The sequence below is a fragment of the Euphorbia lathyris genome, chromosome 4, assembly GCF_963576675.1.
Source record: "Euphorbia lathyris chromosome 4, ddEupLath1.1, whole genome shotgun sequence".
NCBI classification, from domain to species: Eukaryota; Viridiplantae; Streptophyta; class Magnoliopsida; order Malpighiales; family Euphorbiaceae; genus Euphorbia; species Euphorbia lathyris.
The window spans coordinates 1529320-1601408 of record NC_088913.1 but is presented as its reverse complement, the minus strand read 5'-3'; the positions used below and the strand labels follow the sequence as shown (position 1 = coordinate 1601408).

The window sequence follows — 72089 nt, the reverse complement described above, 5'->3', positions numbered from 1 at the left end:
CAGACCTCCAATTTACAGTCTGTTTCAGCCTGCGTTTCTGCCAGACGGTGACCAATACCACAAGCATATGACTCCGGATGACAGCCAAAATTTTATAGAACAGTGGCACCAGTCAAAATATAGGCAACAGTCAGTAGAAAAATGATTTTTAGTCAAAAGCATTCCAGACGAAAGGATAAGCGCATCCCTATCAATAACTCAAATACCCGAGATGATAGGTCTAGTAAAAATACAGACGACAGTGTTTTAAAATTCAGAACTGCTAGAGAGAGCCATTTTACCCGCGGTCGTGGACCATAGTTGCTTTTGAGCCATTTTGCCTGCGGTCGATTTAGAGACCAGAGTTGCTTTTGAGCCATTTTTCCTGCGGTCAATTTAGAGACCAGGGTTGCTTTTGAGCCATTTTACCCGCGGTCGTGGACCAGGGTTACTTTTGAGCCATTTTGCCTGCGGTCGATTTAGAGACCAGTGTTGCTTTTGAGCCATTTTACCCACGGTCGTGGACCAGGGTTGCTTTTGAGCCATTTTGCATGCGGTCGATTTAGAGACCAGGGTTGATTTTGAGCCATTTTACCCACGGCCGTGGACCAGGGTTGCTTTTGAGCCATTTTTACCCGCGGTCATGGACCAGGGTCGCTTTTGAGCCATTTTGCTCGCAGTCGTTGACCAGGGTTGCTTTTGAGCCATTTTACCAGCAGTCGATTTAGAGACTAGGTTCCCCAGAAAGAGCGTCCGTCCGCGGCCGATCTAAAGGCAAGGACGGGACAGACAAGGCGAAGATCGAAGACAAGGCCGGAGCATGCGGCATGGAGATCAGGTATTCTTCCTCCTACTCTATACGTGTCTTTTACTTTAATATATTTACATTGCATGTGTTGCGTTAGCAAAAAACATTTTCAAAACACACACATCACTGTCAAAATAGGAAAGTAGGGGCAACTGTAGACACCGAGTCGGAGGACCTGTGACGAAAACCCATAACAAGACGGTTGAAGCGGTTGGTTCCGATAATTTAAAGCAAAAATAATAATAAAAATCACGAGATGATCTGTAGCGGTCGCGATCGTCAAGTGGACGGCTCGCGGGTGCTCAACGGCGTTGGGCAAGCGCCTAGCGGCAGCCGGCGCGCGTCCGACGGCAGTTGGACGTGCGCCCTGCAGCGCGGGGCGCACGCCCAACCTACGTTGGGCGGACGCCCAACCTACGTTGGGCGGACGCCCAAACCAAATGTTTTTGGGATCCGTGCCTATAAAAGGCACGGATCCCCATGCATTTTGGAGGGGGGAATTTTTGGGGACTCTCTCACTTTAAAACGTTTTTTAGAGAGAGAAAGTAATTTTTTTGAGAAAAATATTTTTTTTCTTAAAAAATCCGAATTTCCTAAAAGTTAAAATTTTTACTAAAAAAACCCGAAAAACACAAAAAACGTAACTCGTGGAATCAACCGACTTCAGCTGTCAATACCGATCTTGAGGTATTATTTGAGGACTAGACTCGCTTTATTTATTTATTTTATTTATTTATTATCATTTTAGTTATTTATTTTAAGGTTTTATTTATTTACTTAACTATTTATTTATCACGTTTTATTTATTATTCCGTATTTACTTAATTTTCATCTCGTGTTAAACAAACGTTTGGTTTTGTTTTTGAAATAAAAAACCTCGTTTTAATATCTGAATACGAACCGTGATCCGACTCAAAGGTAGTTCGGGATTAAAAACGTTGTAATTATAAGTTTTGAAAATATTTCTAAATAACGTTTAAAAATAAAACGTCGTTTTAGGAGTCTCTGTTATAGACTATGATCCTATTTTGGTAGTTCGGATGCCCAAAATGATAGAATAGATCTAATCTAAAGCATTTGAATAAATCTGGAAAGTATAGGGACTGTTTCTGATATTCTGTCATTTCTGTCACTAACAGCAGATTAGCGACGGAGTTTCCGTCGGTAATCTTCTGAAATCCGAAAATCACCCTTTGAAGTAAAAGTTTTAACCCTCTTTTCTCAACTTTTTGATATTTATACTTGTGTACACATATATTTAATTATGTAATATGTTTATAAAAATTATTTTTAAGTCCTATAACTATTAATTATGTATTATATAGCTATTTACTTCATGTTGAAATTTAATTTGTTTGGATTTAATGTTATAAAGTAATATATGGTATATATATATATAGTTTTTGGATTGTTTGGGTTATATTAGCTATTATTAGGTGAAACCATTTTGGGATAAATGATATTATTTTGGGACTTTTGCCCATTATTTTTACATAACCTTAACTAGAATAAAAAATGTATTATATTTAGTATTCTTTTTCATTTTCTTTATTATATTATATAGTATTTCTTACTCATTTTCATCTATAGATATATCCTTATTTTTAGATAAAACTATGTATATATATGTATTTCTATTTTATTTTTGTATATATGTATATATTTTAAATATATTCGATTGGGTAAATTCAGCCTTGATTTGTTAAATATTGTAATGATGTTCAAGTAAGGGCTAATTGAGTGAAAAGGAGAAAATAAAAGACAAAAAGAGATTTCAAGTGGTTGGTTTAAATTAAAAGCTTTTCTAGATATTCTTAAAGTGTAAGTAACGTTTTTTTGTTGTTTTTAAACCGTTTCCAAAATATCACATGTTGAAACCTTAATCCGTTCCAACGGCGGATTAAGCGAACCTTGTAATTAAAACCGTTTCTTCAATTGTAAATAATAGAGTTTTGAATCGTTTTCCTATTCAAATGGTTTTGTACAAAAATAAATGGACTTGTATGCTTAACCACGTTTTCTTGTTAAAGCTTTTTATCTCACACTTTCAAACACTCGAATCGTTCCAACGGTGATTCGAGTCGATATCATGTAAATTAACGGGGTTTTGAAACGTACCTAAATCGTTCCAACGGCGATTAAGGTACGAACCACGTAAATAAACTCGTTTTGGGGAATGAGATTAACATAGAAATAACATGTAAATCGAAGCATAAATTACACTGTAAATAAATCAATTCTTTCTTCTATCCCCCTCTCTCTCCTATATATTTTAAATTATGCAAAATGGGTGATTCTTTACTAAAATGGCTTTCACTGACATGCTCAAAATGGTTTTCAAAGCGAGAAAGAAAATGTTTCAAATGAATTTTAAACTTAAAGAAATATGTGATTAGTCTGTTATCGCCTAACACGCTGAGTAGGAGGCCGGTGGTTCATAACCGGGCGATGTCGGGGTGCCTAGTAGCCTTTCTCCGGAAAGGAGCTAGCCTTTTCGGCTCGTACCTAAGTTTCCCGAACCCTCACCGGTCTCCCGCAAGGGATCGGTGTTCATTTTTCCATTCGTGGGTGGCGACTCTTCCATACTCCAGGCTTCGGTCCTGCCGAGCAGCTTGATTCCGTGATTGGTTGCTTTCGGCGCCAATCACAGCATCTGTCGTCAACGGTGTCCACCCCCCGGTCCGCCCGGGCGATGCTGCGGCACCTACAGCTGCTTAATATACTACTATCCTTGTATCTTCTATTGTTTAATATTTGACGCATACACTTATTAATATCGATTAAATGTGCATAATAATGAATTATTAATAGAAAAAAAAGAAATGTGCATAATAATGAATTGTTAATAGAAAAATAAATCCAAGAACATGCTCTAGTTTCTTATTTATTTAATTCCTCTATATTTTTCTGGAACACTTGCTTTAATTTGTTCATTATACAATTCTTTTATTTATATATTATTAAGTGCCTCTGATGCTAAAAAAAATCCAATACTATATTTTTTAAATAAAAAATATACTTGCTTTAATTTGCTTATTATATAATTCTTTTATTTATATATTATTAAGTGCATCTTATGCTAAAAAAAATCCAATACTATATTTTTTAAATAAAAATATATTATATATTTTAATAAAATCATATAAATATTTTTAGAACATACGATATATTTAGAACTTATGACATGAAATTTAGAACATATGTTTTAATTTTTAGAACACAAACTATAAAGTTTAGAACATACGATATATTTTTTAAAACATACGTTATAACATATATTTAAACTTTTAGAACACGAACTATGAAGTTTAGAACGTACGACATATTTTTTAGAACATACGTTAGATTATATATTTTAATTTTTGGAACACAAACTAAAAAGTTTAGAACATAAGTTATGTTTTTTAGAACATGCGTTACGTATTTTCGAACATGAGTTATAAATTATATTATAGAACAAATGCAAAAATGATCAAGATATTTACTGATTTTTTTAAACATTATACCTAATTTTTAAAACACAAATTATAAAGTTTAGAACATATGTAACATTATTTAGAACACCTTCCTTAACATTTTAAAACATAAATTATAAAAAATATAGAGAAATTAAATAAATAAGAAATTAGAGCATATTTTTGAATTTTTTTTCTATTAATAATTCATTATTATGCACATTTCTTTGTTTTTTTATTAATAATTTATTATTATGCACATTTAATCGATATTAATAAGTGCATGTGTCAAATATTAAACAATAGAAGCTACAAGGACATTGGTATATTAAGTAGCGCACGACATAATGCACAAGAAAAGCATAACGTATGTTCTAAAGTTTATAGTTCGAAAAAACATAACGCATGTTCTAAAAAACATAACGTATGTTCTAAAAAATATGTCGTACGCTCTAAACTTCATAGTTCGTGTTTTAAAAGTAAAAATATATGTTCTAATGTATATTTTAAAAAATATATTTTCTTATATAAATAAAATATTAATATGAAATTTTATTAAAATATATAATATATTTTTATTTAAAAAATATAGTATTGGATTTTTTTAGCATCAGATGCACTTAATAATATATAAATAAAGAATTTTATAATGAACAAACTAAAGCAAGTCTATTTTTATTTAAAAAAATATAGTATTGGATTTTTTTTAGCATCAAAGGCACTTAAAAATATAGTATTTAAAAAATTTCGTTGTCTCAAATCCCGGAGTTAATTTGCACGATAAATTTTTCCTCGCGACAACTATGCTTCAGGAACAACTTGAGATGCTACTTTTTGAATGTCACTCGGATTGTTTATTTGCTAACACGTTCTTCCCTTGGGCTACCGATGCAGCCGCGAAGTTCGGGATTCCGAGGCTTGTGTTTCATGACGTTAGCTTCTTTGCGTTGTGTGCTGAGGAATGTGTACGACTCTATGAGTTGTACAAGAATGTTTCATCAAATGTCGAACCTTTTGTTATTCAGCAACTCCTGGAGTATTCCAGGCAAGATCTGTCTAAACCCGTGCTTACTAAAGTGTTGAAAGCATGGAAAGAATCCGAATTGAAGAGTTTCGGGGTTATAGTGAATAGCTTTTACGAGCTTGAACTAGACTACGCAGACTTTTACACGAACGAATTGGGGAGAAAAGCGTGGCATATAGGCCCTGTTTCGTTCTCCAACAGGGCGGTTGAACATAAAGTAAAGAGAGAAAAAGAATCACACGAATGTTTAAAATGGATTGATTCCATGAAATCTGATTCAGTTATCTACATATGCTTCGGAACCATGACAAATTTCACTACAGCATAGCTGAAGGAAATTGCAGTAGCTCTTGAAGCTTTGGGGCACCCGTTCATTTTGGTGGTAAGGCGAGAAAATGAGATCGAAAGCGACGAAGAATGGTTGCCTCGAGGATTTGAGGAGCGAAATGAAGGGAAAGGACTAATAATAAGAGGATGGATGCCGCAAGTTTTGATACTAGAACACAAGGCGGTTGGGAGATTTGTGACTCATTCCGGATGGAATATTCGATGTTTGAAGGTATATCCGTGGGAAAACGAATGGTGACATGGCCCGTTTCGACTGAACAATGTTATAATGAGAAATTGGTGACTTATGTTTTGAAGATTGGGGTTAGTTTTAGAGTGAAAGAATGGGGTAAGTTTCATGAAGATGAGATTAAAAGTGAAGATATAGAGAAGGGAATTAGAAGAGTTATGGAAATTGAAGGAAGTTAGGGAAGATGGTAAGAGAAGCCATTGAAAATTGTGGATCTTCGTATTCTGATTTCAATGATTTGGTTGACTTAATTAAATGTAGAAAGTGATAGTTTTTAGTTCGATAAAAATTTCTTTTGTAGCGGAACATAATATTTATTTTTTATATAATTTGATCGATATATAATCTATGTCAGTAAGAGAAAATCTTATTTAGGCAAAACCAAGTTTACGGTATGAATTAAGGGTCAATTTAACCTTTAAAATAGACAGACATGTTTAGTTTAGTTCAAATCGAAATTGGATAAATTATATCTATGGCCACTAAACTTTGCTCTTTTTAATATTATGGTCGCTGAACTTTACTTTTTTTTAATACCGGTGACCACTCAACGTCTCAAAACAACTGTTGACGGCCTCAAAATAAAAAATTCGAAGAGTTAATGATATTCTAAGGAACTTTAATTGTTGAAAATTATCGTTTTCAGGTCAATTAAGTGTTGTTTGGTTAGGAGAGATAAAGTGATTTTTAGAGAGAGAAAGCTCCAAAAAAAGTGATTTTTGAAAATAAAAAATTTGATTTCATGGTAAATGTCGTTCTGAACAACTTTAATTCTTGAATATTTTCCTTTTGAGGTCATTAACAGTGATTTTGAGGAGTTAGTTAAAGTTGAATGACCACCGATATTAAAAAGTCTAAAATTCAATTGCCACAATATTAAAATGGATAAAGTTCAGTGACCATGACTGTAATTTACCCAATCGAAATTTAGATATCAATCCAACCATAAAGTTGACAAGATTTGGAAAATTAATTCAAAATTTCACAATTTTTAGGTATTATATTAATTGTATTTGAGCTAATTTATTAGATATTGCCAACTTCAAAAATAAATTAATACCTAAATTTCAATTTCAGTTAAACTGAACTTGTCTGTCAACTTCAGAGCCCAAATTAACCATTAATTCCTTACAATACAATGAAGGTAAGACTTATCAATGTAATCTAGTTCATTTAACATAATAATTATTTTTGTTATATTTATATATACTCAAAGTTGATACAATTTGTGAATAGTATGGGTAAAATTACTCTTCACTGCCAATGATTTGAGCAAAATTGTATTATTTTAGACGTTAAGAATAAAATCGCTCATAACCATAAACTTTAAAAGTATTTAGAGAAATACATTTTATATTTATTATAATCTTTATATTTTATTTTTTATTTTTTTAGTTATTATAATCTTTATTCATATTTCATTTAAACATTTATCATTTATGGTTATATAGCTAAATGGACGGAAACCATTAATATTGTAAACAACTTTTAATGATTTTTATAAAGTTTATTATAGGCAAAGTTTTAAGATATTTGATATAACAATTATATTATATTTTTTTTTCTAAATAGGAGCTTTTCAGAGAAAATGGTAAATGATGCGGTTATATAAACCTAACCAAACGCTATATTTAATGCGGTTTGAAGTGAAACGCTAAACGCTTCTCTCAAAAAACTAAAACGAACACCCCATAAGTATCCTCATTTGCACCCCTAGACCAACCTACATCTACAATTTTGAGACTTTTAAAATTCTAAGTCTGATCTGTTTTTGGAATATACCGGGTGGGTATAACTCTTGTTTTTTTTTTTGAAATAAAACACTTCTTAACTATTAGAATCGGAAGAAAGAACAACATTGATAGGATGGCGAACATGCTCACACACCACGAACAGACTGAGAATTTACCACCTTAGCTAAGAGATGAGCAACCGAATTCGCTGAACGTTTTACATAAGAGACTGAGCAATTGCCTAGCTCTTTTAAGATACTAACACAAGACAAAATTACCTCAAAAAAATATGAATTGTCCGACACAATGTGATTTAATAAGTTAACAACTTGCAAGTAACAAATTGAATCTCCATAGATTCTCGAAAGGAATTCTTCAACCGGGCTTCCCGAATTTCAAGGGTTTTTTTAGATAAAAATAAAAGGTGAATATAATAAAATTAAGATGTTTTTTTATTAATTTAAATCATATAAACAACAAATTTATATATACACTAATAAAAAAACAGAAAACAAAATATTTACTAGTTATCTATATATATATATATATAATTGAAAGATTGGAACAGTATCAATTTCAAATTTATTCCAAAATTTGACAATTTTACCCTTTTGAAGTCTTTCCCATCTCATCCTTAAGGCAGATTACAATTTTGATTACTCTTTTGAAGTCTTTCCCATCTCATCCTTAAGGAAGATTACAATTTTACCCCTCCAAAAAATCACTTGAAAACCTCAGCTGCCTAGAAGTAAAACGGCGTCGTTCTCCACCTTCTACACTTTCCTCCTTTATGCGAATTTCAGACTGCCCCATGCCATTTCTTTCTTCCACATTTCTTTTGGTTTGTTTATTTTGTTTTACTCTTTATTTTCTTTTGGCTATCCCTGCCACAGAATGTTTAATTTTAGAAAACATCTATAAAAATAATAGATTCAAAAGAGATACTGTATTAAAATAGATTTAGAAAAATATCAATTTAGGTTTCACGTATAAAATAATATTAATATAGACATATGGTTTTTGGAAAAATATCAATTTAGGCTCCGTGTACAAAATATTACTAATATATGATTAACGTTTTAAAAAATGGTACCAATTTAAACCTTGCTAATGGAACGAGACACGCCATTGATAATATTCCGTTAAGTTCTGTCAATTATGCGTGGAAGAATAAATCAGAACTTAATGAAGTAATAGGAACGACGTGTCCAATCTGTTATCGAAGCTTAAATTGATACTTTTTTTAACGTTAAGCCTATATTGGTGTTATTTTGTACATGTAGCCTAAATTAATACTTTTCCAAAAACAATAGACCCGTTTTGGTACCTTATCCAAAAAAAAAATCTATTCGAATTAGCGTGTGTTCAGGGACAGGGTCAAGGGAGTTTTGGAGGCTTTGGCACCCACTGATTACCGAAAAACGTTAAAAATTCTATGGAAACTGTAAACAAAGATTTAACTTTTTTTTATGTAAAAACACTAAAAAATATTAATTTAACACTCATACATCACGATAAACAATCCTAGATACGTCACTACATGTGTTAAGCATAAAGGTGAAGTAGATCAAGACGACGAACAAAGAAAATATCCCCTCTCAATCTAGAGAAGAAACCTAAATCAATTTAATAAAAATTATCAACTTATTTTTTCCCGAAGCGAAGTAAGAGTATCTTTCTAGTATTTTGAATAAAACTAGAAAATAGTAGGAAGACAGATTGAAATTTGGTGTTTCCGCTCCGATAATTAAGTCAGTGAGGATACTAAGATATTGAAGTTTTGTAGTAACTTGATAGAAGAATTAGTTATGTGCACCTTATTTTGGATACTCTTTTTGGAGATGCTTGCTCTTTTTGTAAGTCCCGACGTAAAACAGAGGAAAGTAGAATGTGCATTTGAATTTTGTCTTGTGATTGAAACACATGTATTAACAGTTATATCTTTTGAGAGAGTGTCCTTTATCGATCCACATGTAACTTTTTCATCATTTCTTTAATTAATTAATTACTAATTTATTTATTAGCTATTGATTTTAATAATTTAATTAATTAAAAATATAGTCGTAATCACCAAATTTATTTAAGGATAAAAATACCCCTAATGTTTACCGTCAGGAGCGATTTTACCTTTAACGTCTAAAATGGTACAATTTTACCCCTAACATTGGCATTCAAGAGCATTTTTACCCTAGCGTTGGAAATTTGTGTCAATTTCAAATACTATTATAAAACATAAATATTTTGTTTCTTATTCTGCACAAATTGCATACCAGTTTGTTTTAAAAAAAATTCATATTTTATATGATTTAATAATAAAATTGGAGATTAATATTTAAACACTCGACGAAATATTTTGAATTTTTTTTGCCAAACTCATACAAAAGACATTATATTTAAAAAAAATTAATTTTTTTTCACGTCTAATCATATGTTTATGATTTGTTATTAATGAGCGTTAAAGTGATTCACATGTGAATTGTAGATGACAAGATTCATGACCGACAAGATAGTTTGTTAAATTATTTCTCAAATTGATCAAATTTGACAACGTTAGGGATAAAATTGATCTTGATTGCCAATATTAGGGGCAAAATTACACTATTTCAGACGTTAGGGGTAAAATTGCTCCTGGCTATAAACGTTAAAGATATTTTTGTACCTTATCCCTTTATTTAATCAAACTAATTATTAAACTTTGAATCAAATCTATCCGCAACAACGGTCCTATGTTGGACCTCTCCAAGCTAGCACCTCTTGGTCCAAATTTGGACCATCCATAGCGTTGGTCCAAGCTTATACTCAAGAGGCTCAATGAGGTTGGGACATCCATTTATTCCCATTTAGTAGTATAGAAAGTGCAGATTTTCGTTTCAAGTTGTAATTTTAAACAGAAGATAAAAAAAAAATGTTGTTATTTTTAATAGAAAAATTAACTACTATCTAATATTTAGCAACGATAGCTAACAACAAATAGCTAACACTAGACTTGTTCATGGACGGGACCGGACTGGGCTCGGGCCAGGTCCAACCGGGCTTGTCACATCATTACTTTGTCCAAACCCAACTCAGCCCGCACTATATTTACATCGGGCTGGGTTAGGCTAAGAGAACTAATTTCCCAACCCAACCCAACCCAACTTGACCCGACCCGATCCGGTCCAACTAATATCTTTGTATTTTTTAAAAATTAAAACTAAACTAAAAAATTATATTATAAATATAAATAATAAAATACAATAAACTAAATTTTAAAGGATTATTTCAATAAAATTTAATTAACGCAATCCTAAATAAAAATACTACTTTGATAGTAATAAATAAAACAGTAACAAAAAGATATGCATATTCGCCGATTCTATAAAATATATGTGGTTTGGAAATTTTTATCGTGAAGAAATTTAAAATTTATATTTTTGGAATATAAAGTTTATAAAACTATAAAATTTATTAAATTAAAGTTATTATTAAGATTTCGGACCGGGCCTGGGTTTTGAGACAAATGCCAAGCTCAACCTACTATGTATTCGGGCCTAAGCGGGCTTGGACCGGACCGGACCGGGTCTTACGGAATATATACATCTAAGCCCAGTCTTTGAAGAGCGGGCTTGGACGGGCTGGGTGGACCAGTGAGCTTTTTAGCAAGTCTAGCTAACAGTAACAACAACAACAAATAGTAATCTATAAATTAAATGTCTTAGTTTTTATTTGTTTTCTGGTCATTTTAAATTCTTTGTTTAATTTTAATTTTAAAGTTATAAATATCTCAATATATCATTTGCGCCTGAACTTTTTCAAAAAGCTCGATTGGTTTCCTGAATTTTTAAAGTGTCTTTATAACCCCTCAACTTGCATAAAATGTTCAGTTTGCCCCTTGAACTTGCGCAAAATGTAATAAATTGATCTTTTGGTTGCAAAAAAGTAAGTTAAATGCGGAAAATGTATTACACGCATCTTAAAAAAGTAAAACGATCAAAATCGGAGGCATAATTTTTATAGTTGAACAAGTAACAACTTTATTTTTTTTATCTATTTTTGAATTATGTAATAACATTCTAAGATGCGTGGAATACATCTTCCACATTTAATTTACTTTTTCGCAACAGAGTGATCAATTGATTACATTTTACGCAAGTTCAAAGAGCTAACTGAACATTTTATGCAAGTTGAGATAACTATTGGAATATTTTGAAAGTCCAGAGAGCCAATTAACCTTTTTGGACAAGTTCAATGAGCAAATGATGTATTAAGAAATGACTAATTAGTTACCAATAAAATTATATTTTTTTCTTCAAGATACATCGTTTATAGTGTCACAGTAAACCACAAATCTTAATAAGAATTTACCAACTACTCTTAAAATTAGAAGAAATCACAAATATCGATAAAAAGTTTTTATAAATTACACGTCAATTTGACATAAAATTTACGAGACTCTGATTGGACCTAATCAAACTTGATAATAATATTGGGATCATAAAATTTTATCAATTTATAGAGATATTAATTAATCAATAAATTAATAATTATTAATTTATAGAGGTGAAAACAATGAATGCTCACCAATCCAAAGTATAGAAAAAATTGTGGAAAGTATCATGCAAAATTCAATTTAGGATGAAACTGATGATGATTAGGTACCTTTAGAACCGATCATAAAAAAGAAAGCAATAATAGCATCAACCACTCTTTCTAATTTTTTTTTGTTACAATTTGATAATGATACACCAGAACTTTTGAATGCACTGAGGATAGTTAGAGATCAAATTCAACTAGATTCCAATTTTAAGAAAAAAACAAAGTACTATAGATTACTAAATTATCCTATATATATATATACTTGGCATATGTATTTAAGAAATTATTTATTTATAGAGATAATAAAATAATGTATTTATAAAGGGTTGTTTCAAAAAATTATTATCTTATTAATTTATTAAAATGGATTATTTTTTGAACTGGTTCAAATCGGGATCTTTAAAAAAATTATTAATTTATTGAATATTAATTTATGAAGATTTTACATCGAGTTTAGGCCAAGTTGAGAAAACTGATTTCCAATCCAATTAATATATATTTATATTGAAAAATAAATTAAAATTAAAATATAATTATTTTTTTTGATAAAAAAAATATAATTATGAATAATAATGAAAATACCAACAAGTTTTGAATATTTTATAATTATTCCCCACTCTATATATGACGTATGAGATTATGATAATTAGCAATGTCATAAATAATAATGTCCATGCATCCACTTTGTCTCTTTCTATAATGTTTTCAGTTTGCCTATCTTTTCTTTCATCAGCCGTTACGATAAGATTTTTAGAGTAAAATTAAAAGTTTGAGTCGCTTTAAAAGATTTTGACTAGTCAAATCTCTAATAGTAATATTTAATAAATAAAGTTTGAAATAGATTATTGGATAAAAAAAACTAATTTTGAAAAAACTGATTTTAAGAGTATTTTTAAAGGTATTACTATTTACTGTCCCAAATTACTTATCATCGCTTTCATTTGGACAATTTTACCCTTTTTATAAAAAAATTCAAAGTTGAAATTTTGGTTTTTTGAGAGAATTTTTTTTTTTTTTTTTTTGCCTAGGCGGATGCTCCATCCGTCTGGCCAATGGCCAGGTGGGTGGAGCATCCATCTAGCCATTCGACGGGCGGGTGAAGCACCTACCTAGGCAAAAAAAATTAAGTAAAATCGTCAAATTTTTTGTGAGAAAAATGCAAAATCGTTTAATTTTTTATGAAAAAAATGCAAAATCATTCAATTGTCATGCTTAAAAAACGTAAATTTTAATGTTTCCGAGTCGTAATCATCCATTTGCGGGGTTCTTGAGTGGTTACGCATCAATTAATTTCATAATTTCAATTATCGGTGTTCGAATTTGTGATTTTAGTGAGAATTTTCAGTTCTGGATCAAAATTGTGAGAAGGGAAAAAAAGTCTAAATGAGGGCACTAACTAGTTAAAAGGGGTGGTATTTAGCAATTCACTTTTTCAATTGGCTTATTATTTCATCTCTTTTATGGACATTTTTACCCCTAATTACTACCAATTAACTGCAAACAAAGATTTTATCATGTCTTTATTTGTCATTTTGCACAAACAACTATTAGCAATCAACTGAATTTTACCAAACAAGTTTAGACAATCAACTAGTGAAATCAGCTGACCAGAAAAAGGTAATTTGCTAACATCGATTTGCCAAACAGGGCCATGATCTAAAAAAGAAATGAATTAAGGGTAAAATTCAGAAGTTTGCAAATAGTTTCTGTTTGTTCGGTATCAAAATTTAGATATCAGTTCAGTTTTGAAGCTAACAATATTTGATAAGTTAATTTAAATATAATTAATTTCAATACTTAAAATTTGAATTAAGGTCAATTTGATTCTAGAAGTTGACAAACCAGTTTAGTTTAATCAAAATCGAAGTTTAGGTATTAACACAGTTCAAAAGTTGGTAATATTTGACATATTAGCTTAAATTTGAAAATCTTTTAAGTATTGAAGTTGATTGTATTTGGACTAATTCGTCAACTATTACCAACTTCAGAATCGAGTTAATACCTAAACTTTGATTTGGACTAAACTGAATTTGTTTACCAACTTGAGGGCCAAATTAACCCTTAATTCCTTAAAAATTTGTCAAATGTTATCTAAGCATCTGAACTTGTAACTCAATGTCTGAACTTCCTGCCGAACCTTCTAATGATATCCCTATAAGACAAAATAATATGTGAGAGAGAGGCTGAAATCTGACGAATTTGCTCCAATGCTTAAGTCAGTAGGTGTTGGAAGGGTTGAAGAGTATGAACTCTTTGAGAGGTAGAAATGTTAACATAACCTTTAGGGCAATCATACTTATCTATTTATAAGGTTTTAAGTCGAGCTCCTCTTCTTGTAGAAACCCTATTTGTATTAGGAATCTCTCTTCTATTGCAAGTCTTGTTTTAGGAAAATTATTCTATGGGGAGAAATCTTTATTCTAATCGCGTGGGGTTTCCCTCAATGGGGAACGTTCAATGGAAGTTCTTGATAGATCCAAAGACTTATGCTTCTACCCGTGGTATTAGATTTGAGGTCCCTAAACTGCCATATGTTCTGATTCATTTTATACGATATCATGTGTCCTCACTTGTTTTATGAAATCTTGCAGGGTTCGGTAAAAGGAGAATGAAAAATATATTTTCAACTTCGGTCATTTTCCTTCATTCTCTTTTATTGTGTTTTCCTATTTACATATGTCACAAAGGTTTTCTTGGGAATTGTTTGCATCCTTCCGTTAGGCACGCATTGTCCAGGTGGCCTGTTTTTACTGGCCTCTTTTTTTTGCGCTTGTCAAGGGCTCGGGAATGACAGATAACTTAATGGTAATAGACATTTATAGTGTCTATTTCTATCGTTTCTTCTCCTTTCTTATAATGATTTCGGGCCTAATCAAAATCTCCAATTGGCTTTCCCAGCCCAACCAACAAGCTCATTTAAAAAAATCTGGCCTCTGTAATTTTATCCTGCGCTCGCCCTTTGAGAGTAGGGATAGCAACATGTACTCTACATTTACTCGGCACTACCCAATCTTAGTAGGATTACCTGTATCCTATATGAAATGGTATGAGACGAGTATGAGTTCAAAAAATAAAAACTTATGACGGGTATGAAATTGTTTGCATCCTTCCGTTAGGCACGCATTGTCCAGGTGGCCTGTTTTTACTGGCCTCTTTTTTTTGCGCTTGTCAAGGGCTCTGGAATGACAGCTAACTTAATGGTTATAGACATTTATAGTGTCTATTTCTGTCGTTTCTTCTTCGTATTTTACTCTTCTCCTTTCTTATAATGATTTTGGGCCTACTCAAAATCTCCCATTGGCTTTCCCAGCCCAACCAACGACCTCATTTAAAAAAATATGGCCTCTATGACTTTATCCTGCGCTCACCCTTTGAGAATAAGGATGACAACATGTACTCTACCCACGTGTACTCGGCACTACCCAATTTTAATAGGATTACTTGTATCCTATATCAAAGGGTATGAGATGAGTATGAATTCAAAAAAAAAAAAAATGTGACGGGTATGGGTGGGTATAGAAATACCCTTTCGGATACCCATTATCCGATATGCCTATATATTTGACTTTCATTCATGAACTTTAACAACTAATTCAATTTATTTTTATTGATTTAGGATTTATAAATTTGAAATATTTATAAAGTCGTAGATAAATTATAGATGAATAGTTTATCAAATTTATCTTTTTGTTAAATTTGTAATTTTTTTATTTTATATATTGATTCTTAACGAGTAGATATAAGAGATTCATGAAGTATACTCGTTAGGATAGTAAAACACATACGGATAATGAAAAAATAAACAGAAAAAAGTTTTAGATCGGTACTATCCGCGGATAACCTACTCCGTTACTATCCCCATAAACATTAAGGAAGATATTTGATAACTTTGATAAATCTATCAAATTAATCTGAATAAAAAAAACAGAAAGAATGACGATTGCAGAGACGTATAACAAAAATGAAGTATCAAAATTTATTTCCTAGCTACTTAATTAAATACATATCTACACATTTATAATATATATATATATATATATATATATATATATATATATATATATATATATATATCCATGAATTAGCCATTCAATTCCAGGAAAAAAACCCAATTCTCTTTTTCTTTCATCTCCAATTTCTTACACTGATTTTTCATAACAAAAAAAAAATGGGTAGTTTAGATCAACAACTTCATATTTTTTTCTTCCCTTTCATGGCTCACGGCCATATGATACCGACTATAGACATGGCTAAGTTATTCGCTTCTCGGGGCGTAAAGACGACCATCGTCACCACCACTGTGAATGCACATCCCATCTCAAAATCAATCCAAACAACCAAGAATCTCGGTTTTGATATCGATATTCGAGTCCTGAGATTCCCTTCTGTGGAAGCTGGATTGCCTGAAGGATGCGAAAACTTGGATTTCGTTGTCTCGAATCCCGGAAAAAAATTGCATGATAGGTTTTTACTTGCGACAACAATGCTTCAAGAACAACTTGAGATGCTACTCTTTGAATGTCACCCGGATTGTTTAGTTGCCGACATGTTTTTCCCTTGGGCTACCGATGCAGCCGCGAAGTTCGGGATTCCGAGGCTTGTGTTTCATGGCGTTAGCTTCTTTGCGTTGTGTGCTGAGGAATGTGTACGGCTCTATGAGCCATACAAGAGTGTTTCATCAGATGATGAACCTTTTGTTATTCCTAATCTCCCGGGGGAGATTAGGCTTACAAGAAAGCAACTCCCGGAGCATTCGAGGCAAGATCTGCCTGAAACCGCGCTTAGTAAGTTGTTGAAAGCATGGAAAGAATCCGAGTTGAAGAGTTTTGGGGTTATAGTGAACAACTTTTACGAGCTTGAACCGGATTATGCTGATTTTTACAGGAAAGAGTTGGGGAGAAAAGCGTGGCATATAGGCCTCGTTGCCTTGTCCAACAGGGCGGTTGAAGATAAAGCAAAGAGAGAAAAAGAAGCACACGAATGTTTAAAATGGCTTGATTCTATGAAATCTGATTCGGTTATCTACATATGCTTCGGAACCGTAGCAAATTTCACTAAATCGCAACTGAAGGAAATTGCGGTAGCTCTTGAAGCTTCGTGTCACCCGTTCATTTGGGTGGTAAGGCGAGAAAAGGAGATCGAAAGCGACGAAGAATGGTTGCCTCGAGGATTCGAGGAGCGAATGGAAGGCAAAGGACTAATAATAAGAGGATGGGCGCCGCAAGTTTTGATACTAGAACACGAGGCGGTTGGGGGATTTGTGACTCATTGTGGATGGAATTCGACGCTGGAAGGTATATCTGCGGGGAAGCGAATGGTGACATGGCCCGTTTCGGCTGAACAATTTTATAATGAGAAATTGGTGACTGAAGTTTTGAAAATTGGGGTTAGCGTTGGAGTGAAACAGTGGGGTAAATTTCATGGAGACGAGATTAAAAGTGAAGATATAGAGAAGGGAATTAGAAGAATTATGGAAGGTGAAGAAGTTGAGGCGATGAGAAGTAGAGCAAGGAAGTTAGGGAAGATGGCAAGAGAAGCGGTTGAAAATGGTGGATCTTCATACTCTGATTTCAATGCTTTGGTTGACTTAATTAAGCGTAGAAAGTGATTGTTTTTAGTTCGACAAAAAAAATTCTGTAGCAGAATAAAATATTTATTTTTGATATAATATGATTAATATAATCTATGCCAGTAAAAGAAAAATCTTATTCAGGCAAAACCAAGTTTTACTGCATGAATTAAGGGTCAATTTAACCTCTAAAATAGACAGACATGTTTAGTTTAGTCTAAATCGATATTTATGTATAATTCAGTTCTGAAGTGGATAATATTTAAAAATTAGTTTAAAATTTCATGAATTTTTAGGTATTATATTAACTGTATTTGAGCTAATTTGTCAAATATTAACATCTTCAAAGATGAGTTATACCTAAACTTGTCTGTCAACTTCAGATGCTAAATTAATCCTTAAGTCCTTACAATACAATGAATGTAAGACTTATCAATATATTAGTCCATTCAACACGATTATTAATTTTGTAGCATTTATATATCACGTTGAATAAATCACATAATACGACAATCCAAGACATTTCTGTAATGATCAATACAAATTGGTTCGAGCTCGTAAAAACTGTTTACTAGTGCTCCGAAGCTTTTCAGCTCTGAATCTGTGAATGACTCGAATATTTTCCCATATGATATTTTGTACGTTCTTGTATATCAATTTTAATTAGTTTGTTTCTTCACAACTTCATATCTACAGAAAGATTTGGAACGCTATAGAGTTCATAATCTGATGATACTTTTCCACGGGGCTTATATATATATTGGTGAACAAATATAATTATACATTCTTGTTCTTATACTGCAACTGATCCTGAGCTTAGACTTATGACAACTAACCTCTTTAACTTGCTTATTTGAAACAAATAACCCTTCAAATAGATTAATATTTGTGATTTCGGAAGTTTTTCTTTTATCCATTAGTTAATGTATAAGTAGATTAGTTAGAGGTAACAACAAAGAGATCTTTTGAACTTTAAACATGTTACATTATTTCTTTAAATTTCTTTAAAATATTTATTCATTTCTTAAATTTATTTAAAATGATGTATAGATCTCTCGAAAGTAATTTGGTAAATAGTTTTTTCAAGGTAAAATTAGAGGTTTGAGTCACTTTAAAAGTTTTGATTAGTCAAATCTATATTGATGTTTGACGAAGAGAGATTTAAAAAAGATTGGATCTAAAAGCTAATTTTGAAAAAAAAAATTGGTTTTATGAGTTTTTCGATTAACTTATTGCTCCTAAACAAAACTAATATAGAGGGTGTTTGTATCAGCTTCTCGGAGGAGTGTTTAGAGTTTCACTCCAAACAGCAGGAAATATAGTGTTTGGTTAGGTTTATATAACCGCAACGTTTAGCATTTTCTCTGGAAACTGCAGCGTTTTGGAGCGTTTTATGAAAAGCTCCTATTTGGAACTTTTCATAAACAGTTGTTTGCAGTTATTTGTTATTGACAAAATTATCATTCTTATTTCCACAAAATATGTTTATTCTTTAATATTATTTATATTTCTACAACATAATTACCAGAAAACAATGTTTTATTGCGTTCAATAAATTTTTATTTTTTTATATAGATTATTTTTATTAATTTGTGTAATACATTTTTTATTTTATAATAGGATAAGGTGCAAAAATACCCCTAATATTTAGACTAGAAGCAATTTTACCGTTAACGTCTAAAATGGTGCAATTATACCCCTAATTTTGGCAGCCAAAAGCAATTTTACTCATAACATTGACAAGTTGGGTCAATTTGAGAAATAATTTATCAAACTGTTATCTTGATCATGAATATTGTCACCTACATTTCACATGTACACCATTTTATCATGGTTAGTAACAGATCACAAACATATGATTAGAAGTTGACTTTTTTTTAAGAAAATAAAAATATATTATCTTTTGTACGAGATGGATAAAAAAAATTCAAAAATTTCGTTGAATTTATAAATATTAATTTATAATTTTATTATTAAATCACAAAAAAAAAATGAAATCTCTTTGTTAGAACTATTGATATGTGCAATTGGTGTACAATAAGAAATAAAATATCTATGTTTTCTAATAATATGAAATCGATCCAACTTGCCAATGTTAGGGGTAAAATTACTCTTAGCTACCATCATTATGAGTAAAATTGCACTATTTTAGACGTTAAAAGTAAAATTATTCCTAGTTGTAAACGTTATGAGCATTTTTTTCACATTTTCCTTTTTATAATTTCATCGTTTATTAATTTAAAACATGTCCATTTTAGACATTTTAAATCCGAACAACAACAATTCAATATAATTTTACCAAACACTAGTTTTTAAACAGCTAACAGCTTACTGCAACTGCAAACAGCTAACAGCAACCACAATAACTATTAGCTAAGAGCTGAACCAAACAGACCCATAATCAGCTAATAACTATTTACCATTAGCATGTATGCTCAATTTGTTCCAACCAATAAACATAGTATCATTTTTAGTAGAAGTAAAAAACTTACTTTCTAGTGTGAGAAGCTCTCACTTCTCTCCTCCTTTCTTCCATCTTCTTCAAAGTTCATCTCCATTTTCTTTCTTCTTCTCTTTTTTCTTTCATTTTTTTTCCTTACTTTTCTCCTAACTCCTTTCTAACCGGATCTATCCCGAGAAGGAAGAATGAAGCTTGTCTTCCTTCTTCCTCCTCCCATCTATGTTTTAGATTTGCATTTTCTTAGTTTTGTAATTTTAGTTGGTTTGAAATCTTTAACTTTTTTGAAGTTCTTTTCGTCAGATCTACATCTGCTAGCCATACTTCTATCTTTTATCCTTGTTTCGGTTTTAGCACAAGCGGAAAAGATTTATCTTATCCGTAGATCTATAGATCTGCGTGGTTGCACAATAGAAACAGACTCAGATCCGAATATCCGGAGGAGTTTGAAGGATGAAGAACGGATTGCAGTATTTCAACGAGATTCGACTTTCAAGGAGTATATAGTTTCTAGTTTCTTTGTATTGTTTCTACCTTTAATGGTTTTTATTGCTCATTGTAGTCTTTTTTTCTTCCTGTAATGGATCTTGTACTGGCACTAGCCTGTATGGGTATGAGGTTTTATTCCTCTTTTTTCATGTATCTGTATCTCTGACATTCCTTATCTAATGAAATGATACCTACTATTTTATAAAAAAAAAAAACATAGTATCATTTTAAATAAATTCAATGGTTAATTTGTTCTTTTTTATTGTTATCAAGTTACAGGATGTATTCATTTTATATAAATATCCCATAAAATAAAGTTTGCACTTTCTTGAATCTATGTGACATGAGATTATGATATTAATGTCCGATGACATCCACTTTTGTCTCTTTCTATTTATTTTTGTGCCTATCTTTTTCCTTCAACATCCATGCAGTGGAATGATACACAAGTTTCCTTATCTCAAAGGAAATCTCTCAATATGAATTCTAGCTACAATTAAAGATAAATTTTTTTTAATAAAATCAAACTACAAAGCATTAAAAATAATTAGATGGGTCATTCGGACGACTGGAAATTATGATATAGAATAGATTATACCAGTTAATTGGTGAGCAATTTTATTCACAGAACGACTAACATAAGAAATAATATTAAAAGAATTAAAAAGACCTTTATAATTATCCAAAATAACACTATAACGAGAAATGAAAGAAGACTGTTACACATAATCCATAACAGTAAAAGCATTTGTTCCTCCATCTCTAGGAATGAAATTACCTGAGATTATTTTATAAAAGCCTTATAGAAACCATTAAAATCATGAATAGCCCCTCCAAAACCCAACAATCTTGAACTCTGAACAATAGACGCATCGACATTCAGCTTAAAATTGCCCAACCTTATACGGACTGCATCAAGCTTTGCTTCACCAAAAAGAGTTTCAGAAATAAAAATCAAACTTGGTCTATAAACACGGACAAGATCCAATAAAATCTGAACTGCTCGTGGGTTGCCCTAACCATGGTTGTTCTATGCTAAAATACTCATAGTGACACGCAAGCTGCCCTGCAGAACCTGCCATATCCCCGTATAATAACATAAACCGTTTCTAGAATAGTAACTGTTAAATATTATCGGTCCCATTAATAATTTTTATAACTGAATTAAATGTTTGACCAAATTTATTATAATTGGCCCAATTTATAATTTATACAACTGTATTAAACTTTTAACCATAATTATTACTGGCCTATTAATAATTTCTGTAACTGAATTAAACTCTACCTAACTGTTCCAATAGATTGGCAGTTAGGCCATGTTCTTTATCACTTAATTTCAATAACAATCAGTTCAGTTCAGTTCAGTTTAGTTCAGCATTCAGTTTCAGTATTCAGTAATTTATCATTATTTATTATATTATAATTATTTATATATAAGTTATTATAATTATTATTATTATTATTATTTATCTATAATTTATCATTATTTATTATTATTATTATTATTTATAGTTTATCATTATCTATAAATTAGATAAAAGTCAAGAAATGATAGTTTATTAAAGTATATATCGTTTAATAAAAATTAGGAATTGCATCCATATTATGAATTATTTCTCAAATTTACCGAATTTATCAATGTTAGGGATAAATTGCACCATTTAGACGTTAGGGGTAAAATTACTCTTGACCCAAAACGTTAGGGGTATTTTTGCACTTTAACCCTTAATTAAAATAAAAAAATTAAGAATTTGTATTCATATGAAAAATTGTATTTAATTTAATAGGCTTTAAATTATATGTAAATTTGTGTTTGTATGTAATTTGTATTTTTAATTTAAATTAGACTCATTTTTATTTAATTTCATAGGTTTTTATCGAGCCAAGATTTTATCAAGCCGAGCTTTTATTTGATATTCAATTTAGTTTTATCTTTAATAATATATTTATTTATTATTGATATTATTAAATTTATTAGAACCATTATTATTATTATAAATTTATTAATGTCCAATATTATCATTAAAATTATTTTAAAATCTAATATCATCATTATTGTTAAGTTCGGTTAAGTTCGGTAGCATTCAGTTAAATTCAGTTCAGTTCAGTATTCAGTAGCATTCAGTTGAGTTCAGTTCAGTTCAATTCAATTCAGTTCAGTTCAGTAGCATTCAGTTCAGTTCAGTTCAGTTTTTTTTCAGCGATAAAGAACAGAGCCTTACTCTTAACTTTTCGCTACCCTCCATATTTCCATTACTCTGTTCTGGTGGTGATTCAACTGACATTGGACAACTACCATCATCACTACGGATATCTACTTCTATTAGTAACCATCTCGCTCCTCTACTACGAAGCTTCCGACCAGTTTGTGCTAGCATCCTTGGGCCATAAGGCTTTACAATTTCGCCTTCATCAAACTCGTACACCTTCGGACAAGAAAACTTAGAATGATTAACAAGACCACAGATGAAGCAAAGCCTTTCAATTTGTTCATACTTGACCTCAGCCCAGAACCAATCCCTAGAGGGAATTTTCAACTTTATGCTTATCATTAATGATGAAGTGGAGCGGGCCTTGAACTATTTGGAGAAAGCGGATCCAGTGGCAAAATTGAGATTTTGAAGTTAAGACGGGTTTATTGGAATTTAGTGATTTCGGAACTGTTAACTTGAGGAAAAATCCTTGATCGGAGCACTTCCCTGTGAGGTGCCGTTGGGATCGGCCGGGGACACTCCGATGCCAAAGTCAGTAAGATGGATCAAGGAAACCAACGGAATTGACAAGAATTGTGAGAATGTGTGTGTACCTTGATAACCTAGGGGATCAGGCTATATATAGCTGGGAAGTTGTAACCTTCAGGTAACTAGAAAGTCTCCATTAATGCCTCATTAATGGCGGTTACGGGTTATTCTGAACCTGGCGGATTAAATGTTAACTCATTAATGATCTTTTATGGCCGAGTCAGCGGTCAGCCGTTATAGAGGCGAAGAGAGAGATTCGCCTTATAGGTCCGCCAGCGGATCTCTCTGAGCTGATCCGCCAACCAGCTTCCTTTTGGAGACCACTACGCGGCGTACTTCGAGGTGAATATCCCTTTTGGTCCTCAGGATAATATCTCAATGTTATCAGAAGCCCCCCCAAAATATCCTTAAAGTCCTTTAGGGCTTTTGAACTTCCGCGCGCCGTCATAAACACTTGCATTAATGAGCACATTGTTCAATGCCATTGGATGATTGACACGTGTAGTGGACACACTGTCCCAGGAAGAAGAAAACTTCTTTCTTCTTCTTACGCTTTCTCTTTCTTCCTCATTTCCCCATTTTTCTCCTGCGCTCGAAGCTTTTCTGGGATTTCTTCTGGGTTTTGCACCAAGCTTCCGATTTCTCATGTAAGTTTATTTTCTTTTCGCTTTAACTCTGGATGTTTAGAAGTTCGTCTTCATCTTCTAGATCAACTTCAGAACTTTTTAATTCCTCTCCTCCTTCTGAAATTGAAGTAGATTTTAGCTGGACTACCTCGTCGTCGGAGAACTCCCATTCTTCCGAGGATACGGTTAATTCCGATTTAGCTGAGTTTGATAACTCGGCGCGTAATCATTACCAGACTCGTTCCACTAGGAATCTCTCTCTTTTTACTTCTATCTCCGGTGTTGCTCCGGTCGGTGACCCTAGGTGGTTCCGGGGATCAATGGCCTCTCCTTCGATTCCTCCCAAGAAAAAGAATCCCCGAGCGGAGTCCACTCCATCTCGCATGAATGCCGCGGATCTAGCGAATCTGGCGGATCGCTTTCCCTGGATCAAAAATTATGAGACCCAGCTCGCCGCATCTCATCAACGTCCTTCCTGTCCGCCTAGCGGCTTCCTCATAGTGTATAGTAGTCATGTGGAGAGAGGGTTCCGACTTCCTTTTCCAAAGATGATGGCGGACATCCTCTCTTACTTTGACATCACAGTCAGCCAGCTACATCCTAACTGCTGGTTGGACATTGCTTTAGACTGCTACCTTGCCTCGAATTTAGGAGTTGTATACACGGGCCGTATCTTTAGAGCTTTTCATAAACCCTAAAAAAGGAAGTCCGAATCTTATCTCACGTTCGCCAAGTTCGGAGTTTATTCGCCTTTTAGCGAAAAAATGTCTAATGTTCATTGGTGGGATGAGAAATTCTTCTACGTGAAGATAAAGGATGGCGAACCATCGGGCTTTCCTTCAGTCTGGAATCCCAGGCCGCTACATATGGCGGGTGACATGCGAATTTTAACGAACAGTGATGAGGAGGTGGCGGAGCTCATGAAGCAGATTAAGGCGGATGCATGGACTTATGCAGATGCCTTAGCTTTCATGATGAGTGATATCCCATTGATTCGCCGGGAAGAGGATAAATTTATTTACTCAAAGATTGCGCAATTTGACCAATGTACCCTTCATTTCTTCGTGAGCTTTGATTACTTTAATGTTTTCTTTAGCAGGGGTGTATCTAAGGCCAATCACGCTCTTGCAGAGACACGCAGGAAGTTTTTGGAGGCTGAAGCACGCAAGAAAGGTCAAGCGGTGAATCCTCAAGCTGATACTGGTAAACGTCCCGTAGAGAAGGTGGTCGAGCCGCCACTAAAGAGGAGGAAGCCCAACACCACTGGGGGCCTTAAGCTTATGGCGGACGCCATGAGGTCCGCCAAACCTGCTGAGGAGATTGCACAGGTAGTCTACCTTTTGATTTCCTTTCGTTCATCAAGTTTTGGACCGGAGTATGACTCTTTCAGGTTTGTGTAGACGGCAAAGCCTGATATTGGCGGATACTGGTCTGCCAAATTGGGAGCCCAAGGTTCTTTCGAGAACGAATCCATCCTAAATGATCTGGATGAGGCCTTGGGTCAGGTGGGTGAAGTGCAGAGGAACTATGACCAGATTCCTGGTTCAATTCATGCTCAAAAGGGGAAGACGGAGCTCCTTTCGGTGAGTTTCTTTTAGAAAAGATGTAGAAAGTATTAGTTCCTTAGTCCTTTTGCTTTTTGATTGAATCGTTTGTTTTTGACAGTTGTATGCTCGCCTTCGCACCATGGAAAATGAGCTCCTTCAGAATGTGGCGGATAAGGCAACTATTGAGAGGTTGGAGAAAGAGATAGTGGAAGCCAATTCCACTATTGCTTCTATTAATGCAGGTCTTGCTTCTGCGAATGCAAACCTTGCTTCTGCCACAGCCGCCTTAGTTCTCAGGGATGAGGAGATTAAGAGTTTAAAGGCAAAGATTGCATCTGATGCCAAAAGCCACGAAGACACCCTTGGAGAAGCTGAATACACGGTGGGTGTGCAAGCTTTTTATTACGGCGAGATGCTTATGGCGTACTTCTCCTTGGCGCATCCTGAGATTAACTTCACAGATCCGCAATTCGCCGTCCCTGAACCAGAAGATGTGGCGAAGTTCAATAAAATTCCAGACGCTAAGGAGTACCTCCGTGATTACGTTCGGAGATGGATGAAGGGACCTATGGAGGAAACCAAACCCTCTACTACGGTCTCGGTGGATGAGCTTGATGAAGTGCCCCTTAAGGCGGATGCAGAACCAATTCCTGATCAGGCTCTTCCACTTGGTCCCACATCTTTGGTGAATAAGGAGGTATCTCCTGATGGCGTATCTGCGAATGTGGAGAAGGAGGATCCCCAAGTAAGCACCGTGGGCGAAGAAAGCGCAAAGGAGGATGCTCCTATTGTTGTTTAGCTTGCTTTTATTTGGGATATTGTAAAAACATCTCTAAGTACAATTTGTTTTGATCTTTTATGGAAACTATGTTATTTTACCTTTACGTTTGCGTAAGGAAATATATAGACACCTAGGATTTGGAGTAGGTGGCCAGCCATACTCCACTGTATGAACCTTTGTGAAGGTTTGAAAGCTGTTCTATTCCTTCTAGAGGAAGTAAAGCTGCCCAGGGGATCGATTTGCTACCTATCTTTGAGGTGAAATGATCCGTCCGTAGGACTTGTGAATTCCTTTCTGGGGAGGATAAGAGAGTGTAAAGACCTTGCGTCTAAGGATCGTTTTAACTCTATTGGAGATTGGGATCCGCCTAGAGGCGGATCCGCCCATAAGATTGATCCTCTTATGTTTTTAAGGGCATCGAGGACGTATCTCTAAGATAGCGATACATTGCAAATATGGAGAGTGTTGGATGCCCCCCCCCCCTTTTTAAGACTGGAATATTGATATTGCTGCAGTAAACAATAAAAAGAACATAGATAATAGAACAAATGATGTTTATTAATGGGAGAAACCTTATTACAGCAAGTAGGTCTTATAAGTGAGCCTCGTTAAAACCTTTAATAAGAAAAACCACATGGAAAAAAGCTTATTAAAGGAAAAAGAGTACTCAAGACCGTGTATACACTTCATTTTCTGACAAAGTATTTGCGGAGATTTTGGAGGTTCCACGTGCGTGGTAGTGTATTGCCCTCCATGTCCTGTATTTTAAACGTGGCTGGTCCAATCTTGTCCACTATCTGATATGGACCCGTCCAGTTAAGTCCTAGCTTGCCCTTACCTTCTCGAGATTGGACTTTATCAGCTTTACGGAGCACGAGATCTCCTACATTTAGATCCACAAGTTTGGCGTTTTTATCATGGTAAGCTGCAATCCGATGTTTGTATGCTGCCATACGTACATAGGATTGATCCCTGCGATCTTCAATCTGATCTAGGTGCTCCCTTAGTCGTTTGCCGTTGTCCTCTTCACAATAAAAGGCCACTCGATCACTGGGGACCTGTATTTCGACTGGAATAACGGCATCAACGCCATGAGAAAGGGTGAACGGTGTTTCCCCTGTAGCCATCCTTAGGGTGGTGCGATAAGCCCATAAAACACTTGTTAGTTGATCCGCCCACTTCTTATCATGCTCTCCCAATCTCTTCTTTATCCCCTTCACGATCGTTCGATTGGTTACTTCGGTCATTCCATTGGACTGGGGATAATAAACGGAGGCGAATCTGTTTAGGATGCCCAACCCCTCACAGAAAGCCTTGAATTCGCCACAGTTGAACTGTGTTCCATTATCGGTGATGATGGTATGTGGAACACCGTATCTTCCTATGATGCTGTCTTTGACGAATTCCACCATTCGTTCTGCAGTAATGGAGGAAACAACTTCGGCTTCTACCCATTTGGTGAAATGGTCCACTGCCACTACCACGTACCTTCTTTGCCGACGAGTCGGGGGAAATGGGCCAACAATATCTATTCCCCAGAGGGCGAATGGACGTCCCTCAATGATTGGCCTCTGAATGTGTTTGGTAGTATGTGATTCATTCGCATGAATCTGACAATTGTGACAAGATTCTACCAATTTTTGGGCATCCAATTCAGCCGTGGGCCAGTAGAAACCTGCTAACCTGGATTTTTTCAAGATGGTGGCGGATGCTTCATGTGCCCCACATGATCCCTCATGTAGCTCTTTGAGGATCTGTTGCCCTTCTTCCGGTAGAATGCATTTCAACCAAGGATGACTAAAGGACTTTCTGTAAAGGCCGTCATTGATCAAGGAGAAATAAGCTGCTCTCCTGACTATCCGCCGTGCCTCTTCCTTGTCTTCAGGTAAGGTTCCATTTAGCAGATATTGGCGAATGACCGATCTCCAATCATCTTCTACCGTTGTGAGTAGGGATACCTCCTCTGAGGCAAATGCTGGAGCTATTTTAACTTCGAAGGGACAATCCGGATCTGTCCAGTTTTCTTCACAAGAGGCCATTTTGGCCAAATGATCAGCCTCTGTGTTGGACTCCCTTGGTACGTGAATCAGCTCCCATTTAGTTTCCTTAGCTTCAAGGTGATCCAGCAACTTTTTGACTTCCGCTACGTATTTGGCCAGAACCTCGTCTTTCACCTCGTAATTCTTGATTACTTGGTTGACCATTAGTTTAGAGTCGCTATAGATTACGATCCGCTCCGGAGTGATTTCTTGGAGTAGGCGTAATCCCAATATCAGGGCTTCATATTCAGCAGCATTATTAGTGGCATGGAAATTTAATTTTGCTGCGTATCGTAATTTTATGTATTGGGGACCTTTGATCACAACGCCTGCACCCGCTCCATCCGCTGAGGAGGCTCCATCGGTGTACATTGACCATTCCTCTATCGGAGGCTTGGGATGATCTATCCCTTCGTCAGTGAATTCATTCACGAAGTCCGCCAGGACCTGACTCTTTAGAGCTGACCTGCTTTCATACCTCACATCGAATTCGCCAAGGCGAATTGCCCACTCCATCAACCTTCCCGAAGTGTCTGGTTTCTGCAACACTTTTCTCATTGGTATATTTGTTCGAACCACTACAGTATGCGCCTGAAAATATGGCCTAAGGCGGATTGCCGTGGTTACAATAGCCAGTGCCATTTTATCAAGCTTTGAACACCTGGTTTCGGCGTCTTTCAAAACCTTGCTCACGTAATAAACCGGAAACTGCTGGCCATCCTCTTCTCGTATCATGACCGTGCATACGGCTTTGTCTGTGACCGATACATACATGTAGAGATCTTCTCCCTTCAAAGGTCGACTCATCATGGGTGGCTCTGTGAGGAACTGCTTGATTCCTTCGAAGGCTCTTTCACAATCCTCATTCCACTCGAATGCCTTTTGCTTCTTGATGACTTCGTAAAAGGGCTGGCATCTGCGAGCTGAACAAGAGATAAACCTGCCCAAGGCTATGATACGCCCGTTCAGGCGTTGTACCTCTCTGATATTTCGTGGCGCTTGCATTTCCAGGACTGCCTTAACTTTGTTAGGATTTGGGCTAACTCCTTTTTCGCTGATCATGAACCCTAAGAATTTTCCATAGGTTGCCCCGAAAGTGCACTTCTCTGGGTTTAACTTAATGTTGTGGCGTCGGAGTACGTCCAGTACCTCCTTTATATCATCTGTATGCTTTTTCTACGGTCGTACTTTTGATGATCATATCATCTACATAGACAGAATAATTACCCCTTTTACTATCTGCGAATATCTTGTTCATCATCCTCTGATAAGTTGCACCTGCGTTCTTAAGCTCGAAGGGCATAACTTTGAAACAATAAGTGGCTTGGTGTGTTACGAATGAGGTCTTGATTCTATCTGAGGGCTGCATAGGGATCTGATGATAACTTGACTTCACATCAGTAAAGGAATACATTGCGTGACCGGCGGTTCCATCTATAAGCATTCAATACATGGCAAAGGATAGTTGTCCTTGGGGCAAGCTTTATTGAGATCTGTAAAGTCAATGCACATACGGTAAGATCCGCCAGCTTTTTTCACCAACACGACATTCGCCAACCACTGAGTGTAAAGCACCTCCTCGATGGCATCCGCCCTCTAGAGCTTGGCGATCTCTTCCTCAATCACCTTCTGCCTTTCCGGGCCATGATTTCTCCGTTTCTGAGCCACAGGAACTGCATCCTTATCAATGTTGAGTTTGTGAGTGATTACGTCTGGGCTGATTCCGGGGAGAATTTCATCCTTCCATGCAAAGACATCCTCCGCCTCACAGAGCACTTTGCTGATTGCATCTTTAATCTCGCCCTTGAGCCCCTTAGCCATTCGCACCTGCTTTCCATCCGCCATAAGGTACATTTCGGTCTCGCCCAAGGCCATTGTGACACGCTCCTCTTCATCTTCCTCCTTAGATTGGGGGCGAATCATTAGTGATGCCGAATACGTCTCTTGGGCCACCTTTTGGCTACCTTTGATCATTACACCTCCCTTGGCCGTGGGAATGTAAAGTGTTAAGTGGCGAATGGAGATAAGAGCTGCGACTTCAGAGATAAAAGGTCGTCCGAGGATGATATTGTAAGCTAACTGACCATCCAAGACCGAAAACTCTAAATCTCCCCTCCAAACTTGATCATCGTCTGTAAGCTCACAGTCCAAAGTAACTTGGCCTTTTGTTTGAATAGTATGTCCCGTTACTCCCAAGATATCGACCACGGTTGGCTCTACTTGAACAGGATCAATCCTGAGTTTGGCGAAAGCTCCTCGGGTAATGACATTGCATGAACTTCCAGTATCAATCATTACCCTTTTCATCTCCCATCCTTCAACCATCATAGTGACGACCAGAGCATCTGCATGGGGTGGTATCTCAGGACCTGCATCTGAAAAGGGGCGATTTAATGACGTCCTGTCAAGGGCGGTAGTCCTTGCCTTTTTCAACGTTGGCTGGTACCCAGGTCCGCCTGCTATGACATTGATGGTACCCTTTCCTTTCTTCTTTGGGTCCTCCTTGGGTCTGTCACCTTCTCCTCTTTTGCCTTCCGTTTGGATGAACCGATCCAATTTGCCCCTTTCTATGAGACGCTCAATTTCTCGAGCTAATTCCCAGCATGCATCAGTGTCATGGCCATTTTTCCTGTGGTACTTACAATAGTTTTTAGGGTTTTTACCATTATTGGTATACTCCCCCCCCTTTGGTTCGGGGTATGAAATGCTCTGCTTGTGTTGGCTGTTCTCGATCCACATAAGAACTTCACTCTTAGAAGCATTGAGAGGTGTGAAGGAGGTGACAAACGTTGATTTATTCCTAGAATCTCTTCGCTTGCTTCGGGAGGAAGGATCCTGACGCTTGTCTTTGTCTCGATCTCGAGGACGAGATTCGCCCCTGTCTCTTTTTGGCGATGATGGTGAACCTCGGCGAATGTCGTCCACCTCTATAAAATCCTTACAACGCTCCATCAGCTCCGCCATGCTGGTGGGTTTCTTTCGGATGAGATCTTCCTGCAAACTCTTGCAGGTAGTGTTTCTTACGAAACATTCCACAGCTACGGAGATATCCACATCAACGATTTGTATGCACAATTGGTTGAAAGTGTCCACATACTCCCGAAGGGGTTCATTCGCTTTCTGCTTTAACTCAAAAAGCTTTCCAGATTTCACCACTGCAGGAATACAACCGGCAAATTTAGCACAGAATTCCCTGCTCAATTGATCGAAGCTGTTTATCGAGCCCGGAGGTAGAGATTGAAACCACAAATAGGCTGGGCCCCCAGCGTGGTGACAAACATTTTGCAGAGCACGGGCTCGGTGGCTCGGTTGAGCCTGGCCAGTATTCGATACTTTCGAACATGAGCTTCTGGATTATCTTTGCCTGTGTATATTGCGAGATTGGGAATCTTAAAAGCTCTTACGTTTGTCACTTGCATAGGATGCCTTTTCTGGCCTTTTACTTCGCCTACGGCCAGTAGATGGGGGCGATCTACCACGACGGGAGGATCTTGCTCGTCGGGGCGAAGGTGACCTTATCCGCTTATCCTTCTCTTTTCTATGCTTCTTGCGAGTTGGCCCTTTAGATCCGCCAAGGGATAAATTCATCCGTGGATGCCTGGGTATATCGAACCCACCAAGATTCAACCCCGGACCCCCAGATCCGCCAGGAAGGGTCGTATCATTTCTTTGACTTCCCTCACCAGGGAATAACTCCCGATTAATTGGTCGCTCGCCACCTGATGTCGTGGCAGTTAACATGGAATCCGTGTTGTGAGCTTGAAGGAACGAGGAGCTATGGGCACCTGGTCCAAGGCCAAAGTTTAACAAAGGCAAAGATGAAACGGTTGAAGTAGACGTCGTGCTCCAACGCGGAGGAAGAGTCATGTATGTTCGAAGGCGATTTCCTATCTCGAGTCCATATCGCGCCTCGATATCTTGTGCACACATATTGATAAAAGCGGCGGTAGGCATGTTAGTGTCGACATGCGTTATTGGAGCGGTTGTATCGGTGCGACCAGCACTAGATGGTGTAACTAACGGTGTTTCAATCCCTGAGGAGGGATTTTCACCTCCGTTGGTCATTGCGTTTTCAGCGTGAACGAAAAAACCCTTTGTTTGATTCAGGATTCCACGTTCACCACACCAATGTTAACTTGAGGAAAAATCCTTGATCGGAGCACTTCCCTGTGAGGTGCCGTTGGGATCGGCCGGGGACACTCCGATGCCAAAGTTAGTAAGATGGATCAAGGAAACCAACGGAATTGACAAGAATGGTGAGAATGTGTGTGTACCTTGATAACCTAGGGGATCAGGCTATATATAGCTGGGAAGTTGTAACCTTCAGGTAACTAGAAAGTCTCCATTAATGCCTCATTAATGGCGGTTACGGGTTATTCTGAACCTGGCGGATTAAATGTTAACTCATTAATGATCTTTTATGGCCGAGTCAGCGGTCAGCCGTTATAGAGGCGAAGGGAGAGATTCGCCTTATAGGTCCGCCAGCGGATCTCTCTGAGCTGATCTGGGGAGATCCGCCAACCAGCTTCCTTTTGGAGACCACTACGCGGCGTACTTCGAGGTGAATATCCCTTTTGGTCCTCAGGATAATATCTCAATGTTATCAGGAACCTAATTTTATTGGGCTCGGCCCACGGAATCAGAGCCATTGGTTGATAGACCCATGGTGGATGTGTTTTTTAGCCTCCCGAGGTCGTCCAGGGCCTCAAAACGACAGTTTTGTGTTTTTATCGCACTTTCAGTTATTTTCCTGTTTTTGTTGCTTTTCCTTTTAGGTTTCGGATTAGGTTTTATTTGTCAGCCTATATAAAGGCACGACCCCCACCTTATGTAGGAGATTTTGATTAATAAAATTTCAAAGTTTAGTCTCTATTCTTTCCAATTTTCGTTATTCGTGCGCGATTCAACGATCGTTGAAGATTCTAATCATTGTTCCTGCGCGAACAATCGTTTAGGACGAAAGTCTGTTTAATTCCCCTGCATCAATTAATGTTTTCCTTAAATCAATGGAAATTCATATATGCATATACTCCCGCCAAACGTATTGGAAATTGTTTGGATCAAATGAGACAAATATTCCCATATGATTACCAATAACAACCGCTTCACTCTTCAACATAAAGCCACTTGAGAGATTATAAGCCAGGACCTAAACATCAGTATGGAATATAAGAACTTCCATAAGAATATCAGCATGTCCCAAACACTTGACAATGAGTAGTTTGTTATTGAAAGACCATGTGTCATTTGTCTATGATTCTTCTAATATCAATTCCAAGAAATAATTTAAAAAGAAAGAGATTGTTATTTAGAGAAATAATGTACATGCCTTTACCCGATTTCCAAAGAGCCACCAAAAGATCTTTCATTGACTTCATTCTTATCAACTTTTACACCTAAAAACACCAAAATCACCAAAATCCAACCTAATATGCTATCAAATTAAATATTTAAGAAAATGTGTAAATTTATTAGTGGTGTATGCTTATTGAACCTAATTGTTTATGGATGCCACTTTCTCAAGCTAAATATCCTCCGAATGGTCGGAGCACTTCGTTCTGTCTCGAGAGATGGTGTGTGGGGACTGTCCGCTTATTTACTACGTGATTTGCACTATTTTGGCCGAAGATCTCAACATATCATTCCGGTTTTACTGTGGGAGTACATGCAGATGGATGCAAGATTGTAAAAAATGATAGACGCTAGTCAGACGGACATGACTTTAAGGATGATCAGGGGATTAAGCAGATTTGTGTTTTTGTATTTGTTATTGGTTAATCAACAAAATTGTTATATAAATCAATTAAAATATATATTGTACTAGCTAAAATACGTATGTTTGTAACATATATCTTTAAAAATGTGTAAACATCAACATTTCAACAACAATATCATTGAAACAACTAAAACTAATTAAATATAATGTTCACAAGTTATATAATTCACGAAAAGTTATTAAACAATATCCTTAAAGTAAACCATATCATGAAAACAAGTAGAGAAAACAATTAAACCAAAATATTCGAAAATAATAAACACAATTCACGAATAACTATGCGATAATGTTCAAAAGTGAATTATAATAAAGCAAAAAAAATTAATAATATTTTTTTTGTTCATAGTCACTTATGTGACTTCTATAAGGAACCCAGACGGCTAAAAATCGGCTAAAGACAAAATAAATGCTGAAAAGGACTAATCGGTGAAAAATCAGACCAGATTCTAGATTTTGAACGCCTAAGACGGGGCCTAGACTGTCCATGTGGCATTGGTTTTGAACAGTGGCTGAAGGTGAAGGTGGGGGGATTTTTCATATAAACTTTCGCATCAATGAGTCCTAAAAAATGACGCCTTTGTAAATTTTTGGAGGATGATTCGGAGGAATGTTATCACTTTCCACCCAATATTCGTTACCTTTTTTCCCAAACCAGAGACTTTGTAGATAACGGTTATGGCTAGGGGTGCAAGCGAGCCTTGGTAGTTCGCAAACTATTCGAGCTCGGCTCGGTGAAAGCTCGATCAAAGTTCGGCTCGATATGGCTCGACTCGAGTTCGGGATCGGCTCGAGCACTAACGAGCTGAGTCCGAGCTTCCTCAGGTTCGGCTCGAAAGCTCGCGAGCAGGCTCGATTATTTTTAATTACTATATATATTTCATTATATATATTTAATATATATTTCATTAGTTATTATTAGTTTTCATCACAATTCACAAATCAAATAAGATTTAACCCATACAAAAAATGACACAAAAAAAGCTTAGACATTTGAGTCTTTAGCGAGACAATTAGGTTTTGATAAGAAATAAAATACATTACAAAGTTTAATATATATGTCATTGTTTGAAATTTTTCTCTGCACTTGTGTTTTCCGATCACAAATACCATATACTGTTTTGGAATCTTGACAATAACATGATTGTTTTTCTTTATAAATATTTTGAATTCCTATGGAGTATGTTATAAGACTTTTCTATTTTTTACGCTAATTATTCTATGCGTATATGATGAATTTGGTTAAAGCTCGTTAGAAGCTCGATAAAAGCTCGGCTCGGTCAAAGCTCGGTCAGATTCGGTCAAAGCTCGTCAAAGCTCGATTCGAGAGGGCTCGACTCAAAATATTAACGAGCCAATACCGAGCCTACCTAAGGTTTGGCTCGGTTGTACCCCTAGTTATGGCTGGTACAATGGGTTTAGGTTGACAACAAACCTGTTCCATTAAGCCGGTGCTACCTGAAATCCATCTCATTTAGAGCATACAATCTTATAATATAAATATGATGGTATACAATGTATCAAAAGGTAATATTGTCCTTACATATTTAGACTATATACTTATCAGTATCAATTTTGGCTTTTAGCTTTGCTGACTAAAGCATCAGAGTGAGATCTCATACCCTTTTTAGTCATTTTCTATTTTATCTTAAACAATTAAAGCTCATCTCAGATTTCTTGTATATACTAACTACAAAAAAAAATGTAAGTTCCATGCAGAAGATGTATTGCACGACTTTAGAATATTATTACATAATTCACATAATAAATTAAAAAGAAAGTTCTTACTTCTCATCTGTAAAACTTGTATTCTCTAATATTAGAACCGCATACACTGACCTTGATCGTTTTACATCTTCTGTATTTAACTTACTTTTTTTACAACTGAGTGATTAATGTATTATATTTTACACAAGTCAGATAGCTAACTAGACATTTTATGCAAAATCATCAATCAGGTATCTGAACTAACAAAAATCATCAATTGAGTCACATTGTAAACAAAAATCATCAATCAAGACCTCATCGAAAATCATTCAGCTGAACAGTTTCAAAGCATCTCTCCCAAACTCTTTTTAAACCAATATAGAGATTATTACAATCTATATTAAATAGTCATAATTTCTGATTTTAGAATAGAATAAAGACTCAATTGATAATTTTTAGTTAATTTCATGGACCTAATCGATGATTTTGACAGTTTAGCATCCTAATTGACTTTAACTTTTAGTCTAGGGACACAATGTGTAATGCCTAAAAAAGGGTAATTTACGCAAGTAACTTTAAAACATTATTTGTTCATTGACTTATTTGAAATTTTATCATTTGGCCCCTGATCTATTATTTGGTCACATTTGGACTTGACACTTGATAAGTAACGATATTTTGACACTTGGACTTGACACCTGATATTTTTTTAAGTTTTTTTACCACACTAAAAAAAGGGCGGCCCGGTCGCATTACGCGTCCCCGCTGAGCGAGGGTCCGAGGAGGGGTCCCACCACAAGGGTGTATTGGGGGCAAGCCTTCCCTTGCCAATTTATTTGGCAAGAGGCCGCTCCTAAGACTCGAACCCGTGACCTCTGGTCACACGGCAACAACGTTTTACCGTTGCGCCAAGGCTCGCCCTCTTTTTTTTTTTTTTTTACCACACTATGTGGAAATAATTAATTAGATTAAAAAAATAAAAAAGAAATCCCAAACTAAAACCTATTAATTTCAAGTGTGCCAAAATATTGTTACTAATCAATGAGATAACGATTCAGTTAAGTTTTAATACGAATTGGATGAAATTTTAACAATTGAGATAGACCAATGGCTAAATGTGACCAAATAATAGGTCAAATGCAAAACAATAAAATTTTGGATACATCAAGGCCAAGCCAATATTTTACCACATAGTCTTAGGGATGGCAACGGGTACCCGGCCCCATCAAATTCTAATGTGATTATCCGTACTCTGTATAAAAGGGTATGAGACGGGTGTATGTGATAAAAAAACATTACCCATTAGGATAATGTGACAGGTATGAGAATACCCCTAGGGTACCCGGTATCCGTCATAAATTTTTTATATATTAATAAATATCATTGTTTTTTTTATGTAAGATGTGAGATTTGAACCTCAACCTTTTGTGTTTCAACCATTAAGTGATATCATCAAACTAATTTATTCTTATTAATTAAGGTTCAATTTGTTCAATTCTTAGATAGATAATTTATTATATTTATATTTTATTAAATTTATAATATTTTTTATTTTATTTATTGATTCCTAACGAGTAAAGGTACCTGTGAATATCCGCGAATTAAATAAAATAGATATAAAATGTAAAAGATATATCCGTTAGAGTAATGAAACGAGTTACAGATAATTAAAAAATAAAAGGATAGCAAAAGTTCGTTTCAAAGGCTGAAAACCGGTTTGGGTACCCTAGCCATTGCCATCACTACAGTGTTACTGCTGCACCTGCCCCGTGCCTTTTTACAATCAGTCAGATCAGATGTTGGAATCCCATCAAAACGACGTAGTTACTCTCTCTTCTGCTCTCTTTATTAGGGTTTTGCTTTCTTCTTCGTAGTTTCTGAATTTCTGAACTTCATCTGCTGGAATTGGAATTAGAATTGCATTTTGGGTTGAGGCTTGTCTCCAATCTCGAGCAAAGGTCAGGTTTTCTTTCACAATCTTCAGTTTTAGAATTATCATGTTTCAATTTCTCTGCAAAACGCTTCTCCATTCTAGAAATGGTTCCACTGTCACACCTCATAACCCATCAATGGTTGTTTCATTTTCAGTCCGATACTTATCATGTGATTCTGATAATCCACACTCTTTTACTCTTTCTTACCTCACAAAAACATGTGGATTATCTCCTAAATCGGCTCTTTTAGCTTCTAAAACTCTCCAATTTGAATCCTCGGAGCAGCCTGATTCGGTTGTATCCTCCTTGGAAAAGTTTGGATTCTCGAAAATTCAAATCTCTGAAATGATCAAAAAGTTCCCTAAAATGCTATGTTGCCATCCAGAGAAGACCATTTCCCCCAAACTTGAGTTCTTTCGCTCTAGCGGAGCTTCAACCCCTGATCTTGTAACAATCTTCACTACCTACCCCTGGATCTTCAACATAAGTTTAGAAACTAAGTTGGTTGGTAATTTTAGTTTTTTTGTTGACCTATTGCAATCTGAATATAAAGCCATTGAATTGATAAAACGAAATGCTCGTGTTCTAAATACTAGTCTTGAAGTTGCTCTAATGCCTAATATAAACACTTTGAGAGAAAATGGAGTGCCTGCATCAAGTATTTTGCTGTTAATTCATACTAGTTGGGTAAGTATTGGAACAAATCCAGTCAAATTTGGAAAGATTTTGGAGGAAGTCAAGGAAATGGGATTTAATCCTTTGAAATCACAGTTTGTTTTAGCAATCAAAACATTGACAGGATTGAGCAAATCGAAGAGGGATGAGAAGGTTGCGATTTATAAGAGGTGGGGTTGGTCCGATGAAGATATAATCACAGCCTTCAAGAAGTTCCCATCAATTCTCTCAATCTCAGAGGATAAGCTAATGGCTGCGATGGATTTTTATGTAAAGAAATTGGGTTTACACTATTCAGTCATCTTGAGTTGTCCTGCACTACTCGGATACAGCTTGAAGAAGAGGCTCATTCCAAGAGGTGCAGTTATTGAATTTCTGTTATCCAAGGGTCTAGTCAAATTGGATTCAAGCATAACTAGTTTGTTCACATATTCAGAGAGGCGTTTCTTGGAAAAATATGTGAAATGTCATGAGGAAGCTCCTCGTTTAATTCATCTGTATAACCACAAGTTAAATCTTTCCGAAACAAGAAAATCCAGAGAAGATGTAGAATGACAAGGTGATGCAAATTTACTTCACTGCCTTTTCTGCTATTCTTGAATGAATTTTGAAGTTCTCAGTGAAGTTGGAATCTATAACATTGAAATTCTTGTCTACTTTTGGGAATCTATAAATTTCATTCTGTTGGATAAAGATATAGACTTGTGCTGCTTTTTTGGTATAAAACTACGGATGAAGACTGGTTCGGCCCCTAAACAATCTTTGTTTTGCTTGAAATGGCGATGGGATATTCAACAAGTTCCCTGGAATCCTAGTTAATGCACTTTTGAGGGTCCTTGGATATTGAAATCTTTGCAAACTCTTGTATGCATTGCTTTCAAATCTTTCAATTCAATATCTAAATCTTCAAGTTTTACTGGATCAGTGCCTTTAATTCAAACGAATCAGGTGCCAGAAGCAGCCCGGGTAATAGTTTGAAGTGCCAAATGAAAGTTCCGACTGCTGAAGTGCAAGGAGAGGCAGAGCAAAGAGCATTTGCTTTAGCATTAGGCGAGAATAGGAATTGAAGTTGGCTGAACATTGTAATGGAAGATGCAGAGACTGAGAAAATGGCTGCCTGAGGTTTTAAACTATCCTCTCAATGTATTTATTTATTTTCATTATTAGATAGTTGATATGCATTTAAATCATGATGATTGGTTGTTGCTATTTATTGATTCCTCCGAAACATAACATAGCATGTTTCAAACTATTTCTGCTATCAATTTCTTGGAGAATTATATTAAATATCTACTCTTGGCATATTGAATTCTGTAACATGGATGATTAAGTTCATGCAACATACATATGGTTTGGCCCATTTGCAAATCCAGCCTCGTGATAAAAAACGTTTAAATGGGAGCTTGAGGTTCACGCCATTAGCAAATATAGTCCAAAATGCTAACGGCACGTGGCATCGATGCCTATTTTAGTTTGGTATTGGAACCCTGAATTTCGGTCTTTAGGATTTGTCTGGAGACAAGAGGCTCGTTAAGAGGAGTTGTGAGAGAATGGTAGCCTTGAGGTTTTTTGAAGCAAAAAGCTTGTCTGCCGTTTGGAATCATGTGGCCATAAGCCATGAGCCATGAATGGGAAGAAAAGTACGTGTGGCTTTTGAAATTCACTTCCCATGGTTTGATTGCTTTGAAATTAACCAAAAAAAAAAAAAAAAAGAAAAAATAGAAGATGAAGATGAAGTTGCAGTAGCTGTTTAATAAAGTATTTTTTAGATAATTTGTTATAATAACGCTCCCTAAAGTTGACTTAATACAAAAATAATAATAATTTAGTATATAGTTTTTTAAACAGCTATGCAACTTCATCTTCATCTTCTATTTCTTTTGTATTAAGTCAACTTTAGGGAGAGTTATTATAACAAATTATCTAAAAAATACTTTATTAAACAGCAACTTCATCTTCATCTTCTATCTTTTTTGGTTAATTTCAAAGCAATCAAACAATGGGAAGTGAATCTTAGAAACCACATATACTTTTCTTCCCATTCATGGCTCATGGCCATATGATTCCAATGATAGACATAGCCAAACTTTTTTCTTCAAGAAACCTCAAAACCACCATTCTCACAACTCCGCTCAATCAACCTCTTGTTTCTAGACAAATAAAAAAAACCCCAAATTCAGATTCTAATATCAATCTTCACATCCTTAAATTTCCTATAACTGAAAGTGGATTACCAGAAGGATGTGAAAATGGTGATTTCATCTCTTCCAAGAATCTAGGATGGGAAGTTCTCTCCAAATTTCTAGTTGCAACAGCTTTGTTTCAGGATCCACTGGAAAAAGTCCTAAGAGAAATCAATCCAGATTGTCTTGTTGCTGATTGGATATTTCCTTGGGCTACTGATTCTGCTTCCAAATTTGGTATCCCAAGGCTTGTTTTTCATGGAACTTGTTTCTTTTCTTTATGTACTACCATATCTATTCACTTGTAAAAACATCTTGTCAGATTCAGAGCTCTTTGTCGTTCCGAGTTTTCCTGGAGATATGAAGCTCTCAAGAAACAAACTATTGAAAGCTGAGTTACGAGAAAGTGAAACCGATGAGATGAGAAAACTGTACGAGTCTTCCATAGAATCGGAGCTGAAGAGCTTTGGAGTAGTAGTAAACAGTTTTTTCGAGCTCGAACCGGTGTATGCTGAACATTATCGAAACGTTTTGGGAAGGAGAGCTTGGAGTATTGGCCCAGTTTCTCTTTGTAATAGAGATGTTGAAGCACAAGCACGAAGAGGACATGAAGCATCAATCGATGAAAACGAGTTCGAAATGGCTTGATTCCATGAAACCTGATTCGGTTGTTTACTTATGTTTTGGTAGCACAACCAACTTCAAAGCAACTCAGCTGAAGGAGATTGCGATCGGACTTGAAGCTTCTCGGAAGGACTTTATATGGGTGGTTCGGACGAGCATTGATCACGAAGAAGACGAAGATTGGTTGCCTGAAGGATTTGAAGAAAGAATGGAAGGAAAAGGGCTGATAATTCGAGGATGGGCACTGCAAGTAGTTATACTTGAACACGAAGCGATAGGGGGATTCGTGACTCATTGCGGATGGAATTCAACGCTTGAAGGAATTGCCGCAGGGTTGCCAATGGTGACTTGGCCTATAGGAAGTGAGCAATTCTTCAATGAAAAATTTGTGACAGATGTATTGAAAATTCGTGACTTGGCCTATTGATGTTGATGATCATAGCATTGTAAAGAGTGAATGTGTAGAGAAGGCTATAAATCAGATAATGGAAAGTGAAGAAATGAGAAGAAAAGCTCATGAACTTGGGCAGATTGCAAGAATGGCAGTTGAAGGTGGATCATCCTATTCGGATCTTAACGTTTTAATTGATGAACTCATTAAGCTTCAGTCTTAATTTACCAAAAGTAGGAATTAATATGGATGGTTCCACTCTTGGTACTTCTGGAGCTGCTGGTTTGGGTGGGATTTTCAGAAATGCTGGTGCTAAAAGGCGCTAATCGCGCTATAGAGTGGTTATGAAAGCTTTGGAGAATGGTTGGCATTGTCTTTGATTAGAGTGTGATTCCATTTTATGTAATGAAGTTCTTTTAAGTGATGTTTTCGGAGGTTCCTTGAAAGTATAGACAAGATTGGTTGACTTGTTTGTTTTCGGAGGTTCCTCCATGGATCCGTTATTACTCATTTACAAGGAAGGAAATCGGGTTGCTGATACTATGGTAATATTTTGTTTGTTTTGTTACGAGACATATTGGTGGGGTTCTATCCGTATTTATGAAATTTTTTCATTTTTATGATTTTAGCAGTTTTCGGCAATTCTGATTTGTTTAATTTACTGTTTAGACTGTCTTTTGCATGAACTTTTTCTATTCTCTTCAATAATATTTGGGTCTGATGGTTTGTTGAGGAGTTACCACGGAGGGGCGGTTTTAGAGTAAGCCGACCTATACATCCGCCTAGGATAATTTGAAGCTAAGTTGAAGTAGCAAAAATTCTGTTGAGAGTTTAGAAGATCGTTAGACGTTTGAGTGCAAGTTGAAAGAGACCTGGATAAATTTTGAGTGCAAGATTTAGAGAACGCCTAACAGGACCTGGATAAATTTTGGGGGTGCTAATTCAGCCATCGATCTAGATTTCTTAGAGAAAGAGAGTCTGGAACCACCACAATCTCAAATTTTATAGAGCCAGAGGGTCGAAACTATTCGTGATCATGGTGCTTCCGGCGGGCGGAGGGGCCCGACACCTATATCTGCCCCTGATTAGTGCAAAATAAAGAACAAAATATTTGTGTTTTATAATAATGTTAGAAATTGACACAACTTGTCAATGTTAGGGGTAAAATTGCTCTCTTAATATGTAACTAGTTTTTGACCTGTGCGATACACGAATTCATCTTAACATATAAATATTAACAAAAAATATAATCTAATAATTACAATTAATGATATAAAGGTGCTATATAAATTAAATATTATTATTTTATTTTCACAATTTACTTTAAATAACCTTTTTATATTATAGATAAATATAATAATATAATGGAAAAATTATAAAACTAGGTCAAATAAGAGGTCCATTTACATATTTAATCCATTTACTCAACCTACTACATATCTGGACTGCTTTTGTGTGACTTTTCCATAATACCCTCAATATTTACGCGCGTCTCGCCCCCTCCCGTCTGACTTCGCAGATTCCATATTATGCGAAGCCTGCAAAGCTAATGTTTGAGTTTATATGCGAAGCCTGCTAAGCTAAAGTTTGGTCTACTTGATGAATTTAGTTCGCATATGCGAAGCTAAAGTTTGGTTTACTTGATGAAGTTAGTTCGCATATGCGAAGTCTGGATATGTTTTGAAGCTAATTCGCGAAGTGGTATATAACAAAAAATGGCAAACAACAACGGATTCTAACATTAAAATCATAACATTATCAAAATTTACAACAAGATTGCCACAATAACAACATTAAAATCATAACATTATCAAAATTTATAACAAGATTGCCACCATAAACTCCTAACAAAGTACTTCAAAGTGAACCTAACTATTCCGGTACCAATTTTAAATCGGATGAGTAATCTTGGTGTGCACCGTGGGACACATCCATCCCAAAAGGTCTGGACTTCCATTTCTCATCCCAAAAATGGCAGTTCAGACCTTTTGGAATGGACGTGTCTCATGGTGCACACCAAGATTACTCATCCGATTCAAAATTGGTACCAGATTAGTTAGGTTCACTTTAAAGATTGGCACCATGGAATGGACGTGTCCCATGGTGCACCCCAAGATTGGCACAATCTCTCCAAACTAACCACTTCACGAGTGAATGTGTCAATCTTGAGGGAAGTTCATCCTTATACGGGAAGGAAAATCATCTCCCCTGCAGTCCAGTACCCCGCCTTTCAGAAAGGGATGTTACGTATTCAACCACTTTCAGAAAAAATTAATCGTGTTAGGTAGCAAAAAAGACGATTTTGGCTTTGCGAAATGAAGATTACCGAAGCATGCGATTATCAAAATATTTTTACCACATACTCTTACTGCTGCAGGTGTCTTTTACTGCCACCCACTCATAGGAAGGAACTCCAGCAAAACGACATACAGTTTTAGTCTCTCTTCTCCTCTCTTTTTAGGGTTTGTTTTTGCTTTCTTCTTCGTACTTTCTGAATCTCTATAAACTTCATCCGCTGGAACTGGAATTTGAATTGGAATTGCATTTGGGTCGAAGCTTGTCTCCGGTCACGAACAAGGTCAGCTGTTTCTTTCACAATTTTACAATTCTAATGTTTCAATTTCTCTACAAAACGCTTCTCCATTCTAGAAATGTTTCCACTGTCGCACCTCATAACACATCAATGGTGGTTTCATTTTCACTCAGATACTTATCATGTGTTTCTGATAATCCACACTCTTTTACTCTTTCTTACCTCACAAAAACATGTGGATTATCTCCTAAATCAGCTCTTTCAGCTTCTAAAACTCTCCAATTTGAATCCTCGGAGCAGCCAGATTCGGTTGTATCCTCCTTGGAAAAGTTTGGATTCTCGAAAATTCAAATCTCTGAAATGATCATAAAGTTCCCCAAAATGCTATGTTGCGATCCGACGATGACCATTTCCCCCAAACTTGAATTTTTTCGCTCTAGAGGAGCTTCAACCCCTGACCTTGTTACAATCTTCACTACCTACCCTTGGATCTTCAGGATAAGCTTAGAAAATAGGTTGGTTGGTAATTTTAATCTTTTGACTGACCTATTAAAATCCGAATATAAAGCCATTGAATTGATCAAACGAAATGCTGGTGTTCTAAATGCTAGTCTTGAAGTTGCTCTAATACCTAATATAAACACTTTGAGAGAAAATGGAGTGCCTGCATCAAGTATTTTGCTGTTAATTCATGCTAATTGGGTAAGTATTGGAGCAAATCCAGTCAAATTTGGAAAGATTTTGGAGGAAGTCAAGGAAATGGGATTTAATCCTTTGAAGTCACAGTTTGTTTTTGCAATCATAGCATTGACAGGACTGAGCAAATCGAAGAGGGATGAGAAGGTTGCGATATATAAGAGGTGGGGTTGGTCCGATGAAGATATAATTACAGCCTTCAAGAGGCTCCCATCGATTCTCTCAATCTCAGAGGATAAGCTAATGGCCGTGATGGATTTTTATGTCAACAAATTGGGTTTACATTATTCAGTCATTGTGAGTTGTCCTGCATTATTCAGATACAGCTTGAAGAAGAGGATCATTCCAAGAGGTGCAGTTATTGAATTTCTGTTATCCAAGGGTCTGGTCAAATTGGATTCAAGCATAACTAGTTTGTTCACATATTCAGAGAGGCGTTTCTTGGAAAAATATGTGAAATGTCATGAGGAAGCTCCTCGTTTAATTCAGCTGTACAACCACAAGTTAAATCTTTCCGAAACAATAAAATCCGGAGAAGATGTAGAATGACAAGGTGATGCAAATTTACTTCACTGCTTTTTCTGCTATTCTTGAAGGAATCTACATTTTTGAATGAATTTTGAATTTCTTAGTGTAGTTGGAATCTATAACATTGAAATTCTTGTCCAATTTTGGGAATTGCCATTATAGTTGCTGTGGATAAATTTCATCCTGTTGGGTAAAGATATAAACTTGTGCTGATTTTTTCATATGAAACTACGGATGTGGCCAAGTTCCGACTCTAAACAAGCTTTGTTTTGCTTGAAATGGCCAAGGGATGTTCAACAAGGTCCCCTGAATCCTAGTTAATGCACTTTTGGGGGTCCTTGGATATTGAAATCTTTGTAAACTCTTGGATGCATTGTTTTCAATTCTTTTAATTCAGTTTCTAAATCCTCAAGTTTTACTGGACCAGTGCCTTTAATCCAAACGAAACAGGTGCCAGAAGCAGCCCGGATAACAGTTTGAAGTCGCAAAAGAAGGTTCCGACTGCTGAAGTGCAAGGAGAGGCAGAGCAAAGAGCATTTACTTTGGCATTAGGGGAGAATAGGAATTGAAGTTGGGTCAACATTGTAATGGAAGATGCAGAGACTGAGAAAATGGCTGCCTGAGGTTTTCAACTATCCCCTCAATTTATAATTTATTTATTTATTTTTATTAGTAGATACTAGTTTATATGTATTTAAGTTATGATCCTTGCTTTGAACATAAAGATAGTAGATGTGCATTTAAATCATGATGATTGTTTGTTGCTATTCCTTGATTCCTCTGAAACATAACATAGAATGTTTTCAAACTATTTTTGTTATCAATTTCTTGGAGAATTTTGTTAAATATCTAGTTTTGGCATAATGAATTCTGTAACATGGATGATTAAGTTCATGCTACATAAATAAAGAGTAAAGTAAAAATAAAAACATGTGGTTTGGTACATTTAGAAACGCACCGGCAGTTTCATAGTTAAAAACTTTTAAATTGGAGTCTTAGGTTCGCGCCATTAGCAAAAAAAAGTATATGGCATCCAAACCCGAATTTTAGTTTGATATCGGATCAAGAATTTCGGTCTTTAGGATTTGCCCGGAGACAAGAGGAAGTTGTTAGCCATGAATGGGAAGAGAAAAGTATATGTAGCTTTTGAGATTCACTTCCCATGGTTTGATTGCAGTTTAAAGTAGAAGATAGCAGAAGAACCATGACTTTGAATTTATAATGAACAAAACATAAGAAATTTACATATTGTTTTGCTTAATAGATACCTAGTCTAGTCGATTCAACTTGCACCTACACGTTTCACTGAAAATTGGTGTATCTATTGGTGTTGATGATCATAGCATTATAAAGAGTGGATGTGTAGAGAAGGCTATAAATGAGACAATGGAAGGTGAAGAAATGAGAAGAAAATCTCATGAACTTGGCAGATTGCAAGAATGGTTGTTGAAGAATGTTGATCATCCTATTCTGATCTTAACGTTTTAATTGATGAACTCATTGAGCTTCAATCTTAATTTACGAAACTAGGAATAATATGGATGGTTCTGTTCTTGGTACTCTTGGAGCTACTAGTTCGGGTGGGATTTTCAGAAATGCTGGCGCTAAAGGGCGCGAATTGCGCTATAGCGTGGTTATGAAAGCTTGGGAGAATGACTGGAATTGTCTTTAGATTCGATTTATGTGGTGAAGCTCTTTAAGTGATGTTTTGGGAGGTTCCTTGAAAGTTTAGACAAGATTGGTTGACTTATCTTCATTTTCTTTCCTCCATGGATTGGTTATTACTCATCTACAGGGAAGAAAATTGGGCTTTATTACTCATCTACAGGGAAGAAAATTGGGCTGCTGATACTATGGTAATATTTTGTTTGTTTTGTTACAAAACAAATTGGTTGAACTTTGTTTAATTTACTGTTTAGGCTGTCTTTTATATGAACTTTTTCTATTCTCTAGTCTGATTGATTGTTGAGGAGTTACCAGGGAGGGGCGGTTTTAGAGGGAGCCGGATTAGGGGCCTCTAATCCGAAAATATAGTAGACTGGATGAAATGAAATCGATCAATAAAAAATGAGATGTATATACCTGATTTGGAAATGATTTTGATTTGTTTAAAGAATAAAGTTGTATACGTGCCATCTTTTCATTCCTAAAGTCAATTGAACTGAGTTCATAGTAGAATTTTTTTAAATATAAAACTTATTTCAATTTGTGAATTTCTTTTTATTATTAGATAGTTGATATCCATTTAAGTCATGATCCTTTCTTTATATAATTTATTTATTTCTTGATTTCTGGGATATTAGCAATCAAATATGTGAGAATTTATATATTGTAGTCAAGGAAATAATATGATACACTTGTTGTGGGATTACAGTAAAATAAAAGAAAAAAAAAACTGTTTGTGGTTTCATCTGTTTTTAAATGTAGTTGTAGTTAAAAATTTACAAACGAGGATCTATAGTTTATTTCGTTATCAAACATAGTCAAACATGCTAACGATGTAAAAAAAATAATGATGTGGCATTGGAACCCGAATTTTAGTTTGATATCTGAACCCAAATTTTCGTCTTTATGATTTGCCTCAAGACAAGAGGTTCTCTAAGAGGAGTATATGTAGCTTTTGAAGGGTAAATTTCATCAATGGTTTACAATCTTTGCCTCATTTCACATTTTGGTGTGCAACCTTTAATTTGTCCTATTAATATATACGAACTTATAGGTGACCTCCCACTTTAGTATACAATAGGTAAAAATGACCGGTCAATGCGCCACGCCAGCAGTTTGACTGGTCAAAAAGTCAAAATTTGACTCACTAATGTAAAATTACTTATATACCCTCATCTTCCTTCTTCTTTCCCTTTCTCTCTCTACCTTATTTCTCTTCCTTTAATCTCTTCATTTAATTCATGATCGTATATTCAAAGGCTGAGACGATTCAAAGAGTAGTCCAGTGGAGAATCGAGGCTTAGAACCTTGCTCATACAAGAAATCTGACGCATTCAAAGTCGGCATCTTAACTTTGTAATTAAGCCTATTAAATGAATTTTAAGTCTATTCATTTTATGTTTTGATACGCATTTGTCTGTAGAGAGGAATGGAAGTCGACAAATTCACGTTAATTTATTTTCAGAGGAATCCCCAACTTATAAAGAACAGCCTCCTATTGCCACTTTTATTCTGCACATCTGTAATGCTACCGCTAATCGTAAACAATATTATACTTATTGTAATTATCTCTAATTTGCAACTTTCATTTGATTGCCTTTCAGTTTGCCGTAGTATTCCAATGAGCAACAAAAGTAGTCTGCCGGAGTATTGGCCAATAAATAAAACAAAGCCAGAAGCCAAATATCCAATATTCAACAACCTAAGAGCATCTCCAATAGACTCTTAGAGAACTCTCTAAAAATAATATAAAAAATTGACTTTTTTAGTGATTTAAGAGTGACTAAGATATATCATCTCCAACAATGCTCCTTATATTCACTCATTATTTATTATTTTATTATTAAGATAATTATTTATTGTTACATTACCAATAGTGTGAGGAGAGGGACTCATCAATAATAAATTATTATTAAAAAATGAAGTTAGGAGGCACTAAGAGGTGGAGAGAGGCTCTCTATTAATAGAGAGGATGAAGAGGCTTTTAGTGATTTGAGGAGCCACTAAGAGATTGTTGGAGCTGATTTTTTATTCTCCCTCTTCAAATTTTAACTTAAGAGTCAATTTAAGAGGCTGTTGGAGATGCTATAAGTATAAAAATTTGATATAATAAAAGAACCCACCAAATGAACAAGATGGGTATGCTTTCAAGTATTCACATGAGTTAGCATAACCCTTACCATCATGGATTAAATAAAGAGATTACATGGATTAAAGAGATTAAATGAACAGAAATAAGTTAGAGAGAGAAAGGACGGAAGAAGGAGTAAGATGAGGGTATAAAAGTAATTTTACATTAGTTAGTCAAATTTTGATTTTTTGACCGGTCCAATTGCTGATGTGGCGCGTTGACTTCGAGTTGATCGGTCATTTTTACCTGCTTATACTAAAGTGGAAGGTCACCTATAAGTTCCTATATATTAGTGAGACAAATTAAAGGTTGTACACCAAAGTGTGAAATGAGGTAAAAGTTGTACACCATTGATGAAATTTACCCAGCTTTTGAGATTCACTTCCCATGGTTTGATTGTTTGAAATTAACCAAGAAATAAGAAGATGAAGGTGTAGTATTGTGAGGCGCCATTAACAACTAACAACTTAAGCAAGTTGAGATGATGAAATTTTTTTTTTTAAGGAAGTTGAGGTAGCAGAAAGATCGTAAAGTTGAAATGACGGTCATTTAAAGCTAAGTTGAAGTAGCACAAATTCTGTTAAGAGTTTAGAAGATTATTAAACGTTTAAGTACAAGTTGAAATAGTTAGATAAGTAATCCGCCAAAAAAGTAATTAATGCATTAAAGTACACAAAATAAACTTGTACCTTATGACACAGGTTATATTATCCGTTATATATATATATACTCAACCTATAAAAATAGTTCATAAAAAAATATAAAAACAACTAAATATATTACATACCTTTTACTAATACCACTGGAAGAAAAAAATGGTTCAGATAAAATATTTACATCCAAATCTCCATCCATCTAATGCTAATTGCAAGGTAGAAATTATAGTAATTTGGATAAACAATTTACAAAAACAGAAGAAAAAAAATGGGTTAAGAAGTCGTAAGGCTATTATACATATTTACAGCTAAAAAGTAAGTAATCCGCCAAAAAAGTAATTAATGCATTAAAGTACACAAAATAAACCTGTGCCTTATGGCACATGTTAGACTATCCGTATATTCTTATTCGATTATATTATTTAGTTTTCTTAAAAAAGTTGAAAACTTCCTATTTAAGTGAATTCTACTAGGAGAGTATTTATTCTTGATGGTTGTTTGTTTATTTATTTTACTTAGTGTTTTGTAACTTGTGTTTTCGAGATATACACTTCTAGATGTGATCGAGTCTCGTGAGATTTAATATTTAGCAAATTAGATAAAGAATAAAGGACGTGCTTTCTTTATTAATCTATCGGCCTCGCCAATAAAGGTGTAAAATTAGGCTTGTGGTTTCAGGATATACATATATGCGAGCTTCTGGGTGTAATCGAGTCACATAAAATTTAAATTTAACATGCCAATATTCACATCTAACAACACTTTCCGACCAATATTCGTTGCCTTATTTCCCAAGCTAGGGAGTTTGTTTTTGCCTTTCATTCCAAGGAGAATAATTTTAGTCGCCAAGCTTCTCTCATTTGGATGTTGTGGCACGTTACAAATTCGACTTTGTTCAAATTAAATACTGATGTTGCATGAAAAACTCTTACAAGTTAATTTTCCCTCTCTCAAAAAAGTAACCACTGGACTAGTCAAGAAAGTACGTAAGGTTTCACTAATTCAATCATGGTCTTATACCTTAAATTGCAGACAACGATTATGGTTGGTATCTGTTTCAGATTGATATCAAATCTCTCTTCCATTAAGCAGGTACCACATGGAATCCAACTCATTTAGAGTACACAATCTTGTCATTATATAAATATACAGTAAAACCTCTATAAATTAATAATGTTGAAACCATGGAGTTTTATTAATTTATCAAGTATTAATTTATTGAACAGACCTAAGTCGGGACTAGAAGAAATTATTATTTTAAAGAGGTTATTAATTTATCGAGTATTAATTTATTGAACAGACCTAAGTCGGGACTAGAAGAAATTATTATTTTAAAGAGGTTATTAATTTATCGAGTATTAATTTATGAAGGTTTTACTGTAATAGTATACAATGCATCAAAATGTAACATTGTCCTTACATATTCGAACTATATACTTGTTAGTATCCATTTCGTCTTTTAGCTTAACTGATAAAGCATCAGAGTGAGGTCTCGAACCCATTCTTAATCATTTTTCTATTTTATCTTAGACATTTTGAAAACTCATCTCAAATTATCCCACATCATAACTAATTACAAAACGTAAGTTTGTCCTTAAGATAAAAAAAAATCTAGTTCATTTTTACCTTTTCCTAAATTAATTGATTTTTTTTAACTCAATTGAACCTTTAATTAATAAAAGTTGTCGAGTCAAGAAAAATAATTAAAAAATAAGATTTTTTTTTTAAAATATAAGATTTTAAAAAAAAAAAATTGTATTCGGAATGTAGAATGATCGATCTAATTGTTTTATCTAAAGAAATTAAGACAAAGGTTATATTAAAGTCAATTAAAGAAAAGGTTAATTTAAATTGAATTGCAACACTTTTTATTCTGTAAAAAACATTATAACTCGTCCGATTTCCTTGTTCGTAATTATTGTGGGTAAGTATTGTTGTCCGGAGGAGGTCCGATTGGGTCATCTCTTCCGGCCTTTCATACTGAACTATCTGATTCTCAATTCGTGTTGCAAAGACAACGAAATTCAAAAGAGTTTTGATTGTTTTGGATTCTGTTGTTCATATTCTCAAGAATGAAAATTATCTTTTAAATTGATTAGGAACTATTATCTCGGATATTTAGAAAGAGATTAAATGCTTTGGTCATGTTGAGTTTGTTCATGAACGACATCAGGTCAATTAAGCTGCTCATAATCGTGTGTTTTCTTACCGCTGTTGTAAATTAATTAGTTAATTAAAAAAATAGTCTTTTTTTATAAGAAAAAAAACATAGTATTAATGCTGTCAGTGCCTTTTACAATCAGTCAGATGTTGGAATCCCATCAAAACGACATAGTTTTACTCTCTCTTCTTCTCTTTATTAGGGTTTTGCTTTCTTCTTCCTAGTTTCTCTGAATTTCTGAACTTCCTCTGCTGGAATTGGAATTGGAATTGTATTTGGGTTGAGGCTTGTCTCCAATCTCGAGCAAAGGTCAGGTTTTCTTTCACAATCTTCAGTTTTAGAATTATCATGTTTCAATTTCTCTGCAAAAAGCTTCTCCATTCTAGAAATGGTTCCACAGTCACACCTCATAACCGTTCAATGGTGGTTTCATTTTCAGTCCGATACTTATCATCTGATTCTGATAATCCACACTCTTTTAATCTTTCTTACCTCACAAAAACATGTGGATTATCTCCTAAATCAGCTCTTTCAGCTTCTAAAACTCTCCAATTTGAATCCTCGGAGCAGCCAGATTCGGTTGTATCCTCCTTGGAAAAGTTTGGATTCTCGAAAATTCAAATCTCTGAAATGATCATAAAGTTCCCCAAAATGCTATGTTGCGATCCGACGATGACCATTTCCCCCAAACTTGAATTTTTTCGCTCTAGAGGAGCTTCAACCCCTGACCTTGTTACAATCTTCACTACCTACCCTTGGATCTTCAGGATAAGCTTAGAAAATAGGTTGGTTGGTAATTTTAATCTTTTGACTGACCTATTAAAATCCGAATATAAAGCCATTGAATTGATTAAACGAAATGCTGGTGTTCTAAATGCTAGTCTTGAAGTTGCTCTAATACCTAATATAAACACTTTGAGAGAAAATGGCGTGCCTGCATCAAGTATTTTGCTGTTAATTCATGCTAATTGGGTAAGTATTGGAGCAAATCCAGTCAAATTTGCAAAGATTTTGGAGGAAGTCAAGAAAATGGGATTTAATCCTGTGAAGTCACAGTTTGTTTTTGCAATCATAGCATTGACAGGACTGAGCAAATCGAAGAGGGATGAGAAGGTTGCGATATATAAGAGGTGGGGTTGGTCCGATGAAGATATAATTACAGCCTTCAAGAGGCTCCCATCGATTCTCTCAATCTCAGAGGATAAGCTAATGGCCGTGATGGATTTTTATGTCAACAAATTGGGTTTACACTATTCAGTCATTGTGAGTTGTCCTGCATTACTCAGATACAGCTTGAAGAAGAGGATCATTCCAAGAGGTGCAGTTATTGAATTTCTGTTATCCAAGGGTCTAGTCAAATTGAATTCAAGCATAACTAGTTTGTTCACATATTCAGAGAGGCGTTTCTTGGAAAAATATGTGAAATGTCATGAGGAAGCTCCTCGTTTAATTCAGCTGTATAACCACAAGTTAAATCTTTCCGAAACAAGAAAATCGGAAGAAGATGTAGAATGACAAGGTGATGCAAATTTACTTCACTGCTTTTTCTGCCATTCTTGAATGAATTTTGAAATTCTCAGCGAAGTTGGAATCTATAACATTGAAATTCTTGTCCACTTTCTGGAATTGCCATAGTAGTTTGCTGTGGATAAGTTTCATCCTGTCGGGTAAAGATATAAAACTTGTGCTGCTTTTTTGGTATAAAACTATGGATGAAGACTGGTTTTGCTTGTAATGGCCACGGGATGTTCAACAAGGCCCCCGGAATCCTAGTTAATGCACCTTTGAGGGTCTTGGATATTGAAATCTTTGCGAACTCTTGGATCCATTGCTTTCAAATCTTTCAATTCAATTTCTAAATCCTCAAATTACTGGATCAGTGCCTTTAATCCAAACGAATCAGGTAGCAGAAGCAGCCGGATAACAGTTTGAAGTTGCAAAAGAAGGTTCCGACTGCTGAAGTGCAAGGAGAGGCAGAGCAAAGAGCATTTGTTTTGGCATTAGGCGAGAATTGGAATTGAAGTTGGGTCAACATTTGTAATGGAAGATGCAGAGACTGATAAATGGCTGCCTGAGGTTTTCAACTATCCTCTCAATTTATAATTTATTTATTTATTTTTATTATTAGATACTAGTTTATATGCATTTAAGTCATGATCCTTGCTTTGAACATAAAGATAGTAGATGTGCATTTAAATCATGATTGTTTGTTGCTATTCCTTGATTCCTCTGAAACATAACATAGAATGTTTCAAACTATTTCTGCTATCAATTTCTTGGAGAATTATATTAAATATATCTGTAACATGGATGATTAAGTTCATGCAATGTATGGCCCGTTTGCAAACACAGTCTCGTGGTAAAAAACTTTTAAATGGGAGTCTGAGGTTTACGCTGTTAGCAAATATAGTCCAAAATGCTAACGGCATTAAAAAAACTCTGACGTGGCATCGATGCCTATTTTAGTTTGGTATTGGAACCCGAATTTCGGTCTTTAGGATTTGTCTGGAGACAAGAGGCTCGTTAAGAGGAGTTGTGGGAGAATGGTAGCCTTGAGGTTTTTTGAAGCAAAAAGCTTGTCTGCCGTTTGGAATCATGTGGCCATAAGCCATGAGCCATGAATGGGAAGAAAAGTATGTGTGGCTTTTGAAATTCACTTCCCATGGTTTGATTGCTTTCAAATTAACCAAAAAAAAAAGAAAAAGAAGATGAAGATGAAGATGAAGTTGCAGTAGCTGTTTAATAAAGTATTTTTTAGATAATTTGTTATAATATTCCTAAAGTTGACTTAAAAAATTATCTAAAAAATATTTTATTAAACAGCAACTGCAACTTCATCTTCATCTTCTATCTTTTTTGGTTAATTTCAAAGCAATCAAACAATGGGAAGTGAATCTCAGAAACCACATATACTTTTCTTCCCATTCATGGCTCATGGCCATATAATTCCAATGATAGACATAGCCAAGCTTTTTGCTTCAAAAAACCTGAAAACCACCATTCTCACAACACCTCTCAATGAACCTCTTGTCTCTAGACAAATAAAAAAAACCCCAAATTCAGATTCTAATATCAATCTTCACATCCTTCAATTTCCTACAATTGAAAGTGGATTACCAGAAGGATGTGAAAATGGTGATTTCATCTCTTCCAAGAATCTAGGATGGGGAATTCTCTCCAAATTTCTGGTTGCAACAGCTTTGTTTCAGGATCCACTGGAAAAAGTGCTAAGAGAAATCAATCCTGAGATTCTCTTGTTGCTGATTGGATATTTCCTTGGGCTACTGATTCTGCTTCCAAATTTGGTATCCCAAGGCTTGTTTTTCATGGAACTTGTTTCTTTTCCTTATGTACTATCATATCTATTCACAAATATAAACCCTATAAAAACTTATCGTCAGATTCAGAGCTCTTTGTCGATCCGAGTCTTCCTGGAGATATGAAGCTCTCAAGAAACAAATTATTGAAAGCTGAGTTACGGGAAAGTGAAACTGATGAGATGAGAAAACTGTATGAGTCTTCCATAGAATCGGAGCTGAAGAGCTTTGGAGTTGTAGTAAACAGTTTTTTTGAGCTCGAACCGGTGTACGCTGAACATTATCGTAACGTTTTGGGAAGGAGAGCTTGGAGTATTGGCCAAGTTTCTCTTTGTAATGGAGATGTTGAAGCACAAGCACGAAGAGGACATGAAGCATCAATCGATGAAAACGAGTGTTCGAAATGGCTTGATTCCATGAAACCTGATTCGGCCGTTTACTTATGTTTTGGTAGCACAACCAACTTCAAAGCAACTCAGCTGAAGGAGATCGCGATCGGACTTGAAGCTTCTCGGAAGGACTTTATATGGGTGGTTCGGATGAGCATTGATCACCAAGAAGATGAAGATTGGTTGCCTGAAGGATTCGAAGAAAGAATGGTAGGAAAAGGGTTGATAATTCGAGGATGGGCACCGCAAGTAGTTATACTTGAACACGAAGCAATAGGGGGATTCGTGACTCATTGCGGATGGAATTCGACGCTCGAAGGAATAGTTGCGGGGTTGCCAATGGTGACTTGGCCTATAGGAAGTGAGCAAGTCTTCAATGAAAAATTTGTGACAGAGGTATTGAAAATTGGTGTATCTATTGGTGTTCATGATCATAGCATTATAAAGAGTGAATGTGTAGAGAAGGCTATAAATGAGATAATGGAAGGTGAAGAAATGAGAAGAAAAGCTCATGAACTTGGGCAGATTGCAAGAATGGCTGTTGAAGAAGGTGGATCATCCTATTCCGATCTTAATGTTTTAATTGATGAACTTATTAAGCATCGATCTTAATTTACGAAAAGTAGGAATTAATACGGATGGTTCTGCTTTTGGTACTCCTGGGGCTGCTGGTTCGGGCGGAATTTTTAGAAATGGGTGTGATTTCCCGAATGGTGTGTCTGCTTTATCCTATTTTATATCGCTTTTTTGACGGAGGTAAAGGGGCATTATATGTGCGGTTATGGAAGCTTGGGAGAGCCTCCAACGTCGTCTTTGGTTACAGTGTGATACGATTTATGTGGTGAAGTTTTTTATCTCCTTTAAAAGTTTAGACAAGATTGGTTGACTTGTTTTCATTTTCTTTTGTCCATACGATTTCGTAATAACTCATATTTACAAGGAAGAAGATCGGGTTGTTAATGCTTTGAAATGTTATGTTTGACTTCTTCTAAGACGCATTGGTGGAGCTATTATTTCTGTAATTCTTTCATATTGGATGATTTTAGCAGTTTTGAGCAATTTTGCTTTAATTAGGTTGTTCTTCATGTTGTCTTTTGTTAAAGACCGACGCCAAAGATCAGTCAGTCCTTGAACCGACGTTGCTGCAAAGACAAACGCAAATAGTAAAAAAAAAAAAAACCGACACCAAAGACCAATTTTCTACTAGTGACTCCTCTTGGCGGGGATGATGAAAGAGAATACTGATGGCTTGCTCTTGGAGCTCTTAGCTTGGCAGGGGTGGGAGCAACTTTTAGGGATTATGGAGATTTACTGTATGGAGCTTTCGCTTTTCCGATTTCATTCTTTCGCTTTTCTAGCTGAGCTGCAGGCTGCAATTTTTGCTATCAGAATTACATGAGAGAGAAACCGGCGTTGCCTGTGGCTTAAATGTGACTCAACTTATGTTGTAAATCTTTTCGTACTCGTTCTTCTTTAGATGTTTCCTTTGACTATTCGGTTGGATTCGGTATCGAATATGGATTTTATAGTTTTACATATCTTTAACGAATGTAATAGTTTCGTGGATGCTCAAGCTAGTTTTGAGCAGTGTAGTACTATTTGGTTGCCTTCCCACCCGACCTTCTGTAATTTCTTTATCTCGGATGATTTATGAGATTTTTTTTGTTTGGTTTTTTTCTTGTTGTAATTTTTTTTATTTTCTTTAATAATATTCGGGCCTAGTTGGGTGTTGCCAAGTTTGAGTGTCAACTTAGTTAGAATGTTCTGTCTCCAAAAACCTCTTCCATAGGCAACTGTGGATAATTATTATTTTTTAATAATAACTAGGTAAATTTGTCATTTTATAGTGCGTCCAATGCAGACAAACTCATGTATTAATATATATATATATATATATATATATATATATATATATAGGCTTTACATCAGAACTTATCCAAAAAACTTAATAGACCTCTGAATTTTCAAAGTGTCTCGATAGCCCTCTCAACTTGCATAAAATGTTCAGGTGGCCTCCTGAACTTGAGTAAAATGTAATCAATTGATCACTCGGTTGTAAAAAAAGTAAGTTAAATGCGGAAGATGTATTTCACGCATCTTAGAATGTTATTACATAATCCAAAAATAGATTAAAAATGAAGTTATTACTTGCTCAACTATAAAACTTGTCTTCTCTAATATTAGAACTGTATATCCCTCGATTTTGGTCGTTTTACTTTTTTTTTAAGACTCATGCAATACATATTCCGCATTTAACCTACTTTTTGCAACCAAGTGATCAATTTATTACATTTTGCTTAAGTTCATGGGATTAAATGAACATTTTACATAAATTGAGGAGGCTATCGGGATACTTTGAAAGTTCAGTGGCCAATCAAACTTTTTTGAACAAGTTTAGGAGGCAAATGATGTATTAAGACTCAATATATAGATATTGTCTTTCTTTATTTAAAACAATTTGATCAGGTACAGTTAAATTAAAAGTAATAAATTATTTTATACAACGAAATTAGACTATTTTATACATCAATGGGGCGTTTGATATTCTATTGGGATAGGGATAAGGATAAAGGTTGGGATAGGGATAAGGATAAATGGTTGGGATAAGAATAAAAATATGATAGTCGAGAATTATTATTTAATGTTTGGTATGTGGGATAGGGATAAAATAATACATTTTACTATTTTAACCTTATTTAAACTATATAACATTAATTTGAGGGATAAGACGGACTTTTCCATTCTATTAAAATCGCAGGAGCTTATCCCACCTCCTTATACCACCCCCTACTTGGGTATAGGATTTGAGGGATAAAAGGTTTATCCCTCATCTATCTCACTTTTCTATCTCCCAAACAAACACGAGATAACTTATCTCGTGTTTTTTATCCCTATCCCACCTCCTATATCCCTCCTAACAAACACCCCGCAAGAGTAAAATTAACCCAAATAATAATGTTTGACGCAAAAGTTAACCTGTAAACCAAATAAATACTTAAGTTCTGCAATTAATATAGATGAACCGTCATAACAACAACCATCATGATTGCTAATATCCGAGGAATCAAGAAATAACAACCACCATCATGATTTAAATGCACATCTACTATCAGGCAGCCATTTCTGATTCTCTGCATCTTCCATTACAATGTTGAGCCAACTTCAATTCCTATTCTCGCCTAATGCCGACGCAAATCCTCTTTGCTCTACCTCTCCTTTGCACTTCAGAAGTCGGAACCTTCATTTGCAACTTCAAACTGTTATCCGGGCTGCTTCTGGCACCTGATTCGTTTGGATTGAAGGCACTGGTCCAGTAATTTGAGGATTTAGAAATTGAATTAAAACAATTGAAAACAATGCATCAAAGAGTGCATTGATTAGGTTTTCAGGGGCCTTGTTGAACAGAGGGAATACCTTCTAAAAACAGAAGAAAGTACAAATCTAGCTCCAAGATACATCGGTCTTTGCAGCAATGTAAAGCTCGGCGTCGATTCAAGGACGGACACCAATGGCATTGATCTTTGGTTTCTGTCTTTAACAAAAGACAACATAAATAACAAAGTAAAGCGGATTGCTCAAAACTGTTAAATTCATCACGAATGAAACAATTACAGAAATACAAATAGGGCTGCACCAATGCGTCTCGGAACAACATAAAAAAAAAAACCTTGACAAAAAATCAGGAACCCGATTTTCTTTCTGATAGATACGAGTAACAACAAAATCGTATGGAGGAAAAAAAATCAAAACAAGTTAACAAATCTTGTCTAATCTTCCAAAGAATCTCCAAAAACCTTATTTAAAGAGCTTCACCACATAAATCGAATCACACTCTAACCAAAGACAATGTCAGTCATTCTCCCAAGCATTCACGCTATAGCGCGATTAGCGCCCTTTAGCACCAGCATTTCTGAAAATCCCACCCGAACCAGCAGCTCCAGGAGTACCAAGAGCAGAACCATCCGTATTAATTCATACTTTGCTTAAATTAAGATTGAAGCTTAATGAGTTCATCAATTAAAACATTAAGATCAGAATAGGATGATCCACCTCCTTCAACAGCCATTCTTGCAATCTGCCCAAGTTCACGAGCTTTTCTTCTCATTTCTTCACCTTCCATTATCTGATTTATAGCCTTCTCCAAGTCACCGTTGGCAACCCCGTAGCTATTCCTTCAAGCGTTGAATTCCATCCGCAATGAGTCACGAATCCCCCTATCGCTTCGTGTTCAAGTACAACTACTTGCGGTGCCCATCCTCGAATTATCAGCCCTTTTCCTTCCATTCTTTCTTCAAATCCTTCAGGCAACCAATCTCCGCATTCTTTCTTATGTTTTTTTCATTATAAATTCAAGTTATGGTTCTTCTGCTATCTTGTACTTACAACTGCAACTTCATCTTCTTCTTTTTTTGGTTAATTTCAAAGCAATCAAACCATGGGAAGTGAATTCCAAACGGCAGACAAGCTGTTTTCTTCAAGAAACCTCAAGGCTACCATTTTCTGACAACTCCTCTTAATGAGCCTCCTGTCTCCAGACAAATCCTAAAGACCGAAATTCGGGTTCCAATATCAAACTAAAATAGGTAAAGATGCCACGTCAGAGTTTTTTTTAATGACGTTAGTATTTTGGACTATATTTGCTAACAGTGTAAACCTCAGACTCCCATTTAAAAGTTTTTTACCCGAGACTGCATTTGCAAATGGGCCAAACCACATGTTTTTTTTTTTTTACTTTACCCATGTTATTTATGTCGCATGAACTTAATCATCCATGTTACAGAATTCAATATGCCAAGAGTAGATATTTAATATAATTCTCCAAGAAATTGATAACAGAAATAGTTTGAAACATGCACATCTACTATCTCTATGTTCATAGCAAGGAACAATAATCATCATGATGACTTAAATTCATATCAACTATCTAATAATAAAAATAAATTCATACCTCAGGCAGCCATTTCTGATTCTCTGCATCTTCCATTACAATGTTGAGCCAACTTCAATTCCTATTCTAGCCTAATGCGCAAATCCTCTTTGCTCTGCCTCTTCTTGCACTTCAGGAGCCGGAACCTTCATTTGCAACTTCAAACTGTTATCCGGGCTGCTTCTGGCACCTGATTCGTTTGGATTGAAGGTACTGATCCAGTATTTGACGATTTAGAAATTGAATTAAAAGAATTGAAAGCAACGCATCCAAGAGTTTGCAAAGATTTCAATATCCAAAGACCCTCAAAGGTGCATTAACTAGGATTCCGGGCAACTTGTTGAATATCCCATCGCCATTTCAAGCAAAACAAAGATTGTTTAGGGGCCGAACTGGTCTTCATCCGTAGTTTTATACCAAAAAGGCAGCACAAGTCTATATCTTTACCCAACAGAATGAAATTCATCCATAGCAACTACTATGCAATTCCCAAAAGTAGACAAGAATTTCAATGTTATAGATTCTAACTTCACTTAGAATTTCAAAATTCATTCAAGAATAGCAGAAAAAGCAGTGAAGTAAATTTGCATCACCTTGTCATTCTACATCTTCTCCGGATTTTCTTGTTTCGGAAAGATTTAACTTGTGGTTATACAGCTGAATTAAACGAGGAGCTTCCTCATGACATTTCACATATTTTTCCAAGAAACGCTTCTCTGAACATGTGAACAAACTAGTTATGCTTGAATTCAATTTGACCAGACCCTTGGATAACAGAAATTCAATAACTGCACCTCTTGGAATGAGCCTCTTCTTCAAGCTGTATCCGAGTAGTGCAGGACAACTCAAGATGACTGAATAGTGTAAACCCAATTTGTTGACATAAAAATCCATGCGGCCATTAGCTTATCCTCTGAGATTGAGAAAATCGATGGGAACTTCTTGAAGGCTGTAATTATATCTTCATCAGACCAACCCCACCTCTTATAAATCGCAACCTTTTCATCCCTCTTCGATTTGCTCAGTCCTGTCAATGCTATGATTGCAAAAACAAACTGTGACTTCAAAGGATTAAATCCCATTTCCTTGACTTCCTCCACAATCTTTCCAAATTTGACTGGATTTGTTCCAATACTTATCCAACGAGTATGAATTAAATGGAAAATTCTTGATGCAGTCACTCCATTTTCTCTCAAAGTGTTTATATTAGGTATTAGAGCAACTTCAAGACTAGTATTTAGAACACCAGCATTTCGTTTAATCAATTCAATGGCTTTATATTCGGATTGTAATAGGTCAATCAAAAGATTAAAATTACCAACCAACCTATTTTCTAAGCTTATGTTGAACATCCAGGGGTAGCTAGTGAAGATTGTTACAAGGTCAGGGGTTGAAGCTCCTCTAGAGCGAAAAAATTCAAGTTTGGGGGAAATGGTCATCGTCGGATCGCAACATAGCATTTTGGGGAACTTTCTGATCATTTCAGAGATTTGAATTTTCGAGAATCCAAATTTTTCGAAGGAGGATAGGACCGAATCAGGCTGCTCCGAGGATTCAAATCGGACACTTTTAGAAGCTGAGAGAGCTGATTTAGGAGATAATCCACATGTTTTTGTGAGGTAAGAAAGAGTAAAAGAGGGTGGATTATCAGAATCAGATGATAAGTATCGGACTGAAAATGAAACCACCATTGAACGGTTATGAGGTGTTACAGTGGAACCATTTCTAGAATGGAGAAGCGTTTTGCAGAGAAATTGAAACATTAGAATTGTAAAATTGTGAAAGAAAAAGCTGACCTTGTTCGTGAGCGGAGACAAGCCTCGACCCAAATGCAATTCCAATTCCAATTCCAATTGCAGGAGATGAAGTTTAGAAATTCAGAAAGTAGGAATAAGAAAGCAAAACCCTAATGAAGAGAGAAGAAAGGAGACTAAAACTATGTCGTTTTGCTGGACTTCCTATGAGTGAGTGGCAGCAAGACTACTATTTTTACTTTTTTTTTTTAGGATTAAAGGTGCAAAAATTCCCTAAAAGTTTTGATTTAGGAGAAATTTTATCTCTAAAATAATGTAATTTTATCCAATATTATTAATTTAGGTCAATTTCAGACACTATTATAAAACACAGATATTTTTATTCGTTATTCTGCACCAATTGCATATCAATTCGTTCTTAAAAAAAGAATTCATGCTTTTTATAATTTAATAATAGAATTGGAGATTAATATTTATAAATTCGGTGATTTTTTTGAAATTTTTGTTCAATTCATACAAAATGCAGTATATTTTTTTTTCACATCTCAATACATGTTTGTAGATTGTTACTAATAAAATGATGCACTTGTAAAGTGTAGATGACAAGATTCATGACCAAAAAGACAGTTGATGAATTATTTCTCAAATTTACCCAATTTATTAGGGATAAAATTACTATTGGCTTCCAACATTAAGGGTAAAATTGCAATATTTTAGACGTTAAAGATAAAATGACTCTTGATTCAACTTATTCCTAAAATAAAACAATTTGACGAGCCATTCTACCCTCAATAATACAATTTAAAAAATTAATTAATTAGTAACCAACAAAATTTAATTAATTAATTCTTTTTTTATATAAGATTTATTTTTCTGAGTCAACCACATTTTTATCGAGTTCAAAATTCCAAATTACCTTTGGACACGTTTGGTTCATACAAAGATAATGGAATGAAATAAAAAAGAGAAATAAGGAGAAAAGAATAAAATGACCCTAAATTAATTTTTAGACAAAATTATATTATTTTATACAATTAAAACTAGCGTTGTAAATGAGCCAGCGACTCGATAAAAGCTCGGCTCGATTTGTAAACCAGCCGTTCGTGAGCACGATTTACTAGCTCGGTTCGTAAATGAACCGAGCTTGAGCATACCAAAACTCGGCTCGAAAGCTTGCGACTAGGCTCGATTAGAACATTTATGAACAAATTTTTATTTTGTACAAAACTATATAGTTTTGTGTTAGTTCACAAATATCTAAATTTAATATTATTTCATTTGCTATTAGATGAGTTCGTTCACAAACATAATAAACGAGTAATAGACGCACTATATGTAAGCATCTTGTTTATTTATTCACGAACTTTGCTTGTGAGCTTGTTTATGTACATAATTAAAGAGTTATTTGCGAGCAAACTTCACAAATATAATTAACGACTAGTTAATTTTATAGCAAGCTCAGCTCGGACTCGAGCTTTTAATTTTATTGTTTCGATTTATGGAGTTATTCTTTGGAGGATTGTGTTTTGTCGATATATAAAATAATGGATTTTAAGATAACAAATGCATTGGATTGTAATACTTTGTTTTTAATAAAATATACCACGGACCTGTATTTGTAAACTTTTAAACTACATGTCTATGTTTACAAATTAGGCAAACCACAATAATTATTTTTCACACTTTCTCTTTATTTTAATTATATATACTATCATAAAAATGCACAAATAATAAGCAAATAAATTATTATTTATATTAAAAAAATTAAGCAACATTGTCAAAAAGTTACTAAAAAGTGGCAATTGAATAAAATTATATATTAATTTATATACTAACAATACCTCTTTTCATGAACAGTCGTGTCCTTCGTGAACAGTCGTGTTCGTATGAAAACAGTCGTGTCTATCCGTGTACAGTCGTGTTTGTTCGTGAAATGACATATTCTTTCGAGTTCTATTTATATAGAATGGATTGTCAAAATTCACAAAGTGGTTCAAATATGGTTAGAAAAAATATTCTCTGGAATTTTTTCTACTATCAGTCTGTTCATAATGTCTTGTTTTCCTACTCCGGTGATAACTAGGCTACACACGGTTTGAGTTTGTTTGCGTAATCTGTTGTATCCTGGGAGACGATCGTCAATAGCGACGACATCGTCTTAAGGAAACTGCTAATACAAGCCTCAGATTTGTCTAACTCTTTCCTTTTAATTTCTAGTTTTATTGTTTGTATGTTTTTCTGTGTTCGTTTTGTTTTTTGGTTAATCACATCTAACATTTTTTTTGATGAAATCACATCTAACATTTTTAAAACATACGTAAATCGTTTGTCTAACATTCTTAAGACAGATGTCTGATTTCATTATTTTATGATTTTATTATTTTGTGATTTATAAAAAAAAAACACGACAGACTTACCACTGGAAGCAAGCTTTGTCCTTTTTTGATTTAAATGATGAATTTTAAATATCATTTTCAATTAAAGGAAATAATGTGCAGAAGGTTTGAATTACGAGAATTTCATAGAGGAGGTAATGAGCAGCATGATAATGGGTAATTACATTTAAAATAAGGTTTTGTGTTTGTCAGGGGCGGAGCCAGAGGGGGCGGGAAGGGACGGCCGACCCTCCTACCCCGCCGGAAAACCCCAGGAGTGGGGTTTTCTATCCTGGCTCCGCCAGGAGCCGCCGACCCTCCAGCCATGGCGGCTGCTGAAGAAGATGTAATCTTCTTCAGCAGAAAGAGGGACGACAGATGGGAAGGGCAATTTCGCCCTTCCCATCTGTTTAATTTTTTTAAATCTAAAGGTCCAAAACGACTGTTTTGGGCCTTTAGGTTTAAAAAAATTAAACAGATGAGAAGGGTGAAATTGCCCTGTTTTGGGCCTTTAGGTTTAAAAAAATTAAACAGATGGGAAGGGCGAAATTGCCCTTCCCATCTGTAGGGAAAATAAATAAAACAGCCTACCTCCTGCCCTGCCTTGCTCAATCGTCTGCTTCCACTTTTCTTCTTTCTTTTATTTGTGCGCAACACTGAGAAAGAAAAGGTGTTTGATTTCAACATTTGGAAAAATATCCAAATCACATCATACTTTCTACTAAATTTCAATTGTACATCTATTCTTCTCTCAATCAACCAATTTTTAAGTAAGTTTTCTTAATTCTCATTTTGTATTTTATTTCTTCTAGGTTTAGAGTTTTATAATTTCTAAATTAGGGTTTTTATTAGGGGAATTATTAATATGTTGTTTACTTAAATATTCTTTAGTAATTACAATTTATTTAGGATTTAATTTAGGAAATCTAATTTAGGATTTCTAATTTAAGGTTTATTATTGGATTTCAAATTTAGGGATTTCTAATTTACGGTTTAATTTAGGGATTTCTAACTTAGGGTTTAATTTAGAAGATGGTTCAAATGCAGTATCACTCTCTATTTCCTTTAACATATCGACTTAAAAGAAGCTGAAATAGTGTTCAAATTAGGACCAAATTAAGGTTTTTATTTGTGTTCCTAAATTGTTTCCTTGTTGAATTATGGTTTAAATTGTTTGCTGCAAATTGTAATTTACTTAGTTAACATTTTTAATATGGCTTAAAGCATTATTTGGCCCATGATCTATCTTAACGGAATCGTTATCTCATTGATAAGGAACGATATTTTGACACTTGAACTTGAAACGTGATATTTCTAAAAGTTTTTTTTTCCACATTATGTGGAAATAATTAATTAGATAAAAAAAAGAAAAAAACAAAAAACAAATCCTGAACTAAAATCTATTAAGTTCAAGTGTCAAAATATTGTTACTTATTAATGAGATAATGATTCGGTTAAGTTTGAATCCAAATTGGGTGAAATTTCACTAATTTGGGATAGATCAGAGACCAAATGTAATCAAATAATAGGTCAGGGGCCAAATGATAAAATTTTGGATAGATCTAAGACCAAATAGTACAATTTAGCAATATAGAATCCAAATTTAGCAAAAGTTTGTACCAATTTACAATTTAATAAGAGGTCCGAACCAATTTAACAAACTTAGCCATTTACATTAAATATAGTTTGTATATATTAAATGATATATATATTTAAGGTACCTGCTATCCTCACTTCCTTTAGAAAAAACAAAATAAAATTACTTTGTTTTCTAAACCAATAATATAAGGACAAAGCATATCCATTTTTTTTTAGAACTTTACACGTTTCTACTGGCTACTCCTTCCACCGGTCACCTCTAATTTCTCATTTTCTTCTCTCAACTGTTTTTTTTTTTTGTTTACATGGAAGGCGCAAGGTCCGAGAAGGGGGGGAGAGAGGAGGAAAAAAATAAAAACTAGACACGAATAGTTCTACTACTAGTCGAACCCTGACGGTCTTCACTGAGGATTCCCTGCAGGCATGCAGGAGGTATATCAAATTCATGAAAACCTAAGTGACAGTCTTCACTGAAACTCATGGATTGTTAAAATTATATTTTGACAAACACTTGTTTTTATTAAGTTAATTATTTGTTGTATTCAGATTCTTTTTTTTATTTTTATTATTATTATTATTATTATGCAAGGTCGTACAATTTGGCATGTGGAATTTTATGCTCTTTTTTGCTATTGATGCTGAAACTGTGATGTTCTTTGCTAGTGCTTCTAAAGCAGTTGACATTCTGAAGGCATATGAAGGGGCATTAGGAGATGGCTATCCTCACCAAAATACTCCAGATAACGAAGGATGTGAGCATGGAGAAATGCTTTTATACAAGGTATTATTGTAAACTTTAAACATGTAGCTCATTTTTTTTTGATACTGTCACGTCCGTGTCTAAATTTCTAAAAGTTATATTTTGATATTAGTATATATTATAATTATTGGGTGTATGATTTTTATTTGATGCTATGAGAAAAGTTTGGAGTTAATTTGATGGTTTTAGGTATAAATTAAAAGTTTAGAATAATTTTTAAAAGATTATATAAAGATGAAGGATCAAAATGGATATTTTTTAAATTTGAGATATATATCTCAATTCTTTTGGAGTATACGCTGATCATTATCTTCTTTTTTCTTTTCTTTTTCTTTTTCAAAGTAAAGTTGGTTTTTATAGCTGCTAGTTTCTTACTGAGATTTTTGTCTCACGTTTTTAAATGTTTTAATGTTTTTAGGTGAGAAAGTACAAGGTATAGAGAAGGTTATCGACCGATTAGGTGAAGATTGGAAGTTGTTTCTTATTGTTAGACTTACCATTAGAACTTTAGTATTTCTATTGTAATATAATGGAGTTGGTAAATATATTGAGGTTCTTGAATGACCAATGTATAGGAATACGAGTTTATTATTTTAAGGCCAAAATAAATAAATAAATATGATATTTGGATATTTGGAGAAATTGGAGACTCCTAAGTATTGATTTGATCTTTCTATTTCACGCCCGATGCCGATTGAAGTCGTCTAGGATCGGGTGTGACAGTTTGGTATCAGAGCTCTAGGTTGAATTCTTCGGACCTAAGGTTGATAGTAATTGAGGAATATCGATATTTGGTAATACCTAAGAAATAATTGATAGTGAAGGAGGAATATGAATATTTGGTGATAGCTAAGAAATAATCGATAGCAATGGAGGAATATGTATATTTGATGAAAGCTAAGAAATAATTTGCAATTTTTTTCGAGGATTGAGTAACTAGCTAATGAGGGGTGGATATGAGATTTGATGGTTAGTAAAATATTAGGTGTATGAAAATTAGTAAATTATTTGATATTTGGCGACATGAGTTACATACATGATATTAAATATGACTTGGAGTTGATATTTGAGAGTTTAATAGTTAGCTTACAACCATATATATATGAGATATGAGTAAATTATAACTTTGAGCTAGAGATAATAGAGAATTGTCTATATAGGTGCTGCGGGAGAATCAAATGCGTGTCTAAATCTTATGATGCATTTTTCGACTAGATAGAGGCTGAATCTGTCATGGAGTCCTAAATGAAAGTTCTTTATTATTATCTTACGTTTCCAAAGGTTTTTGCATTGCCTTAATCGGACTCCGTATGAAAAAGTTATGCTGAAAATGGCATATGTTGGTCATTCTATCGTTAAACCAGAATTTGGTTTTTGCTTTGATTTTTCTCCTTATTTGAAAGACATTGCTACTGGTTTACATGATAAGTTGGTCTTCTTAGGAATATAGGAAATTGAGGAAATGATAAAGTGATCAATTGAAGATAATAGATATGGGATTGAGAAAGATAAAATATGGAGGTTTTATTTAATGGGTTTGGAAGTTGATTAATACTTGAGAGATTATAACATGAATTTAGTGTATTATAGAATCTTCAGTTGAATAAATGAGATCTGAAATTTAAATTACTATTTTATTGGTGAACTTTATCAGGTTGAGGTTTAGAATTATTGAGAGTTATATAAATGATGTTTAGAGAGATACTGATGTTAGTGATCAATGAGAAATAAAGTGGGAGAATATATTAGAGTTCATGATTTGATGATTAAATTTGGTAAGCTTAAATAGTGTTTGAGGAAATAATTAAGATATGAATTTTGAGGACAAATTTTTCTGATCTCAAGCACAGTTTGAGATAGGAAATTAAGAGATAAATATGATATAAGAGGATATATATGTTGATAATTGAAATTTTGTAGTACATATATTGTTAATAGAAGTTAGTTTTAGTTGAAGTTTGTGTGATTATGGTTTAAGTTTATATAAGGATCAAATTGAGTGTTTGTAGGTCAAATAAGAAAATCGAATGATATTATAGATTTATTGACTTTTATGGGTGTAAAGATATTATTTGGAGCTTGGAAAAAAAACATTGATAGGAAAGATTGAAGTTTCTTTAGATGGATAAATGATATATATAGTGGTGATTAAAAAACAATACCATGTTAGCTCAATTGATTTTAAGGAGTCAAATGGAGAATTATAGGAGTGATGTTGATATTAATATTTTATGAATAGGAAATTGTATCATAATACTGAGGTTTATATTAGTGATGTTGATGTTGATGTTTATGAAATGACTCTTATAAGAGTGATGATGATGTTGATGCGAATGATTGAAGATTATAATATAAATAATGATTGGAGTGAAAAAGTATAGATATAAATATTATTATCATGATGAAATAAATTATATATTGATGCAAATCATTGATTCAGATTATGTGAAGTTTAAGAAAAATATAATATCGTATATATTAGTGGTTCAAACGTGATTTTTTGTGAAGTCTGTAGAACTTGGAGATAGGTGAAATATATTTGATATCTATGCAATTGATGGAATCAATTGTGATTTAAATTTATTAAAGTGAGATTTGGTGTATGTTAGGAAAATATGAATGATATTTGAAGTTTTATTGTGGATTATGGCAATTGAATTAACTAGGTTGAAATTGAGAGTTACTAAGAGTTATGTAGATATGGATATGGATAAATGATGAAGTTACTAAGAGTTACAGTGATGTGGATATGGATAAATGATTAAGTTAATGGAAGGAAACATTAGAATATGTGGTCTTATGATGATTACGAGGAATTTTGATGATTACAAATAACTTCATGAGCTTAAAGATTATTTGAGGAAGAAAATTAAGATAGATTAGAGAATATGAATTTCGTGGACGAAATTTCTTAAGGTGGGGAGAATTGTCATGTCCGTGTCTAAATTTCTAAAAGTTATATTTTGATATTAGTATATATTATAATTATTGGGTGTATGATTTTTATTTGATGCTATGAGAAAAGTTTGGAGTTAATTTGATGGTTTTAGGTGTAAATTAAAAGTTTAGAGTAATTTTTAAAAGATTATATAAAGATGAAGGACCAAAATGGATATTTTTTAAATTTGAGATATATATCTCAATTCTTCTGGAGTATACGCTCATCATTATCTTCTTTTTTTATTTCTTTTTCTTTTTCAATTCTTTTTTAAAATTCATCAGTTTTCTCTGAACCGTTTCTCTACCGTTTCTTTGATTTACGGAGATTTGTCCGTCCGAATCACTCGAAATTTAAAACATAGCATCCTTATACATAGATGTAAGTCCTAACCGAAGAGTTTTTGAGTTTCGGAACGTTTGGAGGGGAAACGTCTTAGACAGAATTTAGAGGAGAATCGATCGGGTGTATTTTCTTTAATTAGTGACCAAGGTAAGTAACTATCAACTATATTTTGAGTTTTATATATATATATATATATATATATATATATATATATATATATAATCAAAGAATTTTCAGAAATTGATATTTTTGGATTATACAGGAATTTTGTAAAATTAGGATTTTTCATGATTTTGCTTTTTATTGTGAAATTACGGTTCAAATAAAGCTATTGATTATGCTTCTATGTGAATTTCAGATTTTACTTGATTATGTTGATTTAAAGCTTAATTTGGTCGATTTACATATATACATGTATGTTTTTGGTTTCAATATATATCTATATTGAACAAAATGAATTTGATGATTTCTTACGAATTGTTTTTGGATTGAGAAATCTGTTGCGGTTATTGTTGTTATTATTTTGGATTGAAGTCCAAATATGATTTTTATGATACAAAAGGGCTAATTGAAGCCAGATGATTTATGGTTATGAAATAGTTTGGAATTTGATTGTGAAAGAAAATTTGAGCACGTTATGATTTTATGATTTTATTGTTGGTCCCTTGTAAGGTTGCAAGTATAGTTCCTGAGCTCAGATGTTTAACACGCACAACTCAACTTGACCTCTTCACTTGGTCAGTTTTTGGTTATTTTAAGCAAGCAATATATATAAGGAGTTAAAGGTAAGAAATACTTTACTCAGCAGATTTATCCAGGTTCGGCTTCTTCTAAGCCTACGTCCTGTCCCCGGAACACGTTCCGAGATTTCGAATCCTCTACTGAGCTCTTTAAAGGTAGAGCCTCAAACCTTTTACAATCTTAGCAACTGAGTATGACAAGAGTACCTTCCTCTATACCTCTACTCAATCCTAATCTCTCGTTGAGTACTATAACCGAGTACTCAGCCTCTCCTTTCTATCTCTAGAAATGATAAGTGTTTTGTCCTATACAATGATTTGCTAAGACACTTTAGACGATTGAAATAATCACTCTAGACTTTTACACAAATGTATGAATTGTAGTGTAAGATTTGCTTTGCTTCTTGCTTGCAGAACTTGTATAGAAATTTGGTTAGCGTAATGCTTGATCAAGTTCTGTGTGAAATGAAGCTTCTGATGGCACTATTTATAGAGACGTCTAGGCATCGATCATTTCGAATTTTGAAATAACCGTTGGAGGGAAACGGCTTCATGTCGTTGTCATCCTGACTTGCTCAGAGCTCTCGACCAATCAGATTTGTGTATCTTCTGTCCTCGGTCAGCTCAGCAGACTGTCTCTTCTTTTATGGTAAAGTCAACTAGACAGCATACTGTGTCGTCTGAACTTTACCCAAAGTAGAAATACTTTGTCTGGAAGTTTTCATTGGCCAGCTGCTGTTTTGTACGCTTTGTCGAGACTACTCAGCAGCTTCATCTTGAAGTTGTTCCCGAAGGTCTTCTAGATCCTTCTCTTGCTGAGTTGCGTTTTGTCCAAAGCGACAACGTTTTGACAAACGCGGGCCGAGTTGTACTGAGTTGTTTGACTT

The 72089-nt window shown here is 34.8% G+C and overlaps 4 protein-coding genes, 1 long non-coding RNA gene and 2 pseudogenes across 9 annotated transcripts; 6 read left to right on the top strand and 1 right to left on the bottom strand.

The window, feature by feature from the left end:
- Nucleotides 1–16240: 16240 nt before the first annotated feature.
- On the top strand, nucleotides 16241–17971 carry LOC136226845 (scopoletin glucosyltransferase-like). Its single transcript, XM_066015503.1, has one exon. It carries the CDS (start codon nucleotides 16320–16322, stop codon nucleotides 17757–17759), a length of 1440 nt encoding a protein of 479 aa, XP_065871575.1. The 5' UTR covers nucleotides 16241–16319; the 3' UTR covers nucleotides 17760–17971.
- Nucleotides 17972–37838: 19867 nt separating this feature from the next.
- Nucleotides 37839–39419, top strand: LOC136226280 (transcription termination factor MTERF15, mitochondrial-like). The gene has a single exon (XM_066014664.1). The coding sequence runs from the start codon at nucleotides 37879–37881 to the stop codon at nucleotides 39043–39045; it is 1167 nt and encodes a 388-aa protein (XP_065870736.1). The 5' UTR covers nucleotides 37839–37878; the 3' UTR covers nucleotides 39046–39419.
- Nucleotides 39420–39606: 187 nt separating this feature from the next.
- On the top strand, nucleotides 39607–42316 carry LOC136226279 (scopoletin glucosyltransferase-like; annotated as a pseudogene).
- Nucleotides 42317–44132: 1816 nt separating this feature from the next.
- LOC136227490 (transcription termination factor MTERF15, mitochondrial-like) lies at nucleotides 44133–46212 on the top strand. Of its 4 annotated transcripts, none has more exons than XM_066016178.1 (3): nucleotides 44133–45269; nucleotides 45348–45470; nucleotides 45896–46212. In XM_066016178.1, the coding sequence occupies exons 1-2, from the start codon at nucleotides 44300–44302 to the stop codon at nucleotides 45464–45466; spliced, it is 1089 nt and encodes a 362-aa protein (XP_065872250.1). In that variant the 5' UTR covers nucleotides 44133–44299; the 3' UTR covers nucleotides 45467–45470; nucleotides 45896–46212. The 4 variants fall into 4 exon arrangements, with proteins under 4 accessions (XP_065872250.1, XP_065872249.1, XP_065872248.1 ...); XM_066016177.1 differs by having other exon boundaries at nucleotides 44135–45269; nucleotides 45873–46212; XM_066016176.1 differs by having other exon boundaries at nucleotides 44136–45470.
- Nucleotides 46213–52214: 6002 nt separating this feature from the next.
- LOC136226307 (transcription termination factor MTERF15, mitochondrial-like) lies at nucleotides 52215–57300 on the top strand. Its single transcript, XM_066014704.1, has 2 exons — nucleotides 52215–54134; nucleotides 56839–57300. The coding sequence occupies exon 1, from the start codon at nucleotides 52407–52409 to the stop codon at nucleotides 53571–53573; it is 1167 nt and encodes a 388-aa protein (XP_065870776.1). The 5' UTR covers nucleotides 52215–52406; the 3' UTR covers nucleotides 53574–54134; nucleotides 56839–57300.
- LOC136226306 (scopoletin glucosyltransferase-like) lies at nucleotides 54854–57300 on the top strand (annotated as a pseudogene).
- Nucleotides 57301–58741: 1441 nt separating this feature from the next.
- LOC136226360 (uncharacterized) lies at nucleotides 58742–62620 on the bottom strand. Of its 2 annotated transcripts, none has more exons than XR_010687704.1 (3): nucleotides 60713–62620; nucleotides 59179–59296; nucleotides 58742–59069 (listed from the first exon to the last, which is right to left on the bottom strand). It is a non-coding gene; the product is annotated as an uncharacterized lncRNA (long non-coding RNA). The 2 variants fall into 2 exon arrangements; XR_010687703.1 differs by having other exon boundaries at nucleotides 59179–59292; nucleotides 60713–62619.
- Between the last annotated feature and the right edge of the window lie 9469 nt (nucleotides 62621–72089).

Bases quoted from the DNA above. Each gene is read 5' to 3' on its own strand.
- LOC136226845 (XM_066015503.1), top strand. From the start codon at position 16,320: ATGGGTAGTTTAGATCAACAACTTCATATTTTTTTCTTCCCTTTCATG.
- LOC136226280 (XM_066014664.1), top strand. From the start codon at position 37,879: ATGTTTCAATTTCTCTGCAAAACGCTTCTCCATTCTAGAAATGGTTCC.
- LOC136227490 (XM_066016176.1), top strand. From the start codon at position 44,300: ATGTTTCAATTTCTCTACAAAACGCTTCTCCATTCTAGAAATGTTTCC.
- LOC136226307 (XM_066014704.1), top strand. From the start codon at position 52,407: ATGTTTCAATTTCTCTGCAAAAAGCTTCTCCATTCTAGAAATGGTTCC.